Genomic DNA, 72,089 nt, shown 5'->3' with positions numbered 1-72,089 from the left:
ATTGCTTTTCGAAGACCAAAAGCTTTCCCGGACTGTTCCACAATATATTCCACATTGATCAAATAGGACATTAACCGATAGCCAGATACATGAATGCTGGATACATTTCCTGGAAATCTCAATTATCAGAAATCTCGTAAAATGACAAGAATTAGAAACTATAACAATTTCTGTTAAGACCAGTATGGTGCTTTGACTGGTCAAATATACGTAATGTTATCTAACAGTATAATGATAATACCTATGAATACTGAAGGCATGGCCTTCGCATTTATGACCAACAGGCTGAACTGTGACTGCAGGGAATCTAATCTGCCCCAGTAATACTCTCTGACCTATAAATATGTAAGCTGTAAAACATCTTGACAATGATAATGAGAGCTTGGTCATTTAACATGTCACCTGACCCCCATGGACATGCACTCAGTCCATCACTCATCTCCTTGAATTGCCAAGTATAGCAAACTCCCCTGCTCTCCGACTTGACTTCCTCCACTGCCTGTGAAAAGCTACACCGACACGCGGTGCCGTGTTAATGACGGGGCTGTCATTTGCACCCCGCCCCCACCCAAACAACAGCTGACAAATTGCCTGAAAGCAGCTCCCATTTATCAAAGTAGCACCACTCTAGAAGGGTTCTAAAATGGCTGTCACACAAACCAAACCAATAATTTTGCACAAACAACAATGAATTATTGCGAATTTAGCACTATCCCTTTACAATTTAAATCTTATGCATTAAAATGCATTGAAGCAGTCGTGGGAAATATCAAGAAGCATTTGCTGAAATATATATTTATGAATAATACTACATTGTAATTTTATTTCACAAACAACAGAGCCAATCTGTTACTGATTGGAAACTGTAAGTATGCCTTTTTCTTTTTCTTTTATTTTGCAAAATAATATTTGCATTATTTGTATTGCTAGGGCACATAATTCAAGGATTTTTTTAGTTTAGCAACTGTAGTCCACCTAGCAAACATGTGCTTCTGTGTAACAAAAGAAAAGGTCATTATTAAATGCTAATCCTCTAATAGCCCGAGGGCCCGGATAGACTGTCTCTCCTTCATTGACTTTGGCATGCCACCCCATATTACAACTTTCAGACATGGAGGTGATAACTCTATTATCGCCTTCGTGTGAGGCCAACACACAGATGTTCTGTGGAAGAGAAGGCCACCCCTTGCTTTACTGCACCCAATAAACAGAAACATGAATAACATGCATAGCACAGCCTACATACCCTTAAAATACACTCACGGCAAAGGGAGCCTTTCTGAATGTCTAATTGCACAATAAAACAGTTTTACTGTACTGAAATCTGACTCAAATTATCAGGCGGCCATCATAAACAGTCAGTCACCCGTTGGGGAAGGTTGGGTTCCTGCTGTCACTAAACTGTTGACATGATTTTGTTGCCCCGTGCCATATGAAATAGTAAATAGACCTGTGTTTGCTCTGTACTGTAAATTACACATGATTTATGTGCGTCATCACACTGTGGGAGCATTCGAGGATGCAGAGCAGTCTCCTTCTCCACATGGTTCCACAAGCTCCAGTTATCTTCAGCTAGCTGAATGTAATGAATACTGCAGCTAGCAGAGACTGCTTAATGCCAGTATCACTAACTGGAGTCTGCATGGGGCTGCAGACATTTTGGGACTTCCCCCTTCCTTATTCACAGTGGAAAAGGGAAACACTCATTTTTTTAAATAAACAGGTCATATTCTTCAGGATCATAAATGTAAGGGAATGTTAACATCATAGACATATTATATGTAATATTGTTTAGCCCTCCTATTATGTTAAGAGTTTATGATTGTTTAGCCCTCCTATTATGTTAAGAGTTTATATTCGGGCTCAAATTGGCCCCAACAGTATGACCGCTTTTATATTCGGGCTCAAATTGGCCCCAACAGTTTAAATAAATGCAAAATTATGGCTTAATAAAAATGTTGACATTATGTGTATTGCATGTTTACAAAAACTCATTAAGATGAAAAAAAGGTTGACTGGTTTTTAAGAGATGTCAAACACTGAATGGGGTCAAATTGACCCCAAACATAATAGGAGGGTTAAATAAAGCAAATGAGATATGGACATGGCTGTTGCAAAGAAGCACCATCTGTCTAACAAAGCGTATCTTTTTTAACTGCTGTTCAGCGATATTTCCAAGAGCATTGAGCAGAGAGGAAAGAACGGGGTGGGACACATAAAGCGTTTACAATATTTATATTCTGAGATGTTATGAAGGTTCTAACAGAAATATTTTATTCTGTTTTTTCTTATATATCCATAGCAAATGTCCAATATTATAGATAATGTATAAATTGTCTAGATAATGTATATTGCTGAGGAAGTCCCTTGTGATGCGGTGCTGGAGTTGGTGGTGGAGATAATTAATGTATGCACAGGTCAAACGGTCTTGCTGAAGGGACAACTGACATATGTTCCCACCAGGAGCATTCTAGTTTGTGTATTTAATGTCATATAACCGTTTTACAAGTAGGTGCTGACCACAGTAATTGACACACTCCACACCCTAATGCTGAAGCCAGCTCTGAAGAGGCTGTCACCCATAGATCACATTGCAGTTACTGAAACTTAGACTTAACTCCTGGATTGGCCAAGTAAACACTTTTTATTTATATATTTGCTAGACATGAGAATTTATGTCATTCAATAATAATCACCGCTATAATCACCCTTTTTCTATGCATAATAATTTGAATTTCCTGTGGAAATTCATGCATCACACAGTGTTAATTTGGGCATGAAAGTCTGATATAGCTTTAGGCAGTCATTAGATTTAGTCAAACTTTAGTCATTTTAATATTTTTAGTTCTTGTCTTAGTCTAATTTATTTGTTTCTGTATGCCAATGTAGCTGACTGTGGATTTTTGCAAACATTGCTTGGTAATATTTAGGTTAACCCCTTGCCATAAGGCTGACATAACTGTCATACACATGACATAACAGCTGTCACAAGATGATGTCAGTTGATGTCAAATTATATAAAACGGTCATACTTTTATTGGTTAATGTTATGATAGATGAAAAAAATAAAATAGATAAAATTTACCGATAATAATATGTCAGTTTTAAGTAATTTGACATAACCTGACATCATCTATTATGTCATGTGTATGACAATGTTATGTCAGCCTTATGGTGAGGGGTTCAAGTAAAGTGTTACCCATTGCTTGCTAACGATATGTTTATGTCCAATACTCATAGTAAAGTATAAGCTGACAGCACTACTTAGCTAGCTGCTATTGATGGGTGGCTCGTCAGCTGTTTCTTACAATAATTAATACATTATGTTATTTACATTGAGTAGTTGAGTTAATATCTGTACAGACAATACTGCTATCCATAGATGGCTAAGTGAATGTTGTACTGAAACCTCTAACCATGACTCTCAAGTTCAGAATTATGGCTGCTTTAAAAAAGAAATACTTGAAACCTGTGATCTAATCACATCCACCAGACAGAAGGTCCTATATAGGCCCTTGCCATGTATTTAATGGCCACAGGATTGTGACGAAAAGGCTCATAAATATCACAGCCTCAAAGGGATGTACATTGGGTTTATACGAGGTCATCCATCATTAAATGTTCTCTACACGAGTTGCCAAATTAAACCTATATAGGGACATAATTCATACTACAAGAAGGAGACCCATACCGTAATGGCCGACATAAGTGCCTATGCTTGTGACCAAAACCACCTGACCTTTATTTGTCAAGACTTTGCACTCTGGTTTAGGCATCATATCAATGACAATAGTCTTGTATCAATATCCCACCGCCACATTATCACAAAATATTGTCTATAAATGTCCGGCTTCAGCAGGAAAATTCTTTTCAGGCTCATGTAATATATCAAGACATTTGTCATTTGTTTACACAGGTAAGTAATGCAAATGGCCTTTCACTGTCTGAGGGGAAAGCACATGGTGTGATAATCTTCCAACAAAAAAATGATTGTACTGTAGGTACTCAGTGACATGGGTCTGGGTAGGTCTGTGTGACCTTTGGGGAGGTTGTTTATTAACAAGAGACTCGTGGCCATTGGAAACTCTGAGTATTGTTATAACGTGAAAATCTGCAATTGTTCTACAAAAACAACTCATGTATTTTCTGTGAAAATATTATCTGTTTGGTTAAGCTCATGCAATTGAGCATCGAGTGCTACAATCCAATACTAAATTAACCAACCAAGTGGAGAAATATAGGACATATTCAATGCTATTTAATCCATGAAAAATGTACCACCCAATACACAGATTAGCATTAATGTATTAATGCTTTGGTACCACTTTTGTTTGTTGCAAATCTGTCTTTCCAATTAAATCCAGTTACAAAGTATTTGTCAAATGTCCTTGGCAAAACTTATCCATGCAAGATTAACAAAATCAATCTTCTTATTTCTGAGGCATCCGGTCACCATTTGTGAATGGCTAGAATGACCAGATTGCTCAGTCGGAATAAATGCAATTCTTCTGATCATTTATTTATATGTTGCAGAGCGCCTATCCCTGTTTTCAGAACAACACAATCGTGATTGAACAGTGCTGACCTTTGACCCCGTCTGAGATGATGTAAATCCATTTCCTGTCACATCCTGTGTTTTCATTGGTGCAGAGGGTAAGTACACAGGGTTGGGTCCTGGGGATATGTCTGAAAGATAAATATTATATGAGAAATGCTGGACATAAATGTTCTGATTCATTTTCAGATTCAAAGGTGAAGCCTGTCTTGTGCCTGTAACCTGATATATTTTGTTTACGACAAGCCCGACAGAGTTAAATTCTGTCACAAAAACAGCAAAGAGCAAAATGCCTTTTTTCTTCACTGGCCATTTTATTATTATTCCAGTTATGATAGCAATAGTTTATTTTGTAACTCGGAATTTTGTCTTTCATATCATTTATTGAATTTATACAGTAAAATATTTATTATTATATAATAGTATAATAGTTCTACATGGTTAGCATAACATAACAACACAGTAAACAATAACCAAGTCTAGTAATGAGTAATGGATTTGTAATGATGGGAAAAGTGCATTTCAAACACTTCCCTTTAAACATTAATGAGCAAGAAGTAAGAACGGTTCATACTGTTCTAAAAATAGCCAACTTACATGAAACGTATTTATACATATAATATATGAAGAAAACAACATTTCAGATTACCTTGGCCAGCGGAGGAAAAGGACATGGAGTTATTTGTCGTAGAGGAGAAGCATCCGGAAGAAAACGGTGGGAAATGAACGGACCCACTGAAAGAGCTGGAACACAAGAGAAGAGGATCAGCTTGCAGAACCGAGGACACCATGGATATATCTGTTACAGAGCTCGGACTTGAGCTGTTATGCCTGTCTGTGCAGCATAACAGTAATATGATAGATATTACAACATAGCCCCATATCTGCAATCGTTTTTTAAGCAACTAAAGCATTGAAAACAATGTAAACAATTTAGAAACTTTAAAACATGGATTTGCATGGTATCCATATACAGTGACTATAGTGTAAAGTGTACTGTAGTAAACAGTATGCAGTGTACTGTAGTGAACCGTGTATACTAATGAAGTATATAGTCTACTGTAGTGAGCAGTGTATAATGTACCGGTCTGAACAGTGTACAACAGGGTAAAGGGTATTTAGTGATGAGAGCACAGTGTACAGTAAAGAAGAGTGTATAGTGTGCAGTAGTTAGCAGTGTACAGTAGAGTCTTCATTGGTCACCTGTCAGTGTAGAGTGAGCGGTTTTGCAGGTGGAGTTTTCCATTGACGTGGTGGTCCCAGTCCTGTAAAAGGTATTAATAACACTCAGTGTTAATCATTTTGAACACTGCAGCTCGTAACCCAGTGCAGCCTGTTCATGCCACACCACCAATTGAGCTCTCTCTATGGTGGTGGGCTACTACAGGCCAAACTGGAATACTGTGTTGTGATTTTAATTGTAAACAAATGTTCAAAACCCTTTTTTTACCCCAAAAATTGTCTGTGACTAATAAGATTGAATATTTCCCCAAAATACATAATAATAATAATAATAATAATAATAATAATAATCAATATGTGTGAAGAAATAAGGTATACATGGCTGAGCCAAATCTGAAATGGATATGAATCCAGAAGTTACTACAGTATAGAGTACCTTCAGAAGGTTTTCACCCATATTCAGCTGTCCCAGTGTGAACAATGCTGATTGACTGTTTGCAGAGGACATTGTTGATTGGTAAATTGGCATGCCTGTTTGCTGAGGGCAGTGCTGACTGGTAAATTGACATGCCTGTTTGCCTAGGACAATGCTGATTAGTAAATTGACATGCCTGTCTGCGTAGGACAATACTGATTGGTAAGTTGACATGCCTGTTTGCAGAGGGCATTGCTGATTGGTAAATCGGCATGCCTGTTTGCTGAGGGCAGTGCGAGTTTGGTAAATTGACATGCCTGTTTGCCTAGGCCCTAGGACAATGCCGATTGGTAAATTGACATGCCTGTCTGCGTAGGACAATACTGATTGGTAAGTTGACATGCCTGTTTGCAGAGGGCAGTGCTGATTGGTAAATTGACATGCCTGTTTGCAGAGGGCAGTGCTGATTGGTAAATTGACATGCCTGTTTGCAGACGGCAGTGCTAATTGGGAAATTGACATGCCTGTTTGCAGAGGGCAGTGCTGATTGGTAAGTTGACATGCCAGTTTGCAGAGGACAATGACTGACCGTGAGGTTGAAGACCTTCTTGTCACAGATGGTGCAGTGGTGCGGTAGGTGCGATGGCGTCACCCCGTGGAAGTCATTGCGCTGGTGAGGCTGCAGGGCTGTTGGAGCCCGAGAGAGAGACAATTCTCCAGTCCTCGGCTGCTGGCTTCCCACAATCCCCTGGGAGCTGGCACTGTAGTCCGCTCTGCCGGGGTGACCGTACTTGCCGTCGGCAGTGGGCTCCTCCGGGTTGTACAGCTCACAGCCGCGGAAAGGCTGTCCCGAACCGACCCACACACCCCCTGAACCGGAGGCAGTATCGCCTTTCCCCGAGTTGGAGAAACTAGCTGGACTTTCCCACTGCTGGCCTTTATGGTAGCCGGTTTTGGGAGCCTCCCGGTTCTGCTCCCCACCGAACCCAGACTGAGAGTCCGGCCTACACGTCCCGTAAAGATCCCTCTGGAACCCGGGTCGGGGTCCGGTTTTAGCCAGGGCGCTGGGCGGCGCATTGCGACCGTCGCTGCTGTTAGCCACCGCGCTAGTCGGCGTGGAGAGGAAGCCATACTGACTGGGCCTGTCTGCGCCGGAGGGGAACATTGTACCGCCCCCCAGGCCCAGCGAGGTCTGTGGAAAACCACCTGGAAACAGGCCGGAGCTCTGGGAATTCTGAGCGGAAAGGCCTCCCACACCTCCTCCTCCTCCGAGCGTCTCCAGGCCAGAGGTGAGTGTGGGGAAGGCCCCGGTACCAGTGGGGAAGGAGGACACCAGCTGCGGTCCTCCGGCCTGACCGTGGGGGACGGTCGTTATGGCGGAGCTCCTCAGCTGGTTGAGCAGCGGTTGGGAGATGGGGACGTTCGCGAGGACCTGGTTGAGCACGCTGGCGGCCGCTGCTGCGTTGCCTCCCATGGCGGTCTGCGCCAGTTTGAGCCTCTGCAGGGTGAGCTGGGCTTGGAGCTGGGCGATCTGCAGGCTGGCTGGGGTCAGGACGCCCGGGTTCTGCACTCCCCCGCACAGCTTACTGCCAACAGGGAAAGGGTTATTCTCAGAGTGACCCGGCGGATAGGCACTGGAAAGAACTCAAAGGAATGGTTCAGGAACCGGGCAGCGAAATGGCAGCCGACATTAATGTTGCCACACTCAATTAATGGTGATATCCTTCCCTGGTTCTGACAGACCCTCAGAAATGATTACTAAATTTAGTGACTAATTAGATGATCTACTGGATGGAACAGTGTCATCACATCACATCACATCACATCACACACACACACACACACACACACACACACACACACACACACACACACACACACACACACACACACACACACACACCCACACACACACACACACACACACAAACACACACACACACAAACTTTAAAAAGATATATCAGCATAAGACGCTACAGGGCACTACAGGGTGGCCTGTAGCGTAGTGGTTAAGGTAAATGACTGGGACACGCAAGGTTTGAGGTTCTAATCCCGGTGTAGCCACAATAAGATCTGCACAGCCGTTGGGCCCTTGAGCAAGGCCCTTAACCCTGCATTGCTCCAGGGGAGGATTGTCTCCTGCTTAGTCTAATCAACTGTATGTCGCTCTGGATAAGAGCGTCTGCCAAATGCCAATAATGTAATGTAAGAATCAGCTTAATATCATAATACTTGTTTTCTTCTAATCTAATCAAAATAAATTTACCCAGTCATATTTCCAGCAAAACATAATCGTAAATTGACCTAGTGCTATACTGAATGTATTTTCCACAACATGGCAGGCAGTAAGAGCAGTCGTCTGGCAGTCGTCTGGCAGTCGGAGGGTTGCCGGTTCGATCCCCCGCCCGGGCTGTGTCGGAGTGTCCCTGAGCAAGACACCTAACCCCCAAATGCTCCTGACGAGCTGGTCAGGGTCTTGCATGGCAGCCAATCTCTGTTGGTGTGTGAGTATGTGTATGAATGGGTGAATGGAGAGGCATCAATTGTACAGCGCTTTGGATAAAGGAGCTATATAAATGCCTGCCATTTACCATTTACCATTCCAATAATACTTCCAATCTGCTCAATTGAACTATTCTATATAAAAATGTTTTCCTACAAATGTGTTGTTTTATATAGATATTATAAAATAGATATTATAAAATATAGGATAGGGCCCAATGTATAGTATTAGGCAAAAATGGTGTCTCTTGGGTGCCTGAAAATAAATGTTGTCTTTTTGGATAACAGTGGGTCTCTTGAGAAACATTGTTAGCATTAAAAAAGAACAGAATGTAGAATTGAATGCAACAAGCAGACACTAGAGGGTGGTATTGGATAACCTTCAAATGAAGAAGCCAAGCTGTTGGGGGAATGTCTTAAAGGGGGAAAAAAACTGTTGAATGTTATTTGAGAATTTCTTTGATCATTATTGAAATGAAAATGTATTTAATGCCAACAGTTGCCATTAATTAATTATGGACAGTCAAAGTTATACATTTTTTGTTTAATTATGTTTTAAATAATGCAGCCCATCATCTAATGCTTCATGGATGTTTTTCAAATTTGATTTTGATTTCAAATGACAATTTAGTAACTTTTTTCAATTCATAAAACACTGTTCCATGCCATTAGCGACACAAAAAATAGGGATTTGTATTCTTTTTTATTCTTTCAGTCTGTTTCCTCCTTCTTTCTTCCTTTTTTTTGGCTTCATTAACACGGCATTTTCTGACAGGAAGAGACATAATGTTTATAGGTACAGCGATCTTTGCCGTGCGATCGTAGTATGCATAATGTTCTTCGCCACGCGCAAAACCTTTTTCTCCTGATCTAATCTTTTAGTTAAATGGTTGTCAGCTGCTTGACGTCCGAGTGTAATTCCGCTGCCGCCGAACACTCCTCTGACGACTGTCCCTACAGGTCATCACCAGGCCCCGCTTTACCTTTTCACAGCTGTGTGTGTTTCTCAGCAGGATGTCCGTTTGACAGATTTATTGTTACGCGTCTGTTGACACTTGGTGCCGAAGGAGATCGCAGGCAGTGATAGGATTCTCTTCCCTTTTTAGACAGACATACTGGTGCTGTAAAACGTGAATCCTCTGACACGGGTTTTTGCGGTAATGATTGCTCTCACATATGCTGAAATGTGACAGACACAGAGTTTCTGTTCCTGTCACTAAAATCCATGTGAAGTGTTGCTGTATGAGCCATACTTTAGTTTTCCGGAAGACTCCAGTGTCTGTTGGCACACTAATGGGTAACTTAAGTAGCTTACACCAACCGTTAGAGAGCGCAAATATCAGAAAGAAAAGTCCCCCTGGCCTCTTACCGAAGAAGTTGGTATTCAGTGCATGGCAGTTGGGTCTGCTTCAGGTCCAACCAATACTTAAATTCATGTCACAATTAAAGGCCACATGTAAATTCGATACATTTCCACATTTTATTGTTATCTTTATTAGATTTTTTATGTCTATATTTATGAGAACCAAATGAAAAAATAAATATATATTTTGCTGAGAATGAGATAGCTAATTTCTCAACTTTCTCTGAACAGATTATGCCATACAAAGTCTGTTTCACGAGAATACAATTTTCTTCAGTGCAAAACTGTACTGGCATGGACATTTAGAAAAGTTAATTTAAAAACACTGCATCAGGCAACCACTGTATATGTATACATATTTATCGAAGTGTGTATTAAACACATCTTTTCTCATTTGCTCATTTAAAGCAAACATCAAAGATGCTGAAATCAGTTGATCGCCATTCTAAATCTCTCTCTGTGCTGTACATTATATTGGGTACAGTAATTTGTCCAACATCAAACATATCTCTTCATTCACATTATTTTGCAGGTTTGAGGCATGCCACTTTGAAAGTGCCACTAATATTATTACCACTAATTAATATTACTACTTGTCCCTAGTTGTCCCTAGTGGCGTTTGCTGACCATGTTAATTCTTTTTATAGCAGCTTTGTATAAAATCCTCTTTGAAATCACTTGATTGTACATTGTTGCAGTCAAGTGATATTGTCTGTCTATACTTTTGAATTAACTCACATTTAACAGCACATTATCCTACACTACAATGTCCCAACCATCATTACAGACAAGGCAACCTTGTTTGAATATTTGTTAGTTATGGTATAGATGCAAAAATGGAAATTATAATAATTACAATTATTATTAATAAAATTATTACAACATAGATTTGTTTGGAAAATGAAAATAATTAACACTGTACTGATGAAATAACAAACAGTTAAACATTACCAGATTAACTGGGTGGCAACTGTTGAATTTACAAAATACAACAATACTACGGTGTTTGGGGGGAGACTAAATTGTACTGTGCTGAAAGTATCTCTGTGACTGAGAACAGAAGTCTGTACTCACTGAAGTAAGATGTGTTGTTCGTCTTCTCCGTGGCTCGGGTGAGTAATTGATCAAAATGGTGTACGTTTGCAGCTGTTCCTTCAACCCACAGGTTAATCGTAACCATGCTGAAGATAAATTAGCGTGACCGCACTGCTTCATTCACAAAGCATTCACTGTGCTATTCCCTCCATTATACATTAGTATGAACATCACTGGTTTACTTTTTAGAATCACAGGGGTTCATAAAAGATTTTCATAGACCTTGAGGTCAGTAGGTATGAGTCCCATTCAGCTGTGGTGGTGTACATCTCCTGTTTGTTGATACTCTTACGTGCATTATGCTTTAAGATATGTTTTGTAGAAAACTTAAAATAACTGATTGGTATTGCCTAAAGTGAAACATTATACAGTATATATTCACTATCTGGCTTTCATTAGATACTGGCTTACACTGGTATTTTAAGTAATCTCAAGTAAAGTAAAAAGTAATGTTTTCAAGGAAAAGTTTTATGACATGAATTTAGAAACAAACGATGCCGTGGTATTTCTCCGTTTTCTTTTGGATGTGAAACTGTTGACAAGCACTAAGAAGGAAAGGAAAGCGGTGGAAAGCAGTGACAGAGTTTGTCAGATGGTGAATCTGAAAGTGAGCTGACACCTGAGAATGTCTTGGATCGTGTTCAAGATAACGTGGTGGAACCTATAAAGAGCTGTTGCTCTGTGATACGTCCGTCAACACCTTGGGTTTTTCTCCCATCAAACGAGACCATTTTAAATTTTAATATTGCGAAACAGTTGAAATATATACAAAGAAATATATTTGAAGTAAGTTATCTATAATTGGGTATTTTACCAAAATACATAAAGATACAGAAGACTAAAGTTTTACGTCCTAAAACTCAATACATTGAATCATCAAAATATGTAATTTTATCATCTAAATAGAACAAAAGAAGCATGTATAAGATAGTCAAAACAGTTGCAATGTGTTTGAAGTAAATTATCATGAAAATGTGCCTTACCGAGTTGTTTTAAATATCTGATTTGATATTTCAGAAATATCATCATTGAATAAATGAAAGAGAAAGAAACAGTGCTCTCTGTATTGTCTCAAAGACAATTTTTTTCTTGATTTAGCTGCTACAATTTTATTTTATATTTTTCACCCTGTAGAAATTACAGCAGTAACCCCTCCCATAATGCTTGGGATAAATGGCTTCACAGCTGTATCTGATTAGTCCTGTGTATTAAATCGCTTCCTTAGCGCAGGCATACAAGCTTTCAATATCTAGTCCTAGTCCAGAATCTCGGCCTTTGAATGCTGTTGGAGTCTATTATTGGCATTTGTCAACAAGATGATTAGAGTGGTGCCAATGAAAGTCAAGAAATCCATTATGAGGCTGACAAATACAGAAAGCTGCCAGAGACATAGTCCAGCCAGAGACATAGCTTTCCAAAATGACCTGTTTGTAACATCATAAGAAGTAAGAGATCACTGGTGAGCTCAGTAATTGCAAAGGTCCTAGTAGGTGAAGAAAGACCACTAAACTTGATGGACCTCACCACAACACCTCTCCAAAAGATTCACTTGTATCAGAGTGATGTCATAAACATGACAAAATAAACCGGGATATATATATATATATATACGGCAATTAACATTTTTGGACACTGACTGACCCCTGAACCCTGCTCTCATAAATGGTAAATGGTAAATGGTAGGCTTTATTTAGAGCCTTTATCCAAAGTGCTGTATAATTCAATGCTTCTCATTCACCCATTCATACACACACACACACACACACACACACACACACACACACACACACACACACACACAAATGGCGATTGACTGCAATGCAAGGCACCAACCATAAAAACATTCTCTCATTCCTAATTAGAATGTATTGTTTATCATTTATATTTATAAGTTAATTTTTCAGAAAAAAGTAGGGTTACGCTTAAAGGTTCATCAGCATTTTTACACAGCCTGTCCTAAATGGAAAAAAGAAACTGCACTTGTTTACCTTTCCAATGTTACCATTTTAGTTTTAGTGTTTTGCTACAGTATAGCTAGAAGTTAAAAGTCCCCACCAAAATAAAGTTACAATCTGGCAGGTCAACAAAATGTCCGCAGGGTACAGCCAGTCTCTGGCATGACTGGCCAAGAGAGGCCATGTCATAGCACTCAATTACAAATACCATGCATTACAGTCCACTAATATCAGCACATTTTCTAATATCTATAATTACACCTGAGAAAACTCCAAAACCATATTTTACACACTCATGTGCGCACAGTCACACCAGACACGCACACACATGCACAGAGCCAACAGATGTTCCACGGGGCATTGGCATGTTTGAAAACTTATACACTAAGACACCTGTCACAGATTTCTAATGGAATGAATAACATTCACAAAAAACACTGAGAAGTTCATAGAACAAGATGAGGCCATTTTTAACAAATACTGTGCATTTGTGCAGCAGCCTATGATACCTGCCATGCCTTTAATAACTCGCAATCCATGTTCTTGTAGATATACTGAATTAGCAACGGAAACATTATGATCAATGAAATTAATCAGGACATAATGTGAACAACATTTTACTCTATTAGAATGAAGAATACATTAAAAGAGTTGATTTTACACATTACATATAAACATTCTATGTTGTGGGCACAAGGCTGAAATGAATCAAACACGACATTATTACATAGTAGTCATATATGCATACATACCTGTAGTTATAATTATGATACACCTATGTAACTGAATGACTCCTCAAACAGCACATGTTTATATTTGCTTTACATTTGACGCTTGCATGGAACCCGCTGACAGATCAAGCAATTTTACAGTTACAAACGTGTAGCGCTGAACGGCTCAATCCGCAGCTGCAGCGTGCTGTGCAATAGCTCCGGAAGACTCAACGGCTACTTGGTACTTGAATGACTCTTAAAATAAAATAACAGTAAAAAATAACAGACAAAATACAGTCTCATTCAGAAGAAAATCATAGCGCTACTGGGTTTTAAAAAACCTAACACTAAAGAAACTAACGATTTCAACCAACTAACAATCCAACTAATTAACTAATGAATAAATATATGCACACTACCTAATTTGACAGTTTATCAAATGTACAGTTCAACATCTATCAGACAATGTAACCCAGAGAAACTTAAAAGGAAATCTAAATACACAAGTACAAAAGCTTCATTTTACATTTGTAAAACTGGGAATTGAAGTAGTTTGCTAAAGGGTACCAGGGCAACGCTACAGAATAGCTCCACACCTTGGAATTGAAGATGTAACTTTCAAACCCAGCTCCCTGACCATTACGCTACACCATCTCCTGCATCATGTACTTATGTACCTTATTGGTGGTCGTATACAATAAATGTATAATTTAAATTTCATTTAAATGTTAATGCTAATAATTCACTACAATCGGCAACACATTGCTTATTCACGTATTGTAGGCTTGTGAGACTGTCAACGCAACAACCAATGAACATTATATCATCATCTTTGTATCAGCAGAAACCACCATACTACACAGCTCTTTACTTCCCACACCAGTAGCACTGTATGCGACCCAAATGCCACAAATCCTGATAGAACGAATCTTGGTGGGTTCGTAGAACTACAGTAGCTGAATTTACTATTGGTCCCAATGAGTTTAGGGTCAAAATAAGATGTAAGCCTATTTAGTTGTTTATTGAAGTTAAGCAACTTCATGCTCCAAAATATGTACTACCAATTGTGCATAGACAGATTTTTTAAATTAGCAGTAGTGTACGGCAGAATGAACTGTAGAGCTATGCTAACATTACGCGCTTGAGATCAGAATTAAAACAAATTTGCACTTGATAGGCTGGCAATAGACAATATAATGTGACGCGTGAGACCAGTGTGCCATTGTGCACTTCAGCAAGTGGCTTTTGAAATGTCAGCAGTGGTTTAACATTCAATTCTCTTTTTAATTCCCCTGGAGATCAAAGCTAAATGCCTTTGGTGTGACTATCACTGCAATGACCTCTTCCTGTCAGCTGTTCACAGTGACCATTTGCATGTGATGTGACATAAATGCAGTCTTTAGTTTAATAAATAACTAAACTTTCGATTACCGTGATCCTCATCATTATTACATTTCTTATTACTACTGAACCGATGCTCGAAAGTGACTTTGAACAGATTATATTTTACATTCAAAACATTTACACAGTTAACTGAAGGAATTCAAATACATGTACAAGTTCATCATCATCGGATAGCCTGCTCTAAAGAACTTGATGTAAAAACACTCAGCGATCACTTTAGACCTGTACACCAGCCCGTTAATTCTAATATCTAATCAATCAGCCAATCATGTGGCAGCAACATAAAAGCTGATAAATGATTTGTTCAGTTGTTGTTCAGACCAAACATCAGAATAGGGAAGAAATGTGATGAAAGTGACTTTGACCAGGGAATGATTGGTGTGGATTGAATATTTCAGATATATTTTGGGATTTTGTCACACAACAGTCTCTAGAGTTTACAGAGAATGGTGTGAAAATATCCTGTGAGCAGCAGTGCGGTGGGCAAATGCACGTTGTTAATGGGAGAGGTCAGAGGAGAAGGGCCAGACAGCAGCTGATAGGAAGGAGACAGGAACCAGTAACCACCAATAAACATGCAGAAGAGCATCTCTTAACACACAACACGTCAAACCATGATGCGAATATGCTACAGTAGATGACCAATAAGTACAAAAAAATAAAACCAATAAGTAACTGATGAAGTGGTCCCTGTGTGTAATCATCGCATTCCATCAGCCCCCATTGTCATCACCACCTACACCAGTCTACTTTTCAGGCAGTAATTTAGACACTTGCCAAGCACACGGCCCTGTGGGATAGATCAAACAAAGCCCCAGCTCAGTGGCTCTGAGTGAGGGAGAAGGGAGTAAGCGTTTAGTAATGCAGTCAGTTTGCTTTATTAACCGACGCTGGGGGACCGGGCCATAAGCCACAGGTGAAGCGTTCTGTCGAGAAGCTCCACAGTGTGTTTGTCTGTTATTAATATGCCTGATGTCATGCAGTCAACACGGTGCACTGAGCAATGGGCAGCACATGACTCACATCGAATACATCACATCTCACTTTCTATATATGTGACTATATATGTGAAGCAAAAAAGTCTGAAAAAATGCTACATTTAAGAGGTTCTATGTGCTTGGAGCGCATTCACTTTGGTATCTTTGAATATCTCAAAACCACTCAGAATGCAGAAAGAGCCATGTAAATTCAAGGTCACAAAGTGGGGGAAATGTGGAACGCTCCACTTAAGGGATGATCTAGAAACAACTGTGAACACAATCCTCTAGTATAATTTCACGTGTATCTCTTAGCTTGAAATTAATTTGGTCACTGGGCGTTTGAAAACAATCCATCAGAAGTCTAGCTGGCATGAGCCACAAATAAAAAATGATTGTTGCTGACGACCAAACATATGAAATGTCTCTCTCACTCTCTATTTCTATATAAAACAACCTATTTGTGTCCAGTGCATTGACCAAGCACTAATGCAAGAGTGACCATGTGTTATTTTAAACCTCACGAACATAACATTGCTCATTTCGGAGCTCGGAAATTGACTAGTTTCTACCACAGGTACTGTAGCCTACAGCCGTTGTGATGTTCAAGCCAATCCCATCAAGAAATGAGGGGCCCAGCAAAACTAAAAACCTGTGTGGAATATTCAAACTCAACGGCCATGCCAGCAAACAATTCCATGAACAAGGGATGTTTTGCTTGGAAACATTGCATTTCTCATTCATAGCATTCCCCCACAGCTTGATGCACAAGACCTGGCGTCAACACTACAATAAGTGTTGATTTGTATCGCAACGTGCTATACTGCAAAATCTATAAATACTGCATGTCTCATATGTACTGGCTATGTCCAGACTAATGTCACGTGTCATTGCCATAATAACCTTGGTACAGTACTATCAGCTAAGGCCGACAGAAGAACCATTTCGGAGTAGCCACAAACTGTCATTCAAAGAGAACATTAAAAAAATGATTGCAGTATACCTCCAAAGGCTGCAAGCAGATTAATTGGCTGGAAAAGCAGTACTAGTGAGTAGGCTACTGGTCCACTTTTAACTTTTACGATTTAGCCTAACTTGTTGGATGGTTTCATCACATTTTCAGTTTTTTCTGGGCTCAGGCTCAGTTTTCCCACTGCCTATGGCAACACTGCCAGACGCAAGCATATGAAGCTTAACAGTTACACAAAACACTCTCACTGTAAATCTGCAGAAACCGTGTTCAGAAGATTAGTTGACATTATAGGGTCACGGTGTCTAGATCTCCTCAGTCAATGGCAACCAGTAGAGATAACGAAGAGGTACCCCATGGGGCAGTATGTAAGAAACATAAAGAATGGTTTTCCAGGCTTGTAATAGCATCTGTTAGCTGTATGGGAATTCCCGAGGGAGGGGTCACTTCCCTACAATGACAAGCCGACGAGATGATATAATGGCAGCAGCTGGGAGGGAGGGAGAGAGATGAGAACAGTGGCTCACAGAGAAATGTTTTCATTTTGACAATATTCACTAATACCTCTCCCAGCTAATCTGTTTAAATCACTTTAAGTCCTGAGCTAACAGGTGCGCACCTCTCCCTTAACTGTAATACTTCAACATGCCGCACACCGTGCTAAACTTCACGCGATACCCTGGCCACCTTGATCGAGTTGTTTACAATGTGGTGGATTAATGGGAAACAGCGATAATGTTATCGTGCTACGCCACAATTATGAGTACGAACTGCAGCACTGCAAAGTTTATCATGTAAGTGTATCTGACTGACACATTTAGGCAATAAACGAAGATTACTAACATTACTAACATGTTTGGAGACTTGATATAAAGCGTGTGACTTTTTATGAATGGTGGGTAAGTTGATTCAGCCCTTATGCAACAGTAAATATTGCATGGAATCCGACTCTTGTCATACCAAACACAACTTTTAGTTGTACATCAGTCAGACTAACTTACTGAGTGTTATTCATCCATAAAAAGCCATAAACCATGTTAATGACAGGTGGAGCCGATACATAAATAGTGTTTTAAAATAGAATTAGCTGACAGCAGTGTCCTACATAGATCCTTCCTACCTTTCACTTTCTAGTCAACTCATAAACATGGAGTAACCACATTCCTATATATATATATATATATATATATATATATATATATATATATATATATACACACACATATATATAAATATTGAAATGACAATGCCATGTTATATGTCAATACCACATTAGAAAAAAGAACAAATTACAAAAGAAGATTTTATTATATAATTTAATAATATTATTCCCTTATTGACTCCACCATAGAGGGTGCATATATCTGGGGTTAATTCATGTGAAACATATCTTATTTTACATACCTTGAGCAAGCAGTGTTTTCTTCTAATATGAAAAATAAACTTTATGTTGTGTACAACTAAAATGTAATATTTTTTAAATACGTATATGTTTATTTAGTTTGACTAAATGTAAAATGCAATTCAAATACAAATTACTGTGTTGCTGTTTGGATGCCATTTCATGTACATTATATTTCTTTGAAATCCAAGACCAAGAGATATTCCCTAAAATTTGTATTTGTTTACCATGTACACAGTACAAGCTTCTAAATATTTTTGACTATACATTTTCTGAGAAAATAACTAGAACGTATTCATATATATATATACATACAGATTTAATATTAGCCAGACAATGTTTATTCCGCCCTTCTATTCAGAATATTTCAATAAGTTTAACTGCCAAGTACTTTTGCAAAACTTGTTGCATACTTAACTGAATCTCAAATGTGTGATTGTACCAACATAAGCTTATGTTAACAGGACCTTGGTATCCAAATGTATAAGGATTTCATACAGCAAAATTAATCCTTATAATGCATTACACTGGATGAACTCAGACGTAATGACTGTCAAACCATTCCCTACATGTTTTGCCACATATAGATTTATTGTTAATCAATGTCCACTATTTCTTGAAAACTATTTAACACAATAAATGTAATATAGTTTTGTAATCCATAGATTGCATCATGCCTCATACAGAGTCAACACTTTAAAAACAACACATAAGGTCAGGATTTCTCCTCCTGCTTTAAATTACCAAATATTTCAACATCCACACATATTCAGCACAGACATACACACACACACACTCACACACACACACACACACACACACACACACACACACACACACGCACACACACGTGTTTATATTATATATAGGTATTATTCATTACATTACATTACATTACAGTAATTTAGCAGATGCTCTTATCCAGAGCAAAGTACAATAAAGTGCAATATATTCATATTTATAGATACAGAAATGTCTTACCTTTGTGTGTTTGCTCCAGTAAGTCCAATATTACTCCTCCCATTTTGTATATCTTCAATATGATGCCCAAAAGCACTGGTTTCTCTGGTCTGGTTCATGATTCATCAGTGTTAGTCCAGCTGCACCATGGAAGATCCCCCCAGAAACAGTCTAAATGTGAATGTGCTTAGACCGAACGTTAAAGATCCTTTGGGACTCTCCCCCTCGCACCGGGGAAACCAGAGCAGCAAACCTCTTTCACAGCTGCAGTCTCTCGTGTAGAGGCCAAAAGCAGCAATGGCAGTTGCTCACGCTTTCCCCCTGCTCTCCGATTCCAAATCTCAAAACAAAAGGACACAGAGAATAATAAAATAAAATAAAACACTCTCCAAAGGAACCAGTGCAAGGCTTGGATAGACACTTAGTAGTTCTTGTCATGAAAGTAACAGGAAACAAGTTGGGGAGGTGTTAAGCCAATCAGAGTCTCTGACCCACAAGCCAGTGGGAAGTTCCCACCAATTGGAGCTCCTCAGCCAGGCACAATGCAAGCGGGGTGTGAAGAATGTCACTAGTCACTTCGTAGGTGTCAGAGCAATTTAACAGTTCTATCATTTGAAGCGAGTTGCCTTGCCGAGTGGAGTGCCAGAATATTTACATTTTGTAGTGCCCATTTGTCTGAGATGACATCCATGTGTGGAAAGCAGGGATCTTTCATGTACACTGATGAATATTCCATGAATTGGACCTTAGAACAGACCCAAGTGAGATTATAGAACGGTTCCTTTTAGTCTTGGAAGAGGAATACTGACTTGATTTTGCCCTGTTCTTGACCAGCCTTGTTTTTATGGTGAAAGTTACAATAAAGCAACGTAATAGTACAACTCTCACAGCAAGACAAAAACCTCTCTCCTGCTGGTTACAAAATAAATACAATGAATGGTGTTTTCATTTACTGAGTTGACAGAAAAAAAAAAAACATTTAGCAAAAGAGGCCACACACAACTAAAATGTATATGAAATTATCCCTACCTATGTACACTGGATGTTTTTTTGTTTTTCACACAATTCTCTGCAAACTATAGAGACTGCTGTGTGTGAATATTCCAGGAGATCAGCTGACATTTGGTCTGAAAAATATCTGAACCTCTTGACCACATCTGCATGTTTTATGCATTTAGTTGCTGCTACATTATTGGCTGATTAAATATTTGCATTACCAAATGTACAGGTCTACCTAATAAAGTAAACACTGAGCATATATGCCATGAAGCATTGGCAAAATAGAGTAGGAATCATGTTATTGACAGCTATGCACTGTATATGTTAACCTTAATACTAGGAATTGCTCCATCAGTATACAATTGTGAGAAATCAAAATGTTCTCCAGCCATATTTGCTCTTTGCAGACAAAGACTAACTAGAAAGTAAGGCCTCTGGAAAGCCTTTAAAAACAGGGATGGGAATATTTCAGGACTCTATAAAGTTCAGTCATACAGCATTGAATGTTCAGTTTTAAGTGAGAAACATTTTGCTTGCACTTACGAAAGCAAAAACTGTTCTCACTGTTTTACAATCGGCCCCCATCTGTTCAAGAATGCAAACACATTTCTGATGAAGCTTTAAGAAATGACACTCACCAGAACTTTATTAATGAGAGACGTCAGAGGAGAATGGCCAGACTTAAAGCTGACAGGAAGGTGACAGTAACGCAAATAATCACACATTTGTATGCAGAAGAGCGTCTCTGAACACACAACGCATCATAACTCTTAGCGGATAGGCTACAGCAGTAGAAGTCTAAAAAATAAGTCTAATAAATACCTAATAAAGTGCTCGTGACTGCATACTGTGTATATATATATATAGACACACACACGCGCACGTTGTAATTTGCTGCCCTCCTGCATGGATGGAATTTGCCACCATTCCTTTGTGCCAGAGTGTTTAGCTCATTCTTTTTTTAAGCTCACGTCTGCAAGGCTACTCTCAGAGCCAAAATGGGGGAGTGAAGTGGCTCAGTGTCCCTTGCGATCTGCAATGTCTGCTGTGTCTTTCGGGTGTGACCAGTGGAAACGGATCTCTTTCTCAAGTCCATGGCTCGAGCACACCTCCACTTCTGTGCAGGATAACACCAGCAGGTGTAACTAAACCACAGGAACAAATAAATGTTTATGTCCCAGCAGCTGAGGAAACAAATTCAGCTTACTTTTATTATCATTGGGGTAAGCCTTGAAAACAGCTTCACACTTGCTTGCATAAACCTTGATGTTCAATAAACAGTCACTCTGTTTTCACTGGCAGGATTTGGTAGTGTTTCCAGCTGTCCTAAGTCATTTGCCAGAAAACTGACTAAAGTAACATCTAAAATAATGTCCAAGGAAAGCATTAGAGTCTCAATGGTGGATTATGTGTTTTGAATGCTATTTACATTGACTGCAAAATAATTCCCAGTTGCAAGACACATTCGATTTAAGATGGTATTTGGTTCATCAGTTTATTTGATGTAATAACAGCCAAATAAACTGTGTGTTTCAATATAATGATTGAATAATAAGTTCCTTTAGAGAACAGAGTATTTATTATTGATCATTTATTATTTTTAGAGTATTTCCTATTCCATAGACGAAACATAAAAATATAAAAAGTGTACAGGCAAGATTATGAACATGATGATGATCTCTATATTTAGGGTTTAAATGCATCAGCACCTTTGAGAATTGGCTGCTAACATATTACTGCTCTGACTGCTACAGTCATCAAGGATTATTTCTACTCAGTCCACTTAATTTGTTGATGGAATGGAATTGACTAATTATTTGTAGATAAAAATATATTATGAATGAATTAATAATAATAAATACTCTGTGTTTGCCTGCTTGGAAATGTTCGGGAAGGCAGTTTTGTCTGTTTCAGTTCAATAATGGCTGTGGTATTGTAATTTCAGCATTTCAAATTCAAAAAGAAAAGAAAATTTAAGAATTTCTATTCTTTTTACTGGCGGCACGGATAGTGCAGTGGGTAGCACTGCCGCCTCACAGCAAGGAGGTCCTGGGTTCGAATCCCTGTCGGCCGGGGCCTCTCTGCGTGGAGGGTGCATGTTCTCCCTGTGTCTGCGTGGGTTTCCTCCGGGTACTCCGGTTTCCTCCCACAGTCCAAAGACATGCAGGTTAGGCTGATTGGAGAGTCTAAATTGCCTGTAGGTATGAGTGTGTGTGAGTGTGTGTGAGTGAATGGTGTGTGTGCCCTGCGATGAACTGGCGACCTGTCCAGGGTGTATTCCTGCCTTTCACCCAATGTATGCTGGGATAGGCTCCAGCCTCCCTGCAACCCTGTTCAGGATAAGCGGGTTCAGATAATGGATGGATGGATGTTCTTTTTATAAAACAGAATGTTCTATTTTTAAGAATTTCAATTCTATTTAAAAAACAAGAATTTCCGTTCCTTTCCGTTTAAGAACTTCCAAGCAAGTAAATGAAAGAAAAAATTGGAAAAATGATTCTGATGGAAATGAATAGGAAATGGGCCTAACATGATGAAACTGATAAAATATGAGCAAGAAAATGTGAAAATAATTGAATTTTCTTTTTTTAAAGAATTGATTGATTAAAAAAGAATGAGCTAAACACTCTGCCACAAAGGAATGTTGACAAATTCCAGCAAATTACAACGTGTGCGTGTGTGTGTCTATATATACACAGTATACAGTATACACTCACCGAGCACTTTATCATGTATTTATTAGACGTATTTTTTAATGTTGTAATGCGTGGTTATTTGTGTTACTTGCAGACTGTCAGCTTTGGCCAGTCTGGCCATTCTTCTCTAACATCTCTCATTAACAAGGGGTTTCTTCTGCAGAACAGCTGCTCACTGGATGGTTTTTTTTTTTGCGCCATTATTTGCAAACTCTAGAGACTAGTGTGTGTGAAATCCCAGGAGATCAGCAGTTTCTGAGATACCCAAATCACTCTGTCTGCCACCAACAATAATTCCACAGTCAAAGTCACTTAGATCACATTTCTCCCCATTCTGATGGTTGATGTGAACATTAAGTGAAGCTCCTGACCTGTATCTGCATGATTGTATGCATTGCACTGCTGCCACAAAATTGGCTGATTAGATAATTGCATGAACAAGTAGGTGCAATAAAGTAAAAATGTCCCTAATAAAGTGCTCAGTGAGTGTATATTGAGTCTTGCGACAAAGGCAAATTACTTTTTTCTTGATTTGGCTAATACTCCACAATTTTGCATTTGTAATCAAACAATTCACATGTGGTTAAACTACAACTTTTCAGCTGTTTTCCACATTTTGAACTTCACCATGTAGAAATTACAGCACGTTTTATACATAAACCCCCAATTTGAGGGCAGCATAATATTTGGGACAATTAGTTTGGTGGCATTTGCATTTTTGTAGTCAACTAATAGTTTGCATCTTGCAGTGCAAACTATTAAACCCAGAGGCTCTCTTTGTGAAGTCTTCTGCAGACAGTAGTCAGTAACACATCCATGCCTGCCTCCTGAATTGTTTCTGATCGGACAGGTGTTTACAGGGTTTTCTTCATTATGGTGAGAATTCTTCAATCAACTGTTGAGGTCTTCCTTGACCAACCAGTCCCCTTGGGTTTACTGAGTTCACAATAACTTCTTAATTATTTATTCAATTATTTTACCTATGTCTTAGTAAAAAAGTTTTTTTTAATTATTATTATTATTATTATTATTATTATTATTATTATTATTATTTCCCAGCCTCAAAATGGTTTACTTCTCTTTAATGAATCTAAAACTGAGGACAGAGAAAACAATGTTTAAACACAACGCATGTACGCGCACACACAGATTAAGATGTGCATTTTACAAATGATCATTTGGCTGTTAGTAGACTGATGAAAAGTAGCATTTTCTACATTTTAACATACTTGGTCTGGGGGCCTCCCTGTAATATGCTGCTTTATGTTCCAGTCACAGCTGAAGTTGGTTGGCCCTTTGTGTAAAATGCTCTGAATTACACTCTTTTATATGAGTGATTTACCCACTTAACATTATGTCAGTAGATGTGCACAGCAGGAGTAAACACCCCCACCTCCCAGGATTTTAACGCGTTAGATCAAATAACTAATCCTCTCATTTAGTGTTTGGCGCAGATTATGTATGTCTAATGTGTGAACATCTGGTCATTGAAGCTAAACCGTTTGTGGGAAATCAAGAGTTCAAAGTGAAAGAAAGGCAAATGGAAACGAGTCAAAACTGTTTTGTTGTTTGTAAATTTAAAGAAAACTATAAAATATCAACAGCAACAAACTTACTTAATCAACAGATGACTTGCACCTCAGTCCTGAAAGAATCCTGGACACATACGAAGATGGCAAATTGAGTAAACCGGACTGTCAATCGCTCGCGACGGTGCGTGAGCCTGAAGGAATGTGGTGTGCAACTACCTTGTGCTTGGTGCCAATTCCTCTTTCATTACAACAATAAAGAGTGTAATTCGTGAAGGTTAATAACGTCTCTGCGCCATTTGTTACATTACATTTAGGAACGAACACTGGATACGCTGTCTACATTTCAGTAAGCAATACTAATCTATGCAACACTCGAAAATACTTAGATTCCGGGACATTTCGTTTCATTATTGTTTTCCAGGACAGACAACAAAAATCCGGGACAGACCCAGAAGATCCAGGACGAGTGGCAACCCAGGACTGGTTTGAAGATCACCGCATTAACGTCCCACAGAGACCTTGGCCGGAAGTAACCGGATGTTTATCTATTCTGAGGTAAATGGATAAAGGGTCTCGTGTGTTGCAGATCCCCACACTATTGTTTCCATTTCTAGAAATGACTACAGCTGTCAGTACTGCTGCGAGCGCCGTGGGTGACCAGGCAGCAAGGCAAAGCAGCAGCACCGCCCCCCAGTGCATAAACCACCTGTTGGACAACAAATGAACATGTGTGCGGTTGATTAGAAATCAAGACAGATTTACCCGCCGTTCATTAGGACGCGCTCCGGCGATCAGACGGGGTTATGAGCCGAAAGATTGATGTAAGCGACCCAATAATTTAATCGGATCTAGACTTTAAAAGCTCGGACTCTAAGTTTATAGCTTAATTATAGTAATACTTGCAACATAAATGTGTTTGTGACGCCGGGCTTAATTGTAACTGCCTGCATTTGCACTGAATGGTACGTAACCCATCACTTCCCCCTCATATAGGCCTACATAATTAAATATAAAGTTGTGTTGGGGGGGGACTTCATACTGCTGCGGGGAACCGGACCGGCCCCGCTCTGCTATATAACTACAATATTTGTAAAAATGTAACCCAAGTTGCTGTGTAAAAGAGCCTCTGCCAATTACTTAAAATGTAAATTCAAATTCAATCAAATAAAACGATCAAAGGCAGCTCGATCCCTGCTGTTTGTGATTTTAGAATGTTCTTTCCATCCCTGGAGAGAACGGGGAAGAGATGGCTTACGGTAAACATCCCAGAATAACAGCAGACACTCCTGCACTAAATAACCTTTGACACCTGCAGCTGGCCGAGTTCTCAACTTAAAACGAAGGCTCTGCATTTTTGGAAAGCACTATTTTATTCCCGTGAGCAAGTGGCCGGGTTGAATTCGCTTGGGGGGTGTTTATAAAATGTCCTTTTACATAAATCAATAAAAAATAAAATACAATAAAATGTCATTAAGACTGATTCATTCAGACTATGTTTGTGTATAACCAGCTGTACGCATTCTCCCTTCAGCATATTAGCTAGAGGCAAGTTTATATTTTATTTCAAATGGTTTAATGGTAATTATCCTTCATAATTTTATATTCAGCCCAACTGTAAAATCCAGCTGTCAGTTTGAAATTTGAGCTGGTCAAACTGGTCATGAAGCTGGTCTAGCTGGGTATGAGCTGGTCAACCAGCTAGTGCCGGTAGCTTGTCTGAGCAGTTAGCTGGTCAACTGGCTACCAGCTGTTTCAAAACCTAGCTTGAGCAGTTTTTTCTCAGCAGGGATATTATAGCCATTTTAAAACGAAACGTATTACACAACAATTAAGTCAAATTATCAAATGATTTCTCGTTTTTTTGTTCCCTTGGTTGCACTTTATGATTAACTGCCATCTGGTGGTTACAAAAGGTTTTAACGTGTTGAGGACAAATTCCTTTATAATGATATGCCATTAAGCCTACAGTACTAACCTGACACTATGTTTGAAATGTGGCAGCACATCTCATGTGAACATTAATTCAAAGCAGAGGAATGTGAAATTGTAGCAACACCCACACACCTACAAAGGTGAACTGTATGGAGCATTTAGGACAGGGTGAATATGCATTTCCTGATGCATTCTGGGGGCTGTATTCGTTGCCATTACTCCTTTAAAAGCCCACACACATTTTCTGTGCTTTTCATTTCACCCTGGAGCTTTTGATTTGTGTGCTATACTGATAAAACAATTAGTAAAGAAAAAAAAAATGCTTTTTTGGTAAAACTAGGCAACTGCTATTTTTCCAAGCAGATTGTAAAGTTACTTCCCACATAAAATGGCGTATGTTTTTGCCGGATTACCGGATGACATTGCTAAATTGTGACGTTGTGGTGAACCCTCAACAGAGAGGGAGTTGACCACAGGAGGTAGAGTGCGAATTGGGCTCTGGGACTTAAAAATGTACAAAAAAATCTATACATAAATAAATAAATAAAAAAGGTCTTCGTGAACATTTTGTGGACATTTTATATACTAAAATCAGGAAGAGAACGTTGTAGGCTAGGAAGTGACAGCTGAGCCAGGAAAACTGAGAAGAGCCACAACAGACCACTCATGCTAAACCACAGCCATTCTGTACAGCAGCAGCACCTACTGGCCGTTCTGTTCTGGGAATTTAAATCACTTTAAATTCATTACACCCCTACCCCGATGCCACCACAGCTCAACAGACTAAATGCAGTGAATAGAAGCAAAAGCTGGTGGAATGCAATTAAAACCGATTTTTAATTCTGAAATCGCAGCATACTCATTCATATACATTATCAGAAGGAAGCAGTTCATTCAGTTTTATTGTAGCACGAGTGGAAACATTTTGGGGAGCGTTCTGACTGCAAATAGCTGTAGTTATACTATATAGCTGTAGTTGAGGTCTGAGAGAGGGTTCATACATAGAATTGCCCTACACAGGTGCCACACTTGTGTGGTCAACCCCAGACCAAAGTATCTTTTTTTAATTTTAATTTTTATTCATTTGTGGTTCTATTAAAATCAATTAATGAAAGACATTTTTGAAAATCTTTGTAGCAGTGTCCTCTCCCGACTTCTCTGAGAATTGTAATCCTAGTGTAACCTATTGAATACTCATCATGACCTTGACGCAACCATTGCAGGAGATCCAAGAATTAAATGCCTTGTCACAGCCTCAATAACCTACTTCACAAACCCTGAATGGTTCAAGATCTTGAATGAACAGGCTATAAAAACATGAATTTTAAAACAAAAGTATTTATAATTTAGTTTATTTTACCTCTAATAACAAGTGAAATGGTTATATTGTATTGAAATAACGTTCCACAAGGAAGAGAGCATCGTGAAGAATGTAAACCGAACAAAACAGCGAGACAAAAGGAGGCTAAAAACAAGGCGCCTTAACTGCATAAGAAAAAATATATAAAATCATAGCATATTCAAATTAGGAACTAGGAAGAGGGTTACAATATGTAAGACAATATGGGGTTTCAGTGACATTTTCTTTTCCTCATCCTAACTTAACCATGGGGCCACACAAAAAACCTTAACAGCTGCTGTTCTTAGAGAAACCGATAGCTGACAAAAGAGAAAATGTAGATAAAAAAACATACAACATGCAGGTCCTAATGGAGACCTGACCAATCAGACTAGAATACAGAGGGCTCTCGGAGCGGTGACTGAGAGCCAGCTTCTTAACCATGTGTGGTGTCGTCCTCCACAAAGTCCTTCGCCTGCTCTGCTGATATCACGTCAATGTGGCTCACCTGCAGGCAGAAACCAACACTCAACAAATAACAGTGCCAACAATCCCTATGGTTTAGGGCAGGAGTCTTCAACCCTGGTCCTGGAGAGCTACTGGCTCTGCTGGTTTTTGTTTTCACCTTAAAATCAGTACCCTGTTAAGACCCAGGTAACCAGGTGAGGAAAGCTAATTAATCAATTAGAGCAGTTGATTACAGTTAAGTGCAGAGTAACAATGAAAACCAGCAGACCCTGTAGCTCTCCAGGACCAGGGTTGGAGACCACTGATTAAGGGTCATACCTATAACTGTCACTTCATTGTCTGCAGTACATGCTCACAAATACGGTGTGATGCAAGTCAGTTTGAGGACAATGACTTGAATACAATAGTCCAGCAAAGGTGATTATCCTCAACCATTTTTTCCCTTATCATACTTGCCTGCCTCACCAACAGTACTTTAAAAAAAAAAAAAAAAAAATTACAGTCATTTTGGTCTCACTCTTAAAACAGCAGCCCCTGGACAACTGTCGTGTGCAAGCAAAATGCATTGGAGGGGCCATAAAACTTCATACTTCTAAAAGATGAGCAGAAGTTAAAATAAAATCACCTTGTTTCTGAACTTCACTCCGTAGAACTTGTCTGCAGACTCCAGAAGCTCCGGCCTGAAGGTTGTTGTGATGAATTGGGCGTGTCCGGCCAGCTCCACAATCATGTCTTATATAAATAAATAAAACGGTTAGGAAGTCATGAGTGAGCTGCAAGTCAAATATCAGACCAAATATGAGCAGTAGTAGAGTGACAGAAGTTTAACAGAGACAGAAGCGCGGACGTTTACCAGACACGGCCTTCCTGTGCTGGGCGTCTAGGGCCTGGTCGATCTCATCAAACAGGTAGAAGGGGGCTGGGTCACACTTCTGAATGGCAAAGATGAGCGCCAGGGCCACCAGGGACTTCTGTCCTCCAGAGAGCTGCTGCATCTCCCTCATCTCACCCTGCTTCCCTGTGAAGGACACCTGTACACACACACATTCATGAACATTTAGACATGGGGTTCTGCAAATCCTGTAAATGAAATTTCAGGATATTTAGACTGGTCCGAGACATGTAATCCGCCCTGTAAATGACCGGTCCTTATGGGGACTTGGCTGTATTGACCGATCCTTATGGGGACTTGGCTGTATTGACCGGACCTTATGGGGACTTGGCTGTATTTGACCGGTCCTTATGGGGACTTGGCTGTATTGACCGGTCCTTATGGGGACTTGGCTGTATTGACCGGTCCTTATGGGGACTTGGCTGTATTGACCGGTCCTTATGGGGACTTGGCTGTATTTGACCGGTCCTTATGGGGACATGGCTGTATTGACCGGCCCTTATGGGGACTTGGCTGTATTTGACCGGTCCTTATGGGGACTTGGCTGTATTGACCGGTCCTTATGGGGACTTGGCTGTATTTGACCGGTCCTTATGGGGACTTGGCTGTATTTTACCGGTCCTTATGGGGACTTGGCTGTATTTGACCGGTCCTTATGGGGACTTGGCTGTATTTGACCGGTCCTTATGGGGACTTGGCTGTATTTGACCGGTCCTTATGGGGACTTGGCTGTATTTGACCGGTCCTTATGGGGACGTGGCTGTATTGAGCGGTCCTTATGGGGACTTGGCTGTACTGAGCGGTCCTTATGGGGACGTGGCTGTACTGACTCACCCTTATTCCCACTCCGGTGAACTGGTCCACTGAAGGCACGCTGCTCTGCGAGCCGGACCCCCTCTCGCTGTCCGTCCCGCCCTCACCCTCGTCCTGAGACTGACCCCCCTCAGTGTCCCCCTTCTTCATCACCAGCGTGGCCTTGCCCCCCGGAACCAGCTTCTGGAACACCTCGCTGAAGTTCTTTGACACCTGCAGGTGGATGCGGCGTTAGAAGGCATGCCGCCATTTTGAGACAAACGCAAAAAAGACTGCATGCGGAAACGAAGTTAACGTTTACAGATCATTGATCAGATTAGGAGCAAACATAATCAGTTTAACTGCCAATTTACAGCACTGTAAATTGTAGTACCATTGTATTTCCATACAATGAAGCTTTGTCTCATCTTACAGTCATTTCCTAAGGTATATTTAGTGATCTGCTTGAATGTAAAACACTGTCAGTGTTGATAGATGCTTTGACTTATGGTAAAACCTATGCACTTGTAAATCGCTTTGGATTAAAAGCGTCTGCCAAATGACTAAAATGTAAATGTAAAATGATAGAGAGCGAGAGGATTACCTGTTTGAAGGTGAGCTGTATGGCCTCATATTTCCGCAGTTCCAGAACGTTCATGAGCTCCATGATGGACTTGTAGCCCCTGTCCAGCTCGTCCTGCCTCTTAATCAGCTTCTCCTTCTGCTCGGAGAAGTTGACGAACTGGTCCAGCGCTTTCTTGTTCACGTGGCTGTACTTCTTCAGCTCTGTGTTGCACTGCTCCAGTTTACGAAACAGCTGCAATGCAGGACAATACACGTTCAAATGCAGTTCATCAATTAACAAAGGCATTTTAATTTTACGAACCTGCTTGAGTGTGAGGGTTTGGTACTTCTGCAGTGACTAACCTGTTTGAGTGTGAGGGTTTGGTACTTCTCCAGTGACTAACCTGTTTGAGCGTGAGGGTTTGGTACTTCTCCAGTGACTAACCTGTTTGAGCGTGAGGGTTTGGTACTTCTCCAGTGACTAACCTGTTTGAGCGTGAGGGTTTGGTACTTCTCCAGTGACTAACCTGTTTGAGCGTGAGGGTTTGGTACTTCTCGAAGGCCTCCTGTGGGAGGGAGCCCAGCTCTCTGATCTTCTTCATGCACTCCTCCTTCTTCTTCAGCAGCATGCCCTGCCGGTTGGTCATCTTCTCCAGCTCCTTGGTGTCGTGGTTGATGGCATCGTTCTGGTCCTTCTCGATGCTCTTCCACCTCTCCATGCTCTTTATGTGGTCCTTTATCTCAACCTCTGTTTTGTCAATTAGGCCGTCCAGGTCTGGAGAAGAACAGGGGCGTGTTCTAAAAATGCTGTTCTCAAAAAAGCTCAGTTTTAAAATGCTATTATGTCCACAAAGTTGTACATTGTAACAGGTTGTAGACTCAACATATGCATCAACTCAACTCAAGGTCCTGCTGAAACTGAAATGCAACACTCAAACTGAACTCAACTGAGCATTTTTCTTCATTAAGTTGTGAATAATTACAATGAGGCTTGTGGCTAAGCTGCTTGACTAGGACCTGGAAGGTTGGTGGTCCAAACCCCCAGGGTAGCCACAGTTGTTGGGCCCTTGGGAAAGGCCCTTAACCCCACATTATTCCAAGGGGGGATTGGTCCCAGCTTAGTCTAATCAACTGCAAGTCGCTTTGGATAAAAGCGTCAGCTAAATAACTAATGTAATATAAAAGTAGAAAGGGCAATGGGTGAAATGCTCAGGAACTGTTGCACTGTGTGGATGGGTGGGTGGAGGGGGGTACTGTGAGTAAGTGCTTGCCTTCTGAGCGTGCCATGGTGTCCTTTATACGCTTGTTGATTCCCTCCAGCTCTGAGGTGGTGGCAGTGAGGACCGTTCCTCCCTCAGTCTCTCTCAGCTCATTCAGCTCCTGCACAGAGACACTCCCGTCAGGCACACATCAGGGACGTGCCCATCCCATCCTCAGGTCACCATCGGCTCCTGATACCACCGTATTTTGAGGATCGGGTATCGGCTAGGGCACGCCCGATCTGAATGTGATCCTCCCTGACACTACACGTTATATGCATATTTAGTATTTTCAAAGACGGGAAACCTTTGCACACGCAAAAAAAAAAAAAACAGCGGATATCTGAACTTGTCATGTTCAAGCGATATTCCACTTCAGTATAACAACTTATTTTGTGGAGCCAACACATTTTTCGATTCAAAGTATGAATACTAGCAACATCAGTTCCTAGGTTGTCAGGCTCCCAATCAACTCATTTTTGGGAGCTCACTAAAATGAAGAGTCTTAAGGCGCAAATTAACTGCTGAAGATAATACCACAATCCAATGTTTTTGTTTTTTTTCTCAGGATTTTTTCTTTGAGTTGATAGACAATCGCTAACCTAACCCTGAAAACAGATTCAATTATCAGCAACTATTATCAGACAGGCCACAGCATAATAAAAGCGGAATATTATAATGTACTGTTGTCATGTACCTGTGTAGCACCATTCTGTGTAACATACCTGTTCAACCTGGTCCAGGCGTTTCCGCAGGTTCTCATTCAGGTATGTTTCCACTCTGGTCATTATCCCCTCCAGCTTAATCCTCTCGTTCAGCAGCTGTCTGTTATCCTACAGGAAACACACACAGGGAAAAAGCTGTTCCTCCCAGTCCTGCGCCTCCATTCAACCAGCATAAAAACCAAAATTCAACAATTAATACAGATGATCTCCATATTCACATTCATTTTCCTCAAACAATACACTTCTTCCTCCAGTACTGATTAAACGTTAATTATAAGGTACACAAGATAGTAATTCCAGACACCACACAGTCCGCACACTGATATGTAACGCTCAGATCTCAGGGTAACATCTGACATTTTGTTTCTAGTGTCCGAAAAGCTTTCATGTGCAAAATCAGGACCGTTTGATGTTCCCTTCTTAAGACAATAACGTCATTCAAATTCATTAGGCTACCGCATAAAAGATTAGTGGGATTAAATAGAGCTGAACAGAATTGAGATAAAATCAAAGATAATCATCGCTAAAGAAGAAGAGTACTCCCGCTAGCGGGCCTTGGCTTGCGTGAGGGGTTTTGTTTTTAGACAGGAGTGGCGGGTGACCCCTGACCTGCTGCAGCTGGCGGATCTCGTCGTTGAGGTCGTCTACGCGGCGCTGGTCGGCCAGGCTGAGCTGGGACAGCAGGTCTGTGCCCAGCTCGGCCTTCAGGGACTCGCGCGTGGACTCCATGGCGTGCAGGCTGGCCTCCAGGCTCTGCAGGCTGCGTTGCTGAACGGGACACACGTTATAACCGCATTACAATCCTCTCCCACGACACTGGAAAATAGCCCAGTGCCTACGGGAAATACATTCTTGCTGGTGTGTTGAAACAAATGAAAGCTATTATGGGAATAGTGTTACTTTCAGTCCAAGGGATTCAAGTTATCAACAAAAAGGAAAAAACATACAACACTCACTGACGACTAGCGGCTAATGGGGAGTCGTTTGATAGGTCAGGCTCATATACACAAGTAAGAGGCGGTGCCTTAAATATTCATGACATCGGTGATGTCACTCAGATGGCAAGTCAGACACTGTATGCTGTATTCCAGTACTGCAGCAATGCCGCAGGCAATAACAGTTTCTATTCTTAATGGTGATAAAATCATACGTTTTTTTCCGTTTTTATTGCCGTTTTATCTTGTCCACTTTAAATAGTGGCTCCTTGTCCTCATAAAGACAGCGTGTGTTATCACAGGGGCAGCATCGGCGGGTGGACAGGCCGGTCACCTTTGGCATGAAGGTCTTCTCTGACTGCAGCCTCTTCTCCTTCAGCATCTTCATCTCGGACAGGATGCTGTCGCGAGAGGCCTTGAACTTCCTTTGCTGCGTCTCAATCTGCTGCATCTGGTTCATCAGCTGGTCGATCTCATTATTGATACGTGTGGGCAGTTAAGGAAGAGACCAAGAGGCATTTGAAAAAATAAATGCTACACACTTACCTGGTGCACATGCTCTCATACACACACGCACGCACGCACGCACGCACACACACGCATGCGCACGCACACGCATACACAATCAAAAGGACAGGATATGCTCGATGTTCCTGCGCAGGTTTTCGTTCAGCTTGGCTTCCAGCTCACCGAGTTCCTCCTCCGCTTTCCTGGCGTCCTTCTGCAACTCCAGACGGGACTTCCTGGTGTCGTAGTATCCTCCGGTCAGCGCCCCACGATGGCTCACCTGGTCACCTGCACAGCACGCAGACACAGGTCACCTCCGCTCATTCAGCTAACACAGTCTTTACAGGCCCTACCGCACAGCTTTCAGCCACTGTGTGTCTGTAAACCACAAAACTAAACTTCCAACTATTATCATTCCCAAACCCAAAATACAGCACATTCAATGGGATTAATTTAAAACTTTTGAATACTGGAAGAGAAACAAAAATCACCAACATTAAAACACGCACTGAATTAGTCTTGCGATTAATAAAGTGATGTGCCCATTTCATTCTGCTCAATGATACAAGCTTAACTGGAGGGTTCCCCACATATCCCCACCTCCCAGGTGCTCCCTCACAGGAAGCCGTCAGAGGTCAGACTCTCACTCACCCTCCAGGGTGATGCAGTCCATGGTGAAGGCCCGGGCCAGCTGGGTGGACACCTCCATGCTGCGGCAGATCAGCGTCTTCCCGAAAACGTGCTTGAAGGCCTTGTCGAATTTGGGGTTGTAGCGCAGCTTACTGATCATGGGAATGGCGTCCTGAAAAAGGTCACGTCCGTTACATCACGCTACGTCCTGGCACTGAGCGTACGCTTATCAAGAGCGACTCGTAGATTCATCCATTACACAGCCGGGCATTTCCATTGAAGCAAACCCAAACTTTACTGTACACAGCTGTTTAGCAAGGACGTAAAATAATGCAACGCATCACACATCACCCTCTTTGAGAACAACAGTGATGTGAGAACACTGAATAAACACAATGTGTGACTTTAACAAGACAGACTTCTTACGTTTGTCTCTAGTTACGCTGCATAATTTAACAAAACAGACCCTGTGTTTTTGTCTCTAGTTATGCTGCAAAATTGAACAGAACAGACCCTGTGTTTTTGCCTCTAGCTATGCTGCGTAATTGAACGGAACAGACCCCATGTTGTCTCTAGTTATGCTGCGTAATTGAACAGAACAGGCTGCGTACATTGGTCTCTGGGTAGGCCGTGTCTCTGACGTCCAGTTTACTGAGGGGCAGAAAGGTGACCTCCCCCGGCAAGTTCATCTTATTAAACTCGGTCAGGATTTTGGTGCTGACTTCGTCCGTCTCCACGATGTGGTAAAACAACCTTAGGACAGGAAACAAAGTTTGACTTTGGCAATCTTATTCTTCAAGAAAATAATACATTACTGCTTTTTAATAATAACATTAATAGTTAACATTCACAATGTCAATAACACCTTGATGTAGGCAGGAAACTTTGGAAAAGTCAACAAACAAGGTGGTGATATTGCATATATGCATATAAGTGCCTGCAGCCAACAAAAAAAAGTATCACCCTTTGCATAAAAAACTGCTGTAATCTAGATCAGAATAGATTAACAGGAGGAAAGATCTAGAAAACGAAAAGAAAAACATACAACACTTTCTATCGGATGAGAGGATAAAAAGAGGTGTGAAGCACAATCTGCAGAGAAATGGAGTTTGTATAAAAGCAGGTACCTGGTTCCGGCGGTCACCTCCACACAGGTGTAGAAGGCGGGCTCGCACTCGAAGTTGTTCATGACGATGCCGTAGTAGCCGTTGATGACGTGCTGGTTGATGCCCTTGCGGCGGAAGTGCTCCAGCACTTTGTTGATGCTGTCGATGCCGTTCAAAATGGCCTACAGGAAACACACAAACACACATCAACTTTCAAACAGCTGGGAAGCCAACCTATAAACTTACCTTAACATGCATTACATAAACTCCCATTACAAAGTTAATAAAATACTGACTGTGTTGAAGGGTATGCTTTGCTACATTTTTGGGCACGGCTGTGTAGTATGAATACATCAGTTTCTAGTTCCATGACAAATGTACAGTCAGTCTGTCAGAACCTCTTTAGCTGTCCAATAATTACTTGGCTAAGGTCAAGACCATTTCATATTACACATGATCTAAATATAGACATGGCTAATGAAGAGAACTGAAGATGAAAGCCTTTAACTTGGTTAATGTTCAGGCTGCTTGAGGCTGAGGCTGAGGGTGAGGCTGTGAGTGAGGGTGAGGGTGTGGGTGAGGGTGAGGGTGAGGGTGAGGCTGTGGGTGTGGGTGAGGCTGAGGGTGAGGCTGAGGGTGAGGGTGTGGGTGAGGGTGTGGGTGAGGGTGTGGCTGTGGGTGAGGCTGAGGGTGAGGGTGAGGGTGTGGGTGTGGGTGAGGCTGTGGGTGTGGGTGAGGCTGAGGGTGTGGGTGAGGGTGTGGGTGTGGGTGAGGGTGTGGGTGTGGGTGAGGCTGAGGGTGAGGGTGAGGGTGAGGGTGAGGGTGAGGCTGAGGGTGAGGGTGTGGGTGTGGGTGTGGGTGTGGGTGAGGGTGTGGGTGTGGGTGGGGCTGAGGCTGAGGGTGAGGGTGAGGGGCGTCTCTACCTTCCCAGTGGCTGCGCGCAGGAGCTGCTGCTTCTTCTCCAGGTCCTCCCTCTTGGCTGCCAGGGCCTGCTGCTCTGCGTTCTCCTCCCGCCACAGGTAACTGCACAGGACGCACACACACAGACGCACGCGCACACACGCAGACAGAGACACAGAGAGAGACACAGACGCACACGCAGACACACAGAGACACACACACACCGCTTAACACTCGCCTCCAAATCACACATTTACTTCTGTCCTTTCCCGCCCGCGCTCACCTGCTATTCCCCAAAGCTCGCCGCTATTTTAAAATAGGCTATTATAAATAACCTTGTCTTCCTTCAACAAAGCTACAACAAAGCCAGGGAATTCAATTCTTGGTTGTCTGAGAGAATTTGTTTGTCTCAATATTTCTACTCCACTCAGTAGTACAGATACAAATACAGGTGAAACAAATACAGTTGCTGTGAAACAAATAAACAGCACAAGGAAAAAGGAAACTGCCAATAAATAAACTTCTGTTGTCAAATACATTTTTTGCATATGGTTTGGCCATTCGTGAAAAGCAGGTGGGAGCGGCAGAATATGAATAAATCTTACTTTCTCTCACTCTGCAGTTCATCTTTTCGGTTCTTTACTTCGTAATATTTCTTGTCCAATTCTTCCACACGCGTCTTCACTTCATTCAGATCTTGATCCAGTTTCTTGAAAGGAGAAAAAAAAAGACAGGGACTAATTATTTGGGTACATGCCATTCAATTCTTACACTGTACACCAATCTGAAAGAAAATATGGTAGTATACAATAACGATGCCAGAGCACTCAGCACATACTAAACGATTCCAGAGTGCTCAGTATATACAAAACAACAGTCTATGTTCATCTTGCTTAACATGGCTTCAAGATTTTTGAAAAATTGCACTCATAACATCTCATCCCATTCTACAGGTAATGATGAACATTTCCTTTTCAAATTGATTTTAATATATCAGTCAATGGATAGGAATACCAAATAAAGGCCTTTCTACACCTCAAATTCAGGTCCCTCCATGAAGAGTACATTGAAACAGAAAGCAGTAAAATGTCAGTGGCTTGGTGCTCACGCTGTACTGCTCCAGGTTGCGCTCCTTGTTGGCCTCGGTGTCCTCCAGGTCCTTGTGAATGGCGGCGATCTGCCGCTTCTTGTCGTTGATGGCCTGGTCCAGCGACTTCAGCTCCTTCTTGATCCACTTGTCCCTCTCCTCCTTGGAGGTGAACTGGCTGCCGCGGCCCTGCTTGGCGTACAGGTCGGTCCTCTCCTGCGTGGCCTGTGCCAGCCTGCGGGGGGCGCACACGAGCGGAAACGTCATTTAACGGAGGTGTGTCTGTGTTGTGAAAGGCAGCGGCAGGAGGTGAAGGTCCCGTACCGGGCTATGCCGCGCTCCTCCTTCTCCTTCACAGCGTTGAACTTGGGCTCCGTCTCCTGCAGCTCCTTCTGCTTCTCCTCGATCTTTTCCAGAAGCTTCTGCCTTTCCTTCAGCAGCCGTTTCTGTCAGGAGGGGAAAAACGTAGAACATTTACCTTCTCAAATGTACCTTCTCAGACCAAAAGTGCAGAAAAGGTGAGTCATCTTGTGTTTTTTGTTTTTTTATGTTTCTTTTACGGACATGATAGGCCTACAGACAGACAAGATTGATATATTAAAAAAAGGTTTCTCTTTTTTAATATACCAAACCATTTAACTGCTTTACAAGAGAAAGGAGGAAAGTAAACAACACTCTTATTCTAACTTAAGGCCCACCCACACAAACAACTACAATGATAACAATGTGAGCATCCACAATGATGAACAATAACAATATTCTGTAAATTATTTTGCGACAACGTCATCTGCCATTTCTAATGTGACGGCCATGTGTTCATGATTTGGAAAGAAATCTCTCTGAAAGTGATCCCAAAGATATTATTTGTCACTGTCGTTATAGTTGTGGTGTGGACTAACATAGTTATTGTTAGTTATCATTACTGGTGTGCACCAGCCTTTACCCAATTTAAATGTACCCCCCATGCTACACCTGCCCCGGCTGGCACTAGAACCCACAATCGTCTGGTTCCCAGCCCAGCTCTCCGCCCGTTACGCCACAATGCTGCCCCACGGGCACTGCTGACAGTAAGGCGTACCCTCTGCTCGCTGTTCCCCGCCAGCTCGTCTTGCAGGTCCTTGGCCTTCAGCTCCAGCTTGGTCCTCTGCTTGATCTGCTCCTGCCGCTCCGTGCTCAGCTGCTCCTTCTCCTCCTTCATGGCCGAGATCTTGGCCTTCAGCTCGCGCACCACCCGCTCCGTTTCCTGGGGAGAGGAGGAACCATCTCACTCTCTTTAATAACATCACAATAACCAAAACCCATCTCACTCTGCCTCTGTGCACCTCTTTAATAACATCACAATAAACAAAACCCATCTCACTCTGCCTCTGTGCTCCTCTTTAATAACATCACAATAAACAAAACCCATCTCACTCTGCCTCTGTGCCCTCTTTAATAACATGAAAATAACCAAAACCCATCTCACTCTGCCTCTGTCCCCTCTTTAATAACATCACAATAACCAAAACCCATCTCAATCTGCCTCTGTGCCCTCTTTAATAACATCACAATAACCAAAACCCATCTCAATCTGCCTCTGTGCACCTCTTTAATAACATCACAATAACCAAAACCCATCTCACTCTGCCTCTGTGCCCTCTTTAATAACACAAAAGAAAACCTCAGCTCACTCCGCCTCTATACCCCTCTTTAATAACACCACAATAGAAAATCCATCTCACTCTGCCTCGGTGCTCCACTGTAATGATGTTTTGGTACAAAAAACAATCCATCTCTCTCCGTCTTGGTGGTCCCCTCATCACTGTTAGCGAGTGTCTAGAAAAGCGCTGTGTAAAATGTAATTATCTACCTATCTCTCGCTCTAATAATGTCACAACAGAGTCTGCCTCTGTGCTCCCCTTTGATTACATTGTGATAGAAAAAACCCTTCAGAGTCTGCCTTTGTGTTCCTCTGTAATAACGTTGAGATATTCCCACGAAACAAGGTGTCCCTGGAAATGTGACGGAACATGCTGTTCTCTGAACATCACATTACTTTGAGAGGGTAGGCATAAGAGCAGGGTACCTGCCTACAATTCAAAAAGCGTCCCAGTTCCTCAATGGTGGCATAAAATTTGTACAGTAGCCTTATGAGTGCTGCAGACGTATGTGCTCAAAAATCCCTGAAAATGAATGCTGCCCCAGGGTCAACCTTAACCACCCCAGGAGGATCTTCCAAGAGGACTAGCCAATCTCTGCACGCCTGAATCAGAGCGCTCTGCCGTGTCCCTCAGGTGGTGTGTGAGGTACGCACCTCCACTTTGTCTCTGGCATCTTGCTGGGCATCACGCAGCTGTCGGGATTTGTCCCCGCAGGTTTCCCTCTTGGATGACAGCTGAAATGCACAGAAGAGGAGCCTGGTTACTGGCCCATCGAGCTTGGCTGCCGTACAGCACAGCTTTCAGACCAGTCCTGTCACAGCTAGCCCGCTGTCCACGCATGCTGCGGCTAACCAATAGCAGGGCATAGACTCAGCTCGGTGAACCAATAGCAGGGCATAGACTTGGACATCAGCAGACAGGTTTCAAACAGAAGGGCAAAATAGCAAACCTAGTCCCCATTCAAAGACCAACACATATATAATCATAAATAACCCTTCAATACGTGTCCCAGAAATAATTATTTTTTGTATTTCTCCACATTCATATTTTAATACAAAAGTTTATTTCTGTAAATGGAAGGAAATAACCTCAAAACACAAATTCTAGTTGCTGCTGTTCTTTCAAATTACAATTACCACCACTAAACTAGTGACACTATATGATTGTTCATATTTAAAAACTACACTTGTTATTTTGATAAATTAATTTTGCTTTCTATACTGTGCCCTAGTCTTTGCACTGTCCCCTTCAACTGTGTGTGGGAGATTTGATTCGTACACCTACGGGATCCTTTGGGTTCAGGATTTCAAGTGACCTGATATTGACCTACGGCTGAAAACAAACACGTAGCAAAATAAAACGCATAACAGTCGATTTTATCATACAGCTGCATAAGATAAGATGTATAGTTTCTATCACTCAGAAGATGAAGCACTGCACGTGCAGTCCGGCCGGCGCACCTCGTCCAGTTTGGCGCGGGTCTCGTTCAGCTCCTGGTTGTAAATGGTGTACTCCAGCGCCCTCCTCATCTTGTCCCACTTCTGGTACTGGGCCAGCTCCTCCTTCTCGTCCTCCAGTGTGTGCAGCCGCTCCTCGATGTACTTCAGCAGCTCGTTGATCTTCTCCCTCTTCCCCTCTGAGCGCAGAGCACAGCGGTTAGCTTTAAATCAGCCAGCGCCTCCAACGCTACATACAACACACCTGCCTCAAGCACAATACAAAACGACTGAACATCTTCCTTTGAAATGGCTCATATCGCTTAAAGATTATGTGCCTCCCTTAGACTGGAGCTAAAAAAAATATATATATATATAAAAATAAATAAAAAAATTAAAAAATTAAAAAACTGGAGCTACCGACATTTTCAATGAAGACTTCGTTCCTACTTTAAATGTGGATACACTAAAAGAGTGCTCTCTCTTATTCATTTTCTCTCCGACTACTGCTCTTTGGGTGACAAAATTCTATGACAGAGGACTGTTGCAGTATCAAATAAAATCACACACGGAAATACAAGCCATCGTCTGCGTATTCAACATTTACATCCACTACTTTGAAAAATATTCCATGGCTGTCTGGTTAAATTTTTATGGCCTCCTCTGGTGTAACCCAATCAGTTAGCGCATGTGGATGAAGTATCCTCTTGGGCACAGGAGTCTTACCGGTCTCCTTCATGAGAGAGATGCTTTCTTCTTTGCGCTCGTCATACACCCGGGTTCCAGCCACCTCCCTCAGCAGCTTCAGTCGCTGGGAATCTGGGGCTGTAGCCATTTGATTGATCTGAGCACACAAAGGGAGTGTTGTGTTTGCTTATTTAGACACGCTTTACTCAAACGCAATCATCTTGCCTGCTACTTCTCAATGGGATATTACTAAGAAAGTTACACCTGTCATAAAAATATTGTTTTCTGCAGGCTGCAGACATGATTTCACAACCAAATTATGATGCTCCAGTTTTACAGTGACAGTGCAGTGACCGTAGTCATAAGTACAAGCACTGATCTAGGATGGATTTTCTGCTGCCCATCTTCTAACCTTATCTATTCAGAACGAAAAGCAGAGTTGATCCTAGAACATCACTCCTATTCACATTCTCTATGAAGGCAGGCTTCTGCTAACACCAAAAACTGTAGAAATAAACCCCCAAGTGTTAAAAAAAGGAATCAAAAAATAATTAAGATTAGGAGGGTCTCGAGTTTCCTCCAGTCTTACCTTTCCTTGTTTTACAATGTAGTAAGGGTTGCTGCGTGAAAACCCGGCACTTTCCAACAGGTTCATCACATCATTTTTCCTGGAATAAAATAATGAATTGCCACTTATGTTAGGAAATACATTTCATGTCTTTCTTTTCCGTTCAGAGAAAATCTCAGCTGATTGATCGTTTGTTCCATTTAAACACGGTGGTCAAAGTCAGCTTTTGTGTTTAATTACTATATTCAAATGCTCCTACTTGTATTGAACATGTGGCACCGTGAATTTGAAATAATTCTGAGTCACCATTTCTGCGCCTGTTATTGTGGAGAGAAAACGCTACTCACGTCACCATTTTCTTGTCCAAGAAATACTGGTCTTTTTTTGCTCCAATCACACGACGGAGTGAGACCTCTTCTTTGTCGATCTGTTAGGAAACCGTTACATTAGTTATTTTGCCCTATGCAGAACCATTAATGTTACTCGCTGTTGAATCGAAAGAAAACCCATTTCCTGTGTGAAGAAAGGGCATTTTCAAGGCTTGCTTACCGGCAACCTGTTGTCAGAATTGTCAAATATGATTTCCACAAAAGCAGAGATGACACGTGGACCCGTCCCTTCCTAAAAGAGGAAAATAGTTAGTGTTGTACAGCACTATATCCATTCAATGCATGAAGTTCATTGAGGTCCAAAACTTACATGCAGCAAAGCCAGCCTCTGCTCTGGGCGAAGGTGACTGAACTCATCACTGAGAACAAACTGGATGGCTGGGAAAAATACAACGGAGCACACAATTGTAGGGCCTTTGTGGATAAGGGTATGATTCATTCTCAGATGCAATAAAACAAGACATAACCAACACAATTAAAATGCAAATGCACATTAAATGGGCACATACCATAGAAGAAGTTACTTTTCCCTGAGCCATTTCTTCCGACTAAAACAAAAAGAGAGACATTTTTACAATTTCAGCTTGTCGACACAAAATGGTTTAATTTGATACAGTCATGCAACTGCACAAAGACAATCGTCTTTGGAACACATTCACTGCTCCAAACTCACCGATGACGTTGTGCTTTGAGCTGAATGGGTCGACCACAGTCTGATCTCGATAACTTCGGAACCCCTGGATAATCACCTACATCGGGATAAAGAAAATGCACAAAACTAACGACCTTCTAAGAGCATGGTGAAACAACTTTCGCCAAAGATATTATCCTTAGTATACATCAACTTGTATGTTGCATGATGTTGTTTTGTTACTTTGCTAGGTTATTGAACGTTAAAAGGTTAAAGTGGGTGTGTCTGGCCCACTATTAGCCAGTTGCATCATAGCGTTTGAAGCGTATTTAAAATCCCATCGTTGCATCCACAACATCAAACAAATGCTGTTACCTACATTTCCAGGTGTTTGTATTTCGTAAGTCAGTAGTAGATGTCTAGAAACGACAGACTGCACGGAGAGTCCGAAACGGACTCAAAAGTTCAGCTAGCTAGTCTGTTGTTTATGTCAAATCAACTGGCGGTAACGTTACACCTGCGTAGCCAAAATCGTGAATTTTCTTACTTGTAATATAACAGGGAAATCTCTAAAGAGCAGCTGCGTAAGATAGCTAGCCAACGAGCGGAATAAAATTAGTCGTGGTGTGGCTGCGTGCGTTTATTTTGAAAAGTAGAATTCGCTCAACTTAGATTTGAAGCTTGCGAGCCCCATTCATGCGAATGACGAGCATAGCTAACAGTTGGCACTTTTATTTACTGTGTGACATATTTTGACCAGGCCGCACTGTGCCTGCTACTGCGACTCATTTCTGATTATCTAGCCTAGTTAGCTAGTCGTACTACACAGCATTAACTACAACCACAATAGCTAGCTAGGCTAGTGCTAGTTATACCGTCGACATATCAGATTTGATAGACTAATCCGACCTATTAGGCCAGCTAGCAAGTAAGCTAACTCACATGCTACCTGTGTGGCACATCGAGGGAAACTCCGTCATATAGCCCATTTCAGTTTATAACTAGTGCGCTAGCTAACAAAATATTACGAATAGAATGCGATTGGTACTACGGTTAGGTTACATTCGCAAGCTTAGTAGTTAGCTAGCCGTTTGTTTCGCTAAAATTGCCGCCTAAGCTAACACAGCTAGCTAGCTAACACGCTCGCTGTATTTGAAAACAATGTGGCGTGCTTTCTGACCAAAAAAAACAAACTTTCCCCATCAGCACGGAGATAGCGAGAAGTATTAGGATTTTGTTTTCTCCATAAAACGATTTTCACAATTACATGTAGGCCAAATAATTATAGCGAACTAACGTTACCTGTTTAATGTACATTTCGGCGCTAGCGTGGTTAGCTTCTTAGCTAACCGCTCTGCAGGAATTCGTCTCGGAGATAAACTGGATTAATTCTTAAAACAGTCCAGTAATTGTCCTTTCCCTTCACCGAATCTTGGCGACGTGCATTCAAATTATCAAATGTGTAATAATTGTATGCATTTCTTAGTTTTAAAATATCCAAAATGCAGATTTTCGGTTCAGTGCTAATTTACACATAACACAAATAAAAGCCAAAAATGGTGGCTGAGAAGGGTGAGGAGGAATAGTGAAAATGGCCGCTGTAGGGGAAATAAAAACCAACACGAATTAAATTGTAAGAAAAGACAGCCTGTGAAAATAAAAATATGTTGTATATGAATGAGTTAAAAAAAGAAAGAAATATACTTGTAATTAAACTCTTAATATTTTATCGTTTATGCAAGTTAAACCTACGTATTAGTTTATCAGCATTATTATGTACACCCACAATGTTCAGTTGGTATCTACCAAAGGATGAGACGTTCGGCGGCAAAAGTGCGGAGTGCGTAGTAGCTAGCTGACTCGATATTGTAACATTACAAACAATAGTTACTTGTGAAGTTTATGACTTTGGCAAAAATTTGACATTAAAACGTTTTTATGTTGTTTTTACTGAAGTCTCTTTTTGTCTAATGTACGCAGTGTTTACAGTAACGTTCACACTGTACAGTAAGCCATACAATGAAATGAAATCATTTCTTTCTACTTGACTTCTCTATTCATTCATTCATACAAACCCTTCCTGCCAACTCAATTTGAAGTGGCGCAAAAACAAATCAAATGTATGAATTAAGTATGTTGTTTACTACTAGTGGTGGCTCTGGTAATAATAAATAATAAGAGAAAACTGAAGGATATTGCAATTAAATGAACTTTTTCCTCCTAATGTGACCACTCTTATGACTCATGACAACATTTGGATGAACGTTGCTTTTTTGATGAGCATGAGTGCTTTTAGACTAAATTGAAGTTTATTGGCTGTGATGATGTCACCATGTTCCCTTCCTTCCCATTCACAGCAGATATGGAATGGAGTATCTTATATAAATTATAATAACACTAAAAGAAACTTTTGATAATTGATGATTAATCAATTGTCAATTATTACTTTCTTCATTTATAAGGCCCTACACTTAGACTTATACTTATAGTATATTTAATCGCGGAAAGCACATTGAGTCCTTTGTAAGTAGTGTGCCCTGCATATTGGCACATTGTACATACGATTGCTTTATAGAAGATCATTTTGAAACAGCATTTGGTGTGTATGCATGAACACAATCCTGCCTCTTATTTATCAGAATATCACCTCTCCAATGCCTACATCCAGTCTCTGAACCCTGCTTACCTGATGGGGCTGCTGTTTCTGCCGTGTTACAGACAAAATGTATCAACTTACTTGGCTTTTACTCTGCATTTTAATTAGTTCAAATGTTGTAATTGTAATTATAATTGTGAGGCACTTTAGCATATAGCAGTTGGAGGGTTGCTGGTTCGATCCCGCCCTGGGTGTGACAAAGTGTCTGGGCAAGGCACCTAACGCCTAATTACTCAAGCTGGCGGGTGCCTTGCATGGCAGCCAATCGCCATTGGTGCATGAGTTTGTGTATGAATGAGAAGCATCAATTGTACAGCACTATATATATAAATTTGTAGCTATATAAATTCAGACCATTTACAATGGGTGTATTCTGAAGCAAATTTCTGTTAATTGCAGGTCAGTTCAGAGAGTCATATTGAAATATTTTTTTTTTAGTCATAGTTGTCGATTCTTGTACACATATGTGCACATGTGTTCCTGGCCATTGTTTTCTTCTAACTTATGACAGAACTTTTAGCAATTAGCCTTTGATGACAATGCCAGAGGCCACTACTGTTACTACAATATGTTCTTACAATAGGGACATATCAATCGTTTGTGCTTTCACCAATATATTGGCAAGTGGCAGTACTAAACAATAGGACACTAGCCTAGGCCTACAATAGCCTATTGCAGTAAAATCTGAGAATACCATATATATTGGCTATATCCCATAATTCCCACAATATTACAAAATCAGTCCATAACTTTTGGAACATGTAACTAATCTTTGCTTCAGGAAAAATCAAAATCAACCACAAAGTCACATTTAGTAAAAGTCTTTATTATTATTTCCACTAACTTTCAGGGCTTGAAAAATTGAATAAGCCCATTTATAATGCACTACTCACTGTGAACAAAGATCACTTCAAGGTAAGGCAGTTATATCAATCTATTTGTCGTGGTTGGTTTACTACAAAGATAGAAAAATGGTGTCTGTAGTAATTTCATCATTAAACAAGAAAGATAAAAATGTCCATCATTCCTTTGTCAAATGTTGCTTGTACATTTTTATTGGAATTTTCGGTCTCTCATCTTGCACACCCTCAGCATTGAATTTAAGGCACTGCTGTTATCGGGCATAAACTCAACTGGTGCACCTGGGACTGAATTGACACGGGAGTCAGAAACGAGGTGGGGAAGCTGAACACGGCCTCGTACGTACTGCTGAGAGGGAAGGTTTCAGCGCACGGCGATATTCTTTCCTGACTGCAGGGGGCAGTAGTAGTCAGAGTTACAGACGGGAGGAGCTCAGATTCGAGCTGAAGCAGCTGACCCATGAAGCTGAAGTTTGGGGAGATGAGTGGCCTTCGTTGCTTGATGAAATCGAAGGCCTCTTCCAGCTGAAGCCCTTTGGTTTTCATCATATAGGCCATGCATATGGTGGGAGATCTGGAGATGCCCGCTTCGCAGTGAACCAGCACTTTCCCCCCAGATTTTCCAATACAGTCTGAAAGACAAAACAATCACAGCAATTACTTAATTTTCTTCTTTAGACAAAAGAATGAATATGTGCTTTATATTTGGTGGTAACCTTTCTGAAAAAACAGCTCATGTACGATGATACTAAAAATAACATTGATATGGTAAATGGGGGATTGGATTCCTGCCTTGATCAAAGAATGGCCTCCGTCTTAATCAGGACAAGACACTTCACTTAAACCTTTGCCATATTTTCACAATATTAGTATTATCATTGTTGAGGAGTAAGTCATAGGGTGGTGATGTAGATATTCTTAATTTCAGATAATGATTCAGCCATAGTGAGCCCATCTGTCCACTTTATACATTTAAGTCAACGCTTTTTTCAGCATTTTGTTCACATTTGGCATATTGATTATTCTCTAGAGAAAATGAACACAACGAAGCATCAACCACGGATGTTAGAACACGTGGGTATTAGTAAATGTTGAATACCCGTTTGTGTTAATACCCATTAATTACTCCCCATGCTTGATGGTTTTTACTTGTATGTACGTAGTACTGTATGTATGCATTTTCTTTTTTGTATGTACATGCTTTAAAAAATCTGATGCCTCTTGGACAGATTTTTGACCCAAGATTCTTTATCTCAATGAGACATTCCTATTTCACCAGAAAATCACCAGTGACACAAGAATATAATTTTTATTTTATATTATTTAATAAAAGGATGTGGGTGGCAGAAGAAGGAGGCAATGTCTTCTTGAATAAAATATGTAATGTTTTAAAATTTGTATGTATTATAGCACACCAGCACTGCTGCCAATCAGTGCTACTGACAGATCTACTCCCCTGCGCCTGAGGCATAATTTTCCATTACAAGGCCTCCTCTGTGTGTGTTTCCACTGCGTTTCCACCTACAATGGAATCCTGACGCACCTCTCAGCTGTGGATGAAACAGCTTGTGGGCTTTCTGTGCCACGCTATTAGTCTGAGCAAATGAGGTTGTTGATGTTTTTATTCTGACTATGTTTTTGTAAATGGCCTGAGCTCTGCACAACTTCAGCAGATAAACAGCTGCTTCCGTGCCTATCACTAACTGGGACAACTCATTGACTTCAGCTATGCCTGAGCAATGAGGCTAAAAGCTAGTAGCAGCTTCATTGTGTGTCTTTTAAAGGTGGAAGGGCGAGACTCCATTTTGAACGATGGCAATTAAACATATCCACTTCAGGCTTTTTGGAAGACAGGTGCCAAGAAATATTAGCATTTCCCTTACAAATATATATCATTTATTTATTTATTTTTTAAGCCTGCTAAAATTAGTATATCATTCTTTAATTGACTGCTGGCAGATAAAGAAATCTGTTTAATTTTCATTCCATCAACCCCCATAGAAAATACTTGTCACGGTACTAATTTAGCATATAAGTTGCATTTACAATAAATGTATTCAGATCAAGTTATGTATTTATTTGACAGAAAGTAGCACTGTTAATTGAACAATGTGTACTACCAATTATTCACTTACAGTACATTTTCTGTCATACTGTTGAACTACTGGTGAATTGTAGAACATTTAAAGTTTCTGTAAAAAGCATACCCTAATCCTGTAGCCCCACAATAAATAATAAATAAATAAATAAATAGCACAATAAATATCTTCCCGCTGGAATGTTTCCAAAACTAAGATTGATTGCATTCGACAGTTGGGTGTGTGTCCTCCCAAGGCCTTCTGTTCCTAATCCCTCGAAGGCTAATGTCGTCGCTGAGAAAGCGCTTACCGATAAAATCGACGGCCTCCTGGAAGTGGGAGCTGATGTCAGTGCGGTGGCTGTCCTCCACGGGGATCCATTTGTACCGAAAGTGGCCTCTGGAGTGCTGCGTGTCTCTGCGGGAGATGTTGAGCAAGGCCGTGATCTGAAGGTCACTGAGATAGTCCTCCCTGGAAGCGTGGTAGGCACTGCCGAGGTACAGGAAGGGCAGGATCTCTACGGGTTTTCCCTAGGAACAAAAAACTAAAGTTTAGCAACAACAAATTGGCAAAAGGGCTGTGTTATATTTCATCTCTTATGTGAAAAGATGCACAAACCTACATGAAAACAACAATATATCACTGTTGAAAGTTAGTCTGTTTTTTTTATTTTCTTTTGTAGCAGCTGGATAGATATACAGATATAGATTATAGTCTTTGATAGATATTTGACTGGTCACGCCACTGCGGAGCAGTCTTAGTGACTCGATTTAACCGCGGTAGTTCTCCAAATCTGGTACCACTTTTTTTAACAGCACTCTAAATACCTCAGAGAAAAAAATGTCACAAATGTTGCAACTGCACATGTAATGGATTATATCAGAGTTCACATGTAAATAGCAGACCGGTAAATGTGAACGACCTCGTTATCAAATTCAACACTTCCATGACGAAGAAATGAATAATGCCTCAGCATTGATCTCACTATTTGTAAAGAGATACAGCTGTGACTGATAGATTTCACCATATGAAATGACTCACTCTGATATGGCATCAGGCTCTCAACTGCTATACTGAGCTAACCCCCAGAGAAACAATTGTAGCTTGTCCACAGCTTACGTCATACGGATTTCGGAGACTGGCCTAGACAGCCCTGGTAAGCCACTAAGTATTAGTCCATTTATAATCCTGCATATTCGCTTCCTGTGTGAATTCAGAATTAGTGGGTCTACATGGTGCCATCGCATACACTCACTACAGTGACTCACTAATATGTTATGGATGGTCTGTTAAATTTTACATTGACCCATTAAAATGCTGAGGCCAAGACGAAACACATGTATTTATTAATATGTTTAAGCAAGATGTAGGCCTTAGTCATCACCTAGTGCATCAGTGTAAAATGGCAGTTGTGGTGTATTCATATACAGTACGTTGTAAATATTTGGACAGTGAGACAATTTTTGTTGTTATGGCTCTGTACTGGCACAGTGGATTGTAAATGAAACAAAGAATATGAGGTTAAAGTACAGGCTGTCAGATTTGTGTGCATTCACATCCATATTAAGTGAACCATATTGGAATTGTAGCCCTTATAGAGAGTCCTCCCATTTTGAGGAACCAAAAGTACCTGGACAATTGGCTGCTCAGCTGTTTCTAGGCCAGCTGTGTGTTAGTCATCACTATTTAATGCACAAAAATTCCAATATTAGGTCTAGAGCTGTTTAAAGGTGTGGCATTTGCATTTGGAGTCTGTTGCTGTTGTCTCTCAACATGAGAGGTCATGTGACCATCAGAAAAGCAGACCATCAGGAGCCTGAAAACTGAGCCTAAATCAGTCATAGACATCGTCATAGACATAGCCAAAACATTGGGTGTGTCAAAATGTTTGTTACATTGCTAAGAAGCAAGAATACACTAGTGAGCTCACAAATAGCAAACAATCTGACAGACCACGGAAGACCACAGTAGTGGATGACCAAATAAAACTTTTAGCTGTGAAGAAAAACCTTTTTTCAACGGTTGAACAGATCAAGAACACTCTCCAGGATGTAGGACTAGATGTGTCAAAGACTAAAACAAAGAGAAGACTACACCAGCATAACAGAAGGTTTACTGCAAGATGTAAACCAATGATAAGCTTCAAAAACAGAAGTTGGAGTTTACTAAAGCAAAACAGTACATAAAAATAAATGTACTACAACTGACTCCCCCACAATCTTTACTAAATAGTTTTGATCATTGGATACCCATAAATTAAAGCTGACAGTCTGCGCTTTAACCTCGCGGTCATTGTTCTATTTCAAATCCAACGTGCAGTTCAGAGCCAAAAAAAAATGTGCCACTGTCCAAATACATACAGACTACACTGTAGCTTTTTTGAGGAATTAGATGGATATTAATACAGCGTGACACATGAATGTGACAGAATGGAGAATGGGCTCTTCCTGTTAGCTCGGTTCCTCCTGAGATTTCTTCCACCAGGAAGTTTTTTTCTCACCATTGTTTCACATTTTATTTCTTCCCACTCGGGAGTTTTATTTTTTGACCTCACTAGTGGATTTTTGTTGGGGAGGGTTCTGGCTGTGTGTTACCAAATTTTCCTTTAAAGCATCCTGTTTACATTGTCTCTGTAAAAAGTGTGATATAAATACAATTGGATCAAACTGAATAACTGTACACCAAATTAGTTCTGTATTTCTTAATCCATGTTTATGTAGCAAATACCCACAGACAGATGACCTTTATATCCTTGCCCTCATTAGAGGAGAGAGTCCCTGAGAATATTCAAATCCTATTTATAGTAACTGGGATTTTTAGTAGGCATATAATGATTGCACAAGAAATCAAATGCAAAGGATTTCCTGTGAGGTAGTTATGTAAATTAGAGCAGTAAACACTCTATTTTTAGCCTTCAGTGTGAAGCAAGCCCAAGCAATTTGGGCTTTTCAGGCAGCTATTAACACACGAGGCAGAAAAACATACTTGTGCAATAATGATCAGGTACTTGTTTTTGATTGCTTTTCATTATGAACAAGTGCTCACGTTTGAATGAGGCTCACCAGTTGACAGCTATCACCTTTATTTGATTGATACATCAAATGTACCAACCTCTTTAGTTTGAAGGAAAAATGGTATTTAAAAGTTAATAGCTACTAGTATACTCTCAGAATAAAAAATGATACCAAAAGGAGAGAAAAGGAGCTCATTCTGAATGTGGGCTGAGACTGGGAGTGAGTTACCCTTTCCCCGTACATACCTGATCGTAATCGGGTTTGTGGTATGAGACCAGCTTCTGCATCTCAGTTTCGCCCTGTGGGATAGTTTTTCGCTCAGTGCAAAGCTCGGGGTACTGAGAATGGAAGTATTCATATCCGCCTGTCAAGAAAAAAAGTATATGTATGTATCATGTGTAAAAATCAGATATAATATATGTTATACTTTCATTATACTTTTAATAACCAAGCAAGCCTGAATAATCAGAGGAAAATATCACTTCAAACAACAGTACACATGTAACAGATGTCATATGCACTCCCATAGTGGGTATAGAAAATACATGATTGCCTATAATGTGAAGCAGTGATATACTGAAGACATGCCTATTATATTATATACTACATCTGTGTCTTAAAGAAATTGGACATTTGATAGGTTTTCTATCTAGTGAGTTGTTTATATAATGTGTTTGTCACACGCTATGTTTTTAACACTGAAATTCAGCACATTTCTGTAACTATGTTCCAATTTATCATTCTCAATATGGCTGGCATTTTGTGGCATAGATGCCAAATAAATTAACTTTCAATGTGCAATACCTCTGTAGTATCTTGAATAATATTGTGGTGTGCTTCAATTATTTTTTAAGCATTTTTGTCATCATTACACTTTACACATTACACAATTGTTCTGATAACATATAGCGTAGAAGGCAACATAATACATTGTGTGTCGATATAATAATAGGTATTTTTATTATTATTGATTTATATTATCCTTTTCTCAGACTCTGGTCACCATATTGAAACTTTTAAGAGGATAGTATGTTAAAAGTATTTGACTTTTTTGGATGTGTTTTGGATGATGAAAACATGTTGCAGTCACGATATCTTCAAATATATTTTGTATTTAATTTTAATTGAATGCCCCAGAATGTATACAGCTCAGGGAAGCCAAAAAGTGCAGTAATGTCCTTGTTTGAGGATACAGGGTCTCAGTGGGTTAAAAGAGAGAATATGTGTCTATATATAAAGTGTTTCACTTATATCTGTTGTGTTATTTTTAGGCAAAATGGTTGGCAGCACAATTATCGGTCTACCAAACTGGAGCTGTGAGAAAGAATGTTGCATTTCCACAGACCATGGCTTAATGTTCAACAATAATGTAATGAATGATCCCATGGCTGCTTACAACACATTTACAGAAACTCACTTTATTTCAATATTTCAAGAGTACAGACAAAACATTCATACAGTTGCATTATTGGTTGTGACATTTCTTACAGCTTGATGTCAATTGCTTGAAATTCCTTTTATCAACCAAATAATAATAATAATAATAATGTTTTTTTTTGTTTAGTTTTTTTCCCCCATATGAGCTCTCAGCTACTTCTGATTGTTATTTCCCCATTTATTCCGTTGCATGTCAGCTTGTGCCCTGATCACCTTGAAAGAAGTGAAGTTGTTTAGCTTAATGTTAGTATCTATGTTTAAATCATGATCAGGACGTGATAGTCTTCACGTACTTGCTCTGTGACCTTAATCAACAGGACAAAATGGCAATATTGATGTCAGTCGTTTTAGCGAACCAAAGAAAAGACATGGCAAAAATGAATGTTTTTTAGCTTCTCTGCGCAAACATATTATAAACAACGTGTTTCTTCATAAAGGACTGAAATTATTAATTGGATTTAAATGCAGATAAATATTGTTAACCAACAAAGACGAATCGAATTCTCAACAGAGTGAGCTATGAGACATTGTTCTGTCCAATGCCCATGCCTGTTCAATATACTTATAAACAAGTATATTCAATGACATAAATCCGTTTTCGGAAATAATTGTTCGTCCTTAATGTCCTTACCTTACACATTGGCCTACAGATAGGCTTACTTTAATTAATAATACATCGTTTAAGGAAAGACTGCTACAGATTCAAATTAATCCAGTGTGTTTACATTTTTCCAGTTAAACACAGAGGAAGAAACCAAACCGTTAACCTGCGTACTAGCGACTGAGTGATGACTTATTAAGGTCTGACTAATTTACACTGAATTCGACGTTGCTGCGCGATTTTAGTTAATCTCGAAATACCACGTCGCATCTCGCAATACATATGGGTAGAGCAGTGTATTTTTCTCATGAAATTGCTACAAGACCAAATGTAGGCCTAACTAGATTAGAAAAACACGCATAGAATTTTATTTTAACTGTTAGCATTACAGAGAAATAGCCTAGCTTACTTAATACAGTATTTACATTTAAAGAGCCATTACGCACACAATAGTTACACTGTCCTGTCACAAAAATAGCGAGTTGACCACTTGAGACCAAAGTACAGTTATAAGTATCAGCTTTCTTATTCATTATTTACAACTTGAATCCCAAATTATTAAAAACATCATGCAGCATTAGCCACAATAACGATATCATACGCTTATACGCTTGTATAAACTCGGTTGGATTGTCAACACAGTTGTCTCAATTAAATTTGTCATTCTGTGTCTTACCTTTCAGAAAACAGATTTTAGGTCCACTTGCTAGATGTGCGAATGTACTGATAACAATCTGGGCAATACTGTCCTTTTTTACTTTTTGCCAATGGAGCGTACTGTTGTCCAAAGCCACAACAGTCGAGATGCTACCGTCTCGAAGCCGAGACTGGGATTTCTCGTCCGGTGTAATATATTTTAGAGGCACTGGACCACCTCGAGATCTCCGGAGAATAACCGAGTTCAAGTTTGCATTGACGGAGCCTTTTATGCTTGAGTCCAAGAAAGAAAAATACGGTCGGCAATCCACTATGAGACAGTTTCCACATTCTTTCCTTATTATTTTCTTAAGACGTCTGCTGTCTATGCTTAAAACCTTCATGCTGCTTGTCATGAGAAACGTTCACTGGGATATATGTTAGCCTAGTGAAAGCGAATAAATGGTATTCAGAATTGAATCACACCAACGACGCGGAGTTTACAACGAATAGATAGTGATAGTGACTCCTCCGTGCGTCGTTGCTTACGTTTCCTCTGTGGGATTCCACCGAAACTACTTTATATGAATGAACGACCGGATTGTGGCGTCACGAGCCAAATATGGACACCGGCTCTGTACGATTTAGATAGGACCGCCCATATTGTTGCGTGTTGTTGTGTCTCTTTATTCAGCGGAGGAGATGAATCTGTAAGTGATGTAAACATAAGCTACAGTACGTTACGCTGTAGTTATTTTCTATATTTGCATATTTCCATTGCCGAAATATATCCGTATTATCAACGTAAAGTAGTTGGAATTATTGTAAATATGTGATTTATAGATTGGCACTAGAGTTCACTTCTAATCCTTCATGCATGACTTTATATAATATTATAACTGGCTACAATAAGAACAACAATAAGGAAACCCTTCTTAACAGGGATGCAACTGATGTGAACTTTGGTCTGTTCCCATTATTAGCCTCTGTTCTGTTAATGTGGTCTGTCATAATCTGATAATGAGGCAATAGGCTTTGCCTACATGATGCATTGCACTTTGAGTCAGCTACAAGACTGTAGGGGAGACCGGAAATGGTTGGGGGGAATGTTTCAGGTCAAAAAGTAACATTTCAACTGATTGATGTTCTTTTTCTATACTTCTATGCGATTAATTCATCTGCAAACAATTATCAACATTGAAAACTATGAAAGGAGGGCTATCATTTATATACGTTTTTCTTTTGTGAGGCTACAACATGTGGTCAGTAGCTACAATTCCAGCAAAAATGCACTGTTGGGGATACTTGTGACATTTACTTTGGGGTTGGTTGTCACATGTAATTTTTAATGTCAAATTTTTTGTGACAAGTGACAGGTTGTCTTTGTGAGTTTATAACTTTTTCTCCTAGTAATGCAAGAGGATAAAAGGTATACATACTATTACCTAAGACTTAAACGGTTGCACTAGTGTTGAAATGACTATTATACAACGTGCAGGCAACCATCTCCGGTCTCCACTGTATGCCTTTTAAACCAGCCGTTTATTTATAATGCGAAAGATCAAGTCGCAGGTGGCATGTGTTTTCTTCTTCTGGTGTGTTGTACAGGAAACCACTTCTTCTGGCAGGTTTTGCATTTGGAAGGATTGAGAGACAGACATGTGGGCGGGGTTGTGTCTGTGACATCACAGAAGGGTGGGCTGATGTTGCACACATTTTCCACTGGCCTCTCGTGGAAGGGAGCATCAGTTCCAACACGTCATATAGCTACATCACCAGTGTTAAATTTTAACTGAGGTCATTAAAACAAACTACCAACCTTTCCGCCCATCACTCTTATTTACATTTAAAGTAAAGTTGCGTAAATACAATGTATTCTGTATGACAAGGTGGCAAAAATTGCATTTCAATCATTTCGCTGATGTGGAGAACATCAACCTGCTGAAAGAAACTGCTCAAGTTAGGTTTTGAAACAGCTGGTCGCTGGTTGACCAGTTAGACCTGTTCCATACTTAACATGGTTTGACCAGCTCCAGCTATGTTTTAGTTTTTTTTTAGTTTTTTTTTTACAATCAATAATCTCACAAGCTTGTGCTCAATTTTCAAAATCTTAGACACAACACTCAAAATGGTGAGCACTCAATTGTAACACCCATTTGCCTGTTCAAAACATGCATTGTGCAATGATATTTTTGAAGAAATCTTGCACTTCCAAACTCATTGGTTCAAATTCCTAATTTTTCATGAAATACTCTACTAAATTGTTTAGTTCGCCTACACAAAAGATGCCTATTGATTCATTGTTTATAATACTTTACTATCGCATGAAAAAATACTTACATGTTTCAATATCTTTTTGTGGTTCTAAATAAAGAGAATAGTGGAAACAATAGAAGAGAGTGGAATCATAAATAGAAAAATCAGAATACTGTAAAAAATATTTATAAAATTATTACATGCTGTGGGTTTGTTTCACAGTTGTTTTACAACTGCAAACAAACTTTTTAGAACTTTCCACAGTCAGCACAAGAGCACTGTGTGGAGCCTGATTTCAAAAAATCAGGCTTAACCACCAAAAACTATACATTTCTACAGTCCAATATGAAAATCACCAACAGAAAATGGAGCACTGACCGTAATGCCACTGGTTGTTAGTGTTTTTTAGATCATTTTTTAGATTGACACAAACAATTCTAGTGCTGGTCAACCTGCAAGTTTAGCAATTGTAAAACAAACTGTAATCATAGCAACAAAATTATAGGTACAAAGTGAGAAAAAATCCTGAACTGCAGTAAAAGACACTGTCCTCTACAAGGACAATCCCCCCACCTCTAAGACAAGAAACAAGGCCACCTCTCTGAAGGAGTACTTGTCGTCTGCCATTCCATTGACCACCTCTTCCTCCTCTTCCTCCTCCTCCTCTCACTGCTTGATTCTTGATTCTAACATGGATCCTCTGACTGCTCCATGTTGTCACTATGTTGTTGCAGGTGCATACACATCCTTACTCCTGCTCGTAACACTATGTAAACTCAATCATCAGTCATTTGACCACCAGCTCAAACGTGCATGTCAAAAAAGGTTGAAAACCCCAGTGATGGAGGATGGTGATGCAATATTACATTAAATGATAATATGGTAAAATTGATCCAGTTCCGAAGTAATTGGTGTCAATCAATTTATGTATCCTAAAACATTCATGATCTAAACATGGAATGTTGTTGGAAGTAATCTGTTTCCATAAAACTATGTTTTAGGAGTAATGTTACAGTTACTTATCATTTTGAGTAGTTGGATACATTGGTAGTTAGATGCATTGTAATGAATGAAAAGACAGTATTTTCAAATGTAATGTGTGTATTTCATTTTGAAATGCTAATACTTTGAAAGTTAAATTGAATCACTGTGAACAAGTGATTTGGTTCAGTGATCAAGTGATTTTTGGTTTATGTATATTGTATCAAAGCAATTGAAAAAAGTGTTTAGCCAAACTTATACCATTATCCCCAAAAGAAAATATCTAAAATGACATGGTCGAGTCTGAAGAGGTGGGTCTTGATCAAGGCTTTACAGTCAAACCCAGAAAAAAATACATTTGACTCCAAATTATTCAACTGAAATGTATATAAAGTGAATCCACTTTTATCATTCCCAAACAATTACCATTTAATGTGTAATCATTGAAGGTTAGTGTTTTACAATAAAAATATTATGCAGTGCTTATACAAACAAAAGTATTGCATTATATTCCATTGCAATCTATGTGTCTGAAGCATTTTTACAGGGAACTTAAACACTATACAGGCAACTGCACAATTTTCCCATGTATAAATTCAGCCAAATATTCACCAACCAATGAGTGATGAGAACAGGTAGTTCAACAGTAATAGCTTGGCCGTTTACATTGAACTCTTTTCTTACCACACTTTACTTTAACTGACATCTTTGGATAAAACCATAAGCAAGCAAGTCACAAGCAAGCAAGATCAACAGGAATCCTTGTGCGCTTCTGTGCACCATACATGCTAATTGAGTCCATGTTTTAACCATTGAGTATTTACTGATTAACCGCAGAAATGTTGAGTATTTCCTACATCAAAGATAGCAGTTAAGGTTCCAAATGACCTGTATTAGTGGTGGTTCATTTGGTCTTAATGTAAAAGTAAAGATGGCAAAAACATGTCACTGAAATCAAATGTACTTTAAAAATAACTTGTTCTCAACCCACTGACCTGCTGTTATGAAATAATGAAACGGTAGGACTAATCTCTCAGGAATTCACTGCAATTTACACAGTGTGATTTAGGTCATGGGCTAGATGGGACTTAACATACATCATCCCACATAACACTCCCTCTTTAACTATTTATTTAGTTTATTCATAATTCACATAACACTGAAAACAATAGTGTTATTGTATTGTAAATCTTTTTAATTAAACACTCTAGTGTTTTTGCAGAATAGCTTACATTATCTGCAGAGATCAATTGCTGGATGTGGTGATCTTTTGAATATTTATATACAATTCCCTTATTCACTCAATGCCAAAACCAGAGTATAAATTGGACTAATTCGCAGTATTAGTCATGAACTAAAATGATTATTTAAGTAAGAGAGTCCTGCTAATGCTGGCTCCAATATACAGTTGACATGGAAGCCATTTTCAGCTTTGCCAGTAGCTGGTAGCTGGATATTTCTCTCGTTTTCAGAATACAACATTGTCCTGCCACACCACTTGTTTAGAGTGTTTCTTTTCTTTTTTCTTTTTAAAGATATTTTTTCGGCCCTTTTCAGCTTTATTGGACAGCATAGTATAGAGAGACAGGAAGAATGGGAGCGAGAGAGAGGGAAAGACATGCAACAAAAATGTCAGACGGTCGGATTCGAACCGCCGATGTCACGGCTCGCAATGAGCATGCGGTCAGTGCTCTACAGGCTGCGCCACCAAGACACCCATGTTTGTTTTCTTAAAGCAAAAGCAGCAAAACAAAAATAAGTGTAATGTAGCCACAGCACTTCCATATCTGCAGTGTTCACGCAGTGCAACACTGTAATAGAAGTTACGCCATCAGTAAACGGCACTCCACTCACACACAGGAAGTGAGCTCTAGGACACGCTGGCCCCAGCAGTGGAGAGGCCTCAGCTGACTGAGCATGTGGTTTCCGTGTCGACCGGCAGTCCTTCCTGTTCTCAGCATTCCGGCGTACCGCGTCAGGCCTTCCTACTTCCTCAAGGACAGGAAAGCTGGCCTCCCCCACAGTTTTAGAGGTTTCACAAAGAACACAAAAAAACCCTCATATTTTGGATGTATGAGCTGATGTTCAGCAGTGAATCAATGCACACTTCCAGCAAATGTTGGAGGCTAAAATATCCAGTCATATAAAGAATGAACAAATAAAATCCATTGTGAGTGTTGAATAAATAAAGTCGAAACGCCCAAAGATGAAAATTATGAAAATTTTGCCAATGTGTTATCATGGTAGTAACCTTTCACACGCTATACTGATTGAAGGCACTACAAGGAAATGCTTGAGACTTTAGTTTCATCTGAACTGCAAAACAGAAGTGCAAATCTTTTGTGAAAGCAGGTAGTAAACCCGTTTCTATTTAACCCTCATATTATGTACCGAATTTATGACATACTTTTTTTTATGACAAAAATCCGTGAGGAACATCTGCATGGGGAAGTACCACCAGAAATAATCCTCCAGAAAGAGTTAAAAAATAAATGTATGTATACTTTCTTACATTTTATATAGATCCAGAGCGTAAGGCTAACCCCACACAACACATTTGGATGCAATGTTTTACAGGGCTTTTACAGGAAAATATCCAATTATGTCACAATAATTTCATGTTTACCATTTAATACCAGCAAATAAAAAATGAGAAAAAGCATGCAGTGTAACGATTTTTAAAAAGTGAGATGTGAAACACTTAATGGGGTCAAAAAGTCCCCAAACATAACATGAAGGCTTAAACGTGCCTAAAGACTATACTATACAATCGCTCCAAAGTGTTCATGTGCGGGTATGGCAAGGTACAGCTTTTTCTGTGTGTGATGTAGTGCAACACGAGAGGGAAAGAAGTGTATAGCGATTGAGTGGGAGGAGACGGATCCCCTGGACCATACCCCGGCCTCTCTCTCAGGAGCTGGGGTTGAATTATTGAAGGGGTGTGTTCAGGGTGTGTTTGCTCAGAGCATCAAAACTGAGTCATCGCCCTCTCGTCCTTAACCACTTGATTTGCACGTACTTGAGAGAACAGATAACAGGTGATTGGCTGGGTCAGATATCACAATAACCTGCAGCCATTTTGTTGTCACTCGTGCTCACATTAAGCACAGAAGGGAGGGGAGCTCAAAAATAATATGCAAAAACAACAACTAAAATAATATGCAAACCCCCCCCCCCAAAGAAAACAGAAACAACACTCCCAAAAAACAACTCCCAGGCAAATAAAGGAATGTTCATTTGCAGCAGCAGCACTTTAAAGATAGATTGGCTGAAATTAACTTTATTAATAAACAGGATACATTCACATTTTAAAATGTATAATTAAAAAGATCTGAAATTACAAGGCAGCCCCAAAGCTGAGAGGGAAGCTATACTCAACCGTGTCCACAAGTGCCCAGAAATCTCTGGATAAGACCGTCTGCTAATTGCCATGTAATGTAATGTGTCCTCACGACCAGGCAGATTTCACCAGCAGTGAACAATCACTTCCTCAACCCGCTTACTCACTCCCCACCTACAGGCTCTGCAGATTTATTTCATAAAACAGAAACAGCACACGAGGAAGTGATTAGTAGATTTTTATTTGTAAAACTTGAAACATTAAAAATTGAAAAATTAAATTCAGTAAAATACTATTGTGCTATGCCAATAATCTTAATGTCAATACTGCTACTGCTACTGCTACTGCTACTAATACTAATACTAATACTAGTGCTACTACTGATATTATTACTACTGCTGCTGCTACTGCAGAATAATGAACCAACACACCTATGTGATTTGAATGAGGTGTGAATCAGCAAGCGGGAGCGGGTGTGTGTTGCGTGTGACGTGGTGAGAGACTCGTGACGCACAGCCATTTGCACAGGATGCAATGCGCGTCCGCTTATTTCCACAGCTCACAAGTGCCCAGAAATGATTAGCAGCATCAGTGACTCACATCACACACCAGTCTTTCAGCTCTGAGCTCCAGAGGAGTACAACCCTTCACTTTAGGACAGGCCCCCAACCAAGAATGAGCTCCTGTCCTTCAGCATGTTCTAATTCCAGCTCGATGGGTGAATGTCTCATGGGAGTAAACCAGCTACAAAGAAAGAGAGGCACTTTCCAACGCATTTCTCTCATGTGCTTCCAGCATGCCTTGAGTGGAAGTTTACGTTCTTTCTGAAAACGTAGCTACACCATTGGAAATGTCAGGTCTTTACAGACAGAGTGCAGCAACAGCAAACAAGCTATAGTCAGTGACAAACAGGCAGCAATGTCCCAAGTGCGTTTTATCTTGAACTGTAACTGTAATTTTCCAGACGTAACCACCATTATGGAAAAAGTAGGATGAATTTCTGCCTGGCAGGAGAAAGTGACGTCACATTACGGTCCCGATGCGCGAGCAGTTACGTCAGACAGCTCGCTGTTTCCAGGCAATCTACCGGCGGACTCTGCACGACTGCGATTCACAATGGCGGGCTACAAAAGGTCCACATTTTCCCCTGGCTGTCGGAAGACAAGATGACACAAAACCCACTCCATATGGGGCCATATCTGCCGGTCCCACGTAGGATAATGACTGATGGGCATTGTGACAGAAAGGACCCTCACTGAACAGCCTTAATGGAACCGGCAGTGGTGCAACAGAACCCTCTTACACAAGTGATAGAGTCATTCATACGTGTTATGCCGCTTGTCTTTTAATCAGGGTGACCTGACCTCTACATCCTGCAGGTTACACACAGAAGGTGTGGGTGGTGAAATTGCAACTGCCCAGCAAACCTTTCCTTTTCTTAGAACATAGTATGTATCTAATGATGTTACAATGGGGATAATGGGTCATTTGACCTATCTTGACAATTTTCAGAGCAGGTGAAAATAGCCCCTGGGCAGAGCAATGTTGTTGTGAAAGCAATGTTTAATTCAGTCCTTCTCAGAATATCAAGTAAAGGATGCCATTTTTAGATGACCCAGGCAGGGAACCAGGCCAGGCCTATAATGCTGGGTCCTGTATGAAAATCCATCTCTAATGGATTATATAATCGAAACGTGTATATTTGTTATCATAATATAATATCAAAGGACCTTATTTGCATAGCACCTTCCATACAGCTAAGTAATAATAAAAAAAGAACAGAACAATTTGCTCTCCACTTTGGTGGGTCCCAACATGTGTGTTTATATAATTGTTCAGGTAGGCTACTGTGTTCCTAACCCTAACCAAACCCTAATTTGAAATGTGGAACCTAATTCTAGCCCTCGGAGCTTGCTAATATCAGATTTTACAATTAAAATTGATGAAAAAAAAAAAAAAAAAGAGAACACGTCAAATAAAATATTGTGGATTGAAATGCAAAATGTGTCGATTGAATGTATTTTGAAAACAGCATTGCAATGAAAATATATTCATATACTGTATGTGGCTATAATGTTACATCCAACTACTGAAAAACATTGGCCCATTCAAAATCAAAGACAAACCCATGTCCTGGCCTTTTCTGTAGCTCCACAACCATGAACCTGCATCAACCTAAACACTTACCGTTTTCCTAACCCCAACCATAGCCAAACCCTAATTTAAACTGCAATACCTAATTCCAGTTCTAAGAGCTCGCAAAAATATCAGATTGTTCAATAAAACTTAATGAAAAACAACTGAAATAATAAAATAAAAACAAAATACTAAATAATGTTTTTTTATTTAATTTATTTTGAAAGCAGCATTCCAATTAAAAACATTGAAGAAAAAAAATGAATAGATCGATTTGCTATAACTATATTCTATTAAATGTTGAATGATGAATGTAGATCATGTGAAATATTGATTGATAATTGGTATCAATTTCGGTTTTGATATCAGGAATTCAGGTCATGTGATGTTATTAATTGGACACTTACACATCCAGTGTAGATGCCAAAACTCGTCTTTGTACACAGTGTTTTCAGAAAAAATATTGTGAGTTCTGACTTTTTTCTTTTTGTATTATTCAGTAACATTTCAACACCCAACAGATACAAATAGTATTGTTAATATGTAGGCTGTCCTGACCCTGTCAGCGCCAACTGTTGATGGGAGTCTCAGAGTGACATGTTATTGGCCGGAGGGTCACCCAGGAAAGGAGGCCATTGGTCTGTGAGGTTCGCCCGGTTTCATCAGGCAAGAACGACTCTGACCAATGGGGTACCCGCAGTGTGTAGCAAGCAGGAGGACACAGCCATTTTGGATGACACAGCCTTCAGCCTACCAAGAGCAACAGAATCAGGGACAGGCCCACAAATATTATTGGACATTCCAATTTTTAGTATTCTTCACAAATTATTAGCAACATGTGATATAAAATAGGCTTAAGTGAGGCATACAACAGACAGCCAAAGAAGATAGTGTGTGAGCTTGAAACGAGGAGGAGAGTATGAATGTAGACTGAGGCTCCTCGAAAGGGACAGATGACACACCCTGTCACACGGCAAACAGAAAGAGTGAGTCACTCCCTTTGACACCAGTGTGAACCACTGTCTGCTGTGTGGTTAGCGACAGTAACCACAAGAGCACACATGACCCATGCGCATCAAGTGTCACGACAGAGGGCTAACAGCCAATAACGGCAATGTCAGTCGTGAAACTGCCAAACTCAGAATCTGATTTTAGTTGAGAATGTGTAGGTGCAGTTATTGTCTAGACAGCAAATGGTCTTTTTATCATCAAGATATTTCAATCGTGCTGAAAAATATAAAACAAACTGATGGCAAGGGTGTTGGACACTACAAACTAGACGAGACTGAAAAAACAGTAATATCAGCATATTAAAGTAAAAGTGCCATGGCTTCATTTTTTGATTATTACATTTATCCTTTGTGGATATTTTGTTGGCATGATCGTGTTCACATGATTTTGTCATCATTTCAGTAATCATTTCTGTTTTCAGTTCCCAGTTCTTGCTCCAAACTCATCAAGATGACTCTAAATGGGAAAGATTCTAAACTCTTCATCTTTGTGTTATGCTTTATGATTCACACACAGCTTCCTTGGGCCTTTGAATAAAAATATATTTAAAAAAAACAATAATGTGTCTGTCTGTTCCTCTTTAAAAAAGGAGAGCCAATAATATTGTGTACCCTTAAATCCCTTAGTTTGTCACTTCAATTCTTGGATATCCGAACTTGTATTTTTCATTCAAATGACTGATTTTCTTGCATTGACTACTTATAAAACTGGGTCTTGGGCACCGAGCTTGAAATCTAACACTGCACATGTTCTATCAGGTCTTGCATAATGAATGAATTTTAAAAATACTGGCCCAACATTTTACGTATGCATTTAAATAATTTACGGTCAACATCTCGATATGAATCTCAGAATTTACAGCCCATTTAGAAGTGTGGTTTTACAAGTTATAATTCCACAATTTCCAAGTAAACACTAATGCCCTTATTATGTTAAAGCACTAGCTCCCCCTCATGGATTTATCTTAAAGGTTGCTTAAAAAGGAAATGCGTGTTTCTGAATCCATTATCTGATCCAGGATCAGGACAGAACCTAATCCGTGTACAAAGAGTTATCGAATAAAATCGTCCACTGATTCAGAAACAGCCGTTATGTAAAATACAAAAAGAAACAAATTATGCAGTCCATATAACATTAAAGGATAACGTAAGAAATCAATCTCGCGAGAGGCTTGCACGTTAAGCGAGAATTCATCCGGGGTGAAGAAAAGACGATAAATTAGCTACTGAAAACCAAACTGGGAAAGAACAAAGTCGAAATATATAGCTTCATATTTGGTAATAAATTTAACAACTTCGAATACATAAAGGTACGTCCAATACTAATCGTTTATCGAACATTGCATGTGCACTAAAATATGAAAAGTGTGTTTGTAAGATAAATTAAGTAAGGTTTTCTATGGTTGGCTAATGACAGAAGGCCTGTAGCCTAGTTAGCTAGCTAGCTATATTACTAGAAAACTTACCCTGATCATGTCAGTCGTTCTGTCTCCAAAAGCAGATGGCCAGCTAATCTGGCCTCAATCAGGAAATGACATATGTATCGTAAACTAGCGAGCAAACAAGCTGACGTTTGCTCCCTCGCAGTTCCACACGCCGTTTACCTTGGTAATCAGCTGGCTAGATTGCTTGCATGATTAGCTTACACTGCTGCTGATCCGCAGTGCTCTCCGCTGATTGTGCTCATGGCTTCCAATTGGAAATTGCAAATGCATCAATAGGTAATTGCCGCTAATAACTAGTTCGCTAATTACATCGAGAATCAATTGAGATGAAGTCAGCCCCTGTTATTTTGGATATCGTTGTTAGGCAACCAGTGTTTGGCTTTCAGCTTGTGACACTGTTTAGCTTCAGCACTGTGAAGTCCATGAATTAGCTACTTGGCTCTGTAACATTAGCTTAACGAGAAACGCTGGCGCAATATTTGAAAACTGTTGTGTAACAATGCAAATCTGACACTACCTGAGATCAGCTAACATTATTCCGTCGTGATTCTGTTGTAACGTAACTTACAGTAACATCATAACCACTGCGCACTGCTTCCGGAGGCGTTTCTGAAAAGTCTTGCTCATTGTGTTTGCGATCAGCGATCCGTGACTGACTTTCTGAGTTTGTGAAGTAACTTAGTCTGCCTATAAATACTGTAACGGTAAGGAACCGTGTGCTGATGTGAGACGAAGCTGTCCTTGAAAGCCCTGAGCTGTCCTTGAAAGCCCTGAGCAATTTGTGTTTGCAGATGTCGGATGATCTAATGAAACAGTTATCCAGCTACAAAGCCCAGCTGCAGCAAGTGGAAGCGGCGTTATCCTCCGACCAAGAAAATGAGGACCTGCTCAAACTGCAGAAAGACTTGCAGGTAAGATGCTACAGATATCGCCAAACGGATCATTACATTACAGTCATTTAGCAGATGCTCTTATCCACAGTGATTTTAGCTTGCATTCTTTTCATATGCGCTCCGTTTACACCGCTGCATATTTAGCTGTTCTGCTTAGGGACCTTTCTCAAGGGCACAATGGCAGTGCCTCGGCTGGGAATCTAACCTACAAGCAAGCCCTGTTCCCTAACCGTTATGCTACATCACCGCCATTGCCGCATAATTTTTAATGCTTGGTCTATTGAAAACATTTTAAGGAAATGGCAATCTATTCACAACCAAACTGTAGCTGCATTACTACTGTGTGACATATGGCAACACTGGTCTCTACAGGGGCCCAGTCTATAAAGATGCTCGCCTCAAGTGCAGACTACGGTCTTGTAGCCTAGATCGATTAACTAGCACTGTTACTAGCAGACGAAGACCTGGGTCATGTCCGAAACAGCTGACTTGCCTACTATTTAATGTACACGTTCCATACAAGTTGTAAAGAATGTGTATACAATATGTCAGCTGTTTCAGACACATTGTACACCTTTCCAGTGTTTTATTTTAGGTCCTGATATCCATATCCGTTGTGTGGTTTTAAGTACCAAAAACAATCTCTTTCCAGTTTTAAAGGTACAATAGGTAATTTCGGACTTATAATTGTCAGGAGAGGAATAGCAGCAACAAACACCTTCAAACCACAACACTGTTTAATCCCTCTCCCTTCTCTGTTAACGCTGAGTTGAAACGCTGGCTTTGGCAATTAGAACCAATTTTCAGCTTGAATTATTTTCCATTTATACAATGTTGTACAGAGTGTCAGGCCATCAACTTTATATTTTGAAACAATTTACCTTTAAATGTCCATTCTAGAGTGCCTCTCGTGAGCATTACCAAGAAAAGGTTGTTTTAGTGGATGTGTCTTTATATATCAATAAACCTCTGTTCTGATCGGCTGGGTAGCTCTAAGGAACTGAACTGCGTCTGTGCTGAGTGCTTTGATTTCTTCAGGCTACAAGTTGGGCCGTGCTGAAGGCAGCAATATGCAAATTAGTGTATAGTTGTGATGTTACAAATTCCAAACGGCTCATTTAAAAGCACAGCTTCTTAATACTTAATAAATTGTGTGGATTTATTTGGTGACTGTGCATTTTGATACCTTCACAGTGTTTTTAGAGCATGTTCAACTCCTTATTAAATGTAATTTTCCCGCAATATGGGACCTTTAAAAGTTTGAATACGATCCTTGTTGAATAACCACGGACGCGGCGTGGCGGCGTTTATCTTGCAGGAAGTCATCGAGCTGACGAAGGACCTCCTGTCGAGCCAGCCCTCGGTGGCCCCCGCCAGCTCGGACAGCTCTGCCGCGGCCCCCCCGAGCCACTCGTGGAAAGTGGGGAACCGCTGCATGTCGGTGTGGAACGAGGACGGACAGTAAGTGTGCTTCATCTCATTCCTGTCTGCTCAGTCTCCCCGCAATAGTAAGAAGGCTATTGTTTCCTGAGCAGTAGCTCGCGTTGCGCTGTGGTTTAATTTAGAGGCAAAGTGTTTTAGCCTAAAATGGCCTCAGTTCATTGAAATTTCAAAAGCAAAATGTAAAGATCATGGAGTTTTTCCCCAATATTAAAACAAATAGAAATTGGCCCTTCAATTGACTCCACCACTGCCTTTCATTTAATTTTTTTTTAGAATTTTTGCATTAGTATTAATGGCCTAAAAACTGTGACACTTGAAAAGCTAAATGTAAACTAAAGGTTGTGGAGTTATAATATTTCAGATAATTTATTTGCCCTGAAATTCATGTTGCTTGTCTGCTCTTATAAGGACTACACCACTGCTTTTTAAAAAGTGGATACATGCATACAGTTTTAACTGAAGAGCTTGCCATGTTTATATATTTGCATACATGGCGATTGCAGAAGGAATATCTCTCTTACTATTGTGTTGTGTAGGGCCTGTATGCCAAACCTGTACTCACCTGCTTACAGACGTGATTGATTGGCAGGTTGTATGAAGCCGAGATCGAGGAGATCGACGAGGAGAACGGCACGGCGGCCATCACCTTCATGGGTTACGGCAACGCGGAGGTCGTCCCCCTGCCCAACCTCAAGCCCGTGGAGGAGGGCAAGCGCTCGGACGAGGACGGGAGCAAGTCCAAATCCAGGTGAGAGGACCTTTCACTTTGAGTTTCACAAAGCTGAGTCTAACCCTTTTACTGAGTCTCACAAAGCTAAACCTAACCCTTTCACTGAGTCTCACAATGCTGAGCCTAGCCCTAATCATGAACTTAACCCATTCACTGAGTTTCACAAAGCTGAGCCTAACTTTAATCCTGAACCTAACCCTTTCACTACGAGTCTCACAAAGCTGAGCCTAGCCCTAATCCTGAACCTAACCCTTTCACTGAATTTCACAAAGCTGACACTAACCCTGGTCCTGAACCTAACCCTTTCACTGAGTTTCACAAAGCTGAGCCTAGCCCTAATTCTGAACTTGACCCTTTCACTGAGTCTCACAAAGCTCACCCTAACCCTTTCACTGCGTCTCACAAAGCTGAGCCTAACCCTAACCCGAATCCTTAACCTAACCCATTCACTGAGTCTCACAAAGCTCACCCTAACCCTGACCTAACCCTTTCACTGAGTCTCACAAAGTCTCACAAAAGCGAACCCTAACCCTAGTCCTGAAACTAACCCAAACCCTAGGAGTCTCCATGTGCTGGCTGGCCACAGACCTGACCCTAAGGCTAAATCTAGTCCTAAACCAAATCTTTTTCCTTCGAGTCCCCATGCGCTGGCTGGCCACAGACCTGACCAAACACTAACCCTGAGGATGATTGCAGTAGTTGGTGTAGTGAGAGGGAACTGCTCTAAATGTGTGTCTACAGGAAGGAGCAGATCGCAGAACAGAGGGAGTATAAGAAGAAGAAAGCCCAGAAGAAGGTGCAGAGGATGAAGGAGCTTGAACAGGAGCGGGAGGACCAGAAATCAAAATGGCAGCAGTTTAACAACAAAGCGTACTCGAAGAACAAGAAAGGACAGGTCCGAGCTCCGCCTACACTGCACCGAGCACTCCCCAATCCCTGCCTCCCCTGCAATCTTTCATTTGATACACAATGACTTGACAAACTGGGAGCTTGCTAATGTATAAATCATTTTATCATGCTGGTCAACAATAATCTCCAAACTGTGGGAAAACTCTGCCTTGCCTGATGGGGCTAGTGGCCATAGCCAGAACTGGCACAATCCGGGTTCAATACCAGACTATGTTGGGCATTCATGCAACTTGACATCATGGCACCTAGTAGCTGCACTTTGTGAAACTTGTTGGACATTGACTTTTCCTATATAGTTTCAGTTCTAGCATAGTATCGTTAGCTGCTAAGACATGCGTGTAGCCAGGTCAGGACTGGGTCACAAAGCCTTTGGGCCACAGTTGGTTCTCTCAAATTCACTGGTTGTACAGTAGCAAAACAGTGGCAGATAAGCAAAGCGAACAGTCACCAGCCATGTTTACGGCTATTATGTATGGAATTGAATAAAAAAAAAAAAACATTTTTAGCCCTATTTAGCAATACGCGTTATACTCTTATACATTTTCACCCCCACTTTCAGGTGGCACAGAGCAGTGGTACACTATGAAGACTTAAACATTGTGAAAACAACGTTTTCTCCTTCCTCTTTCAGGTAAAGAGAAGCATATTTGCATCGCCAGAGAGCGTGAATGGAAAGGTTGGCGTGGGAACGTGTGGAATCGCAGACAAGCCCATGACACAGTACCAGGACACATCCAAATACAACGTTCGGCATTTGATGCCACAATAGCAGCTATTTATTTATCTTTTTTGTTTCATTTTTTTAGCTGATAATGTTTTGATGTACTCGTTGGGTTGTATTAGCAGGGTCACAACTTGCCAAGCTGTGTGTTTCTATGAAATAGTTCTCTAAAGGGGGAAAATAATAAAGAATTGCTTACGCACTTAAGAATCAACTTTTGGTACTTTGAGTTGTGCTGGCATTTTAAAGCTGCAGTCCCCACGTAGCATAAATTCAACACAGTTAAAAACAAAAAGCTACACCAGTTCTATATTTGATAGTAGTGTTCAGACTTATTAAACATAACAGCCTGGTCTCTGTAAAATGCCCAAAGATGAGAAAAGCAATGCAAATAATTGAATTCAGACCTGAATTCTTTACGATCGTTGTTCTCCTGGTACATCTCATTATAGTTTCATTTAAATTATGATATTTAAAATGTGATCGGCTTCAGTGTGAAACAGGTCTGTGTTATCCTCCTAACTGCCAGTAGACAGTCTTTAATATTATTGCAGTGATGTTCATTTGCTTCCTGTGGACTTAGGTCAAGGTGTTTTTGTGTCTACTAGGAGAAGAGAAAAGACAAAACACAACATAAGAATTCAGTAAGATTAGCTTTGCTTAAATGGCACGAAGGACGATCCTATGTAGAAATGAAAAGGGAATGCGTTATTTTGGACATACCAAGAGCTCTGTATCCAACTCGGAAGGGCCACTGGTTTAGTGCATGCTTGGTAGGTTTAAGGAAACATTTCCTGTGGGATTCATTTTGAAAGACAGACTTGGTTTGATCTGGAAACTTCTGTTGCAGTTGATTGTAAATGTTGCATTATAATAGCACATTAAAGTGCTGCCATTTTGGATCATTTTGAATGCCTTTTAAAGTCACCTTGTCCCGTTTTTGATTTTAATATATATATATTTATTTATTTATTTTATTTTTTTGTACCACAATGCTGTTCTGAAATCCTGTAAATGGAGTCGTTTTATATTGTCGTTACCTCTGCCCATCTGTGCAAGAACCACATTTTCAGGCTGAAGCTAATCATGTAGTTATTGTCGAAATGTTTGTTTCTGATGTGAGAAGATGAAACTGGAGTTTAAGTATTTTCATTTTTTTATGTTTTGTTATTTTCTTTCTGTGGGGGATGTGAAGGGGTACCTGCAAAATAAGCTTACGTTAAAGCAAACCTGCTTTTGCAGGACTGTGATTTTTACTAAATTAATGTCGCTTTTCAGTTTTGTACATTTACCTTTTATGAAATAAATGTTATGGCATAACATCCATGAATTTTGGCGTCCGTCATGTTTCTAGTGGTGCAAGAACATTGCCGTTAATCATGCGAGACGTCTTGGTCCCATAATTCCAGGTATACACCTTCCAGTCAACTGAACACACTTCCAGTTTGGAGCCCATCTTCAGCCATGGTTGACTTAAGCACTGTAAACCACTGGTGTACAAACCAGGGCTGTGACTACCATTGAGAACACTTAAGGTCATGTCCACTCGTTTTTTTTCCTCTCTTGTTCCCCCCGCCGCCTCCTCGTCCACTTTCAAAGCCTACATTTATTTTCAATTCAAGTTGCAATTCAGGGGAATGAAGAGGCTTAAATGTGAGGCAATATTAAGTATCTGGAATGAACCAGGAGTACAATCCACACCTCTCATATCCAACTATGGCAGCTAATCATAGTG

At 40.3% G+C, this 72,089-nt stretch overlaps 4 protein-coding genes across 6 annotated transcripts in view; 1 reads left to right on the top strand and 3 right to left on the bottom strand.

Annotated features, from left to right (window-relative positions):
• Positions 1-8,427, bottom strand: part of LOC133118606 (RNA-binding protein 20-like) — a 15,545-nt gene extending 7,118 nt beyond the window's left edge. The window contains exons 1-5 of the mRNA XM_061228718.1: positions 8,420-8,427; positions 6,742-7,786; positions 5,759-5,820; positions 5,205-5,299; positions 4,586-4,686 (exon numbers count right to left, since the gene is read on the bottom strand). Coding sequence (XP_061084702.1) covers positions 4,586-4,686; positions 5,205-5,299; positions 5,759-5,820; positions 6,742-7,786; positions 8,420-8,427 — 1,311 coding nt within the window. The remainder of the gene's footprint in view (positions 1-4,585; positions 4,687-5,204; positions 5,300-5,758; positions 5,821-6,741; positions 7,787-8,419) is intronic.
• A 19,562-nt stretch (positions 8,428-27,989) lies between these two features.
• Positions 27,990-44,765, bottom strand: smc3 (structural maintenance of chromosomes 3). The gene is made up of 29 exons (XM_061228307.1): positions 44,511-44,765; positions 43,251-43,326; positions 43,087-43,125; positions 42,888-42,955; positions 42,738-42,809; positions 42,536-42,615; positions 42,210-42,288; positions 41,660-41,777; positions 40,958-41,133; positions 40,151-40,231; positions 38,936-39,100; positions 38,182-38,303; positions 37,879-38,092; positions 37,376-37,479; positions 36,794-36,893; positions 35,892-36,052; positions 35,376-35,517; positions 34,786-34,936; positions 34,271-34,422; positions 33,962-34,114; positions 33,302-33,460; positions 32,693-32,800; positions 31,980-32,088; positions 31,236-31,483; positions 30,749-30,961; positions 30,187-30,378; positions 29,314-29,491; positions 29,086-29,192; positions 27,990-28,500 (listed from the first exon to the last, which is right to left on the bottom strand). Exons 1-29 carry the CDS (start codon positions 44,523-44,525, stop codon positions 28,429-28,431), a joined length of 3,654 nt encoding a protein of 1,217 aa, XP_061084291.1. The 5' UTR covers positions 44,526-44,765; the 3' UTR covers positions 27,990-28,428.
• A 1,904-nt stretch (positions 44,766-46,669) lies between these two features.
• LOC133118554 (dual specificity protein phosphatase 5-like) lies at positions 46,670-65,880 on the bottom strand. 2 transcript variants are annotated; one of them, XM_061228653.1, is made up of 4 exons: positions 65,680-65,880; positions 52,062-52,180; positions 49,113-49,332; positions 46,670-47,356 (listed from the first exon to the last, which is right to left on the bottom strand). In XM_061228653.1, exons 2-4 carry the CDS (start codon positions 52,101-52,103, stop codon positions 46,965-46,967), a joined length of 654 nt encoding a protein of 217 aa, XP_061084637.1. In that variant the 5' UTR covers positions 52,104-52,180; positions 65,680-65,880; the 3' UTR covers positions 46,670-46,964. The 2 variants fall into 2 exon arrangements, with proteins under 2 accessions (XP_061084637.1, XP_061084636.1); XM_061228652.1 differs by lacking the exon at positions 65,680-65,880 and adding an exon at positions 54,531-55,033.
• On the top strand, positions 65,385-71,684 carry smndc1 (survival motor neuron domain containing 1). Of its 2 annotated transcripts, none has more exons than XM_061228654.1 (6): positions 65,385-65,523; positions 66,450-66,569; positions 67,870-68,012; positions 68,584-68,742; positions 69,466-69,619; positions 70,265-71,684. In XM_061228654.1, exons 2-6 carry the CDS (start codon positions 66,450-66,452, stop codon positions 70,400-70,402), a joined length of 714 nt encoding a protein of 237 aa, XP_061084638.1. In that variant the 5' UTR covers positions 65,385-65,523; the 3' UTR covers positions 70,403-71,684. The 2 variants fall into 2 exon arrangements, with proteins under 2 accessions (XP_061084638.1, XP_061084639.1); XM_061228655.1 differs by lacking the exon at positions 65,385-65,523 and adding an exon at positions 66,055-66,362.
• The last annotated feature ends 405 nt before the right edge of the window (positions 71,685-72,089 follow it).

The sequence above is a fragment of the Conger conger genome, chromosome 18 (assembly GCF_963514075.1).
Source record: "Conger conger chromosome 18, fConCon1.1, whole genome shotgun sequence".
Classification (NCBI taxonomy): domain Eukaryota; kingdom Metazoa; phylum Chordata; class Actinopteri; order Anguilliformes; family Congridae; genus Conger; species Conger conger.
This window is presented reverse-complemented; position numbering and strand designations above follow the sequence as displayed.

Coding starts and splice junctions, on each gene's coding strand:
- smc3 (XM_061228307.1), bottom strand. Junction 38,093..38,181: donor GAGGAGCGCGGCATAGCCCG/GTACGGGACCTT, acceptor CGCCCCCCGCAG/GCTGGCACAGGCCACGCAGG. Junction 36,053..36,793: donor TGCGCGCAGCCACTGGGAAG/GTAGAGACGCCC, acceptor TGTTTCCTGTAG/GCCATTTTGAACGGCATCGA.
- LOC133118554 (XM_061228652.1), bottom strand. CDS start 54,906: ATGACAAGCAGCATGAAGGTTTTAAGCATAGACAGCAGACGTCTTAAG. Junction 49,333..52,061: donor ACAAACCCGATTACGATCAG/GTATGTACGGGG, acceptor TTTTGTTCCTAG/GGAAAACCCGTAGAGATCCT. Junction 47,357..49,112: donor GGAGGCCGTCGATTTTATCG/GTAAGCGCTTTC, acceptor TTTGTCTTTCAG/ACTGTATTGGAAAATCTGGG.
- smndc1 (XM_061228654.1), top strand. CDS start 66,450: ATGTCGGATGATCTAATGAAACAGTTATCCAGCTACAAAGCCCAGCTG. Junction 68,743..69,465: donor GGGAGCAAGTCCAAATCCAG/GTGAGAGGACCT, acceptor GTGTGTCTACAG/GAAGGAGCAGATCGCAGAAC. Junction 69,620..70,264: donor CGAAGAACAAGAAAGGACAG/GTCCGAGCTCCG, acceptor TTCCTCTTTCAG/GTAAAGAGAAGCATATTTGC.